Source organism: Mustela putorius, unplaced genomic scaffold (genome assembly GCF_011764305.1).
Source record: "Mustela putorius furo isolate JIRA1106 unplaced genomic scaffold, ASM1176430v1.1 tig00003834_pilon_pilon_pilon, whole genome shotgun sequence".
In the NCBI taxonomy this organism is placed as follows: Eukaryota; Metazoa; Chordata; class Mammalia; order Carnivora; family Mustelidae; genus Mustela; species Mustela putorius.
Genome location: NW_025421987.1, coordinates 122,394,939 through 122,456,229, shown reverse-complemented (window position 1 = coordinate 122,456,229; position 61,291 = coordinate 122,394,939). Strand labels below are relative to the sequence as shown.

Sequence of the window (61,291 nt, the reverse complement as noted above, 5' to 3'; positions counted from 1 at the left end):
CCCTCCCCCCGGGGTCTATCTTCCCGTCGCTTTGGATTCACTTCTCCGTCGGTCCTACCTTTCAGAAAGTGGTTGATTTTCTGTTTCCAGAATTGCTGTTCTTCTTCTCTTCGATCTGCCGATGGGTTTTCAGGTGTTTGCAATCTTTAGATAAGCTATCTAGCTGATCTCCGGCTAGCTGAAGCAGTCTCAGCTTGCTACTTCTCCGCCATCTTGACTTCTTCCTCCTTTTGGGCTCTTTTATGATTCCATATGATTTTTAGGACTGTTTTATTTCTGTGGGGAAAAAGCCATTGGAATTTTGATAAGGATTGTATGGAGTCTGTACATTGTTAGTATTTTAACAATATTAATTCTTTCATTCCATGATCATGGAATATCTTTCCATTTGTCATCTTCAATTTCTTTCATCAGTGTCTCATAGATTTCATTGTACAGGTCTTTCACATCCTTGGTTAAATTTATTCTTGCATATTTTATTCTTTTGATGCAATTATAAATGGGGTTGTTTTCTTAATTTCTCTTTCTGACAGTTTGTTATTAGTGTATAGAAATGTAACATATTGCTGTGTATTGATTTTGTATCCTGCAAATTTAGTTAAATTCATTTATTGGTTCTAACAGATTTTGGTTCTAACAATTTTCTGTCTGTGATGTGTACTTTTTGGGTTTAGGATTCTATATATGCTTTTTAGTGTTAGCTCTAATTGCAGCCATCATGGTGGAGGTGGCAGTATATTTGCTACAGCTGATTTACTAGGGTCTCAGAAACATGATATTTGGCTGTCTTGTCTATCCCAATAAAGAAAGGAGATCAGAAATAGTCCCAGCCATATAGAACAGTTGACATTATATAGTTACAATTTTTTCTCCAGCTGGCAGCTCGTTTAGGGCAAGCTTCAGCTGTAGAGAGTTGTCCTGAATGAGCTTATACCATTTTGGGGGCATTCTGCATTCTGTGACTGATAAAGGCAGAGCTATACATGTCCAGTCACTGCAGCCTGACACAAGATGACATTGACAGCCAAAGTGCCTTGTCAGTCACGTATTGGTCATGACTACTAAATATCCTATCCCCCACACTCTGTCTTAGTATCTGCTGTTACAGATAATCCAAACTGTGACACCCTACAAATACCATGCAATAAAACAAATTCAGATGTGATGCCATTGAAAAGTGGTTCCCAACCCCCCAGAATTTTAACATGTTAGCTGTTCAGGCTCATATCAATAACATCCCAGTAATGCAGCCTTATATTTTATGCCATTGAATGTTTTTGGACTGCATAATGTCATGATGGGGTGGGTTGTTTGCTTGTTTTTTAATGTTGTGCTCTATTTTATTTTACAGTATTAACCAGTATAATGTTCTTTTCAATGTTCACCAAAAATAAGTTTTCCTGTTCCCTCAACCTCTCCACCAAGAGCTGACCTGTTGCAGATAAATCAGCTGCCTTTAGGGAAGAAAGAATGTTGCTTCTCTGTTTCCTTTCTTCCCTTCTCAGCTAGCTAACTTCACACATCTTCCAAAACCAAAGCATGGAAAACACCATTTCTTTCAAAGCAAACATTTATGGCCCATCATTTTTTGGAGCAAATACCTTTGTTCCAACCATTTGAGGGAGTCCAGTCACCTCCTAAATGTTCATTTAACATATCTGAGTACTCCAGTTGAATTTCTAATTTAACATCCTGCCTCATATGGCTATTTCAGCTCTTATGTTTAGTGTTCGTCCAGTCTATCTTTTTACATTCTTTTATTTTCAATTTTTCTGTCTTTATCTCATAGGGATATCTCTTGTGACAGCATGTGACTGGATATTTTAAAATACAGTCTGTCAAGTTAGCTAGCAAAATTTTCCAGCTTTCCAGATGATTCTTATGGCTAGCATATGTGAGTAGGAGCAGGATGTAAGACTTTCCTGGAACAGTCATAGGGTGGGCAAAGGTTGCTAGGGGACAGCATCAACCTTATCTTTCTTTTCTCTTCATGAATATTAACCAGCCCAAGTAATGAGCCCATATCCTTAGCCTTTTTGTCTTTTTTCAAAATCCAGGGAATGATCTAGTTAGTTCACTTACATGGAAGCATATATGAGTGTTCACCTTCTCATGGGAAAACTCTATTCTAGTGAACAAGAAAGTTTATGTCTGTTTTAAGGCTAGGGAAAAAAAAACAAAACAAAACAAAACCTAAGTATTGACTAGGGAAAGTTTTGTGGAGACCTGCCAGAGACCTCTGGAGAGATGTTAGTCCAAAAAACCTGCTCAGGCAAGAAAATCTAACCTTTGATATGTTTCCCCATTAGGGACTTCTACAAAGAATACACAGTTGGTTTTTTTTTTTTTTTTTTAATGTACTGTGAGCACAAAGATGTAACATCAATAAAATGTTAAAGTGGATGGAATGAAGAATGAATGGAGAACACGATGGAATTGGAAGGCTTCATTTTCTATGTTGGAAAACAAGACAACTGTATTAATTAGACTGCTATTAGCTATGAGCAAAAGATTTCCAAACTAACAGTGGCTTAAGTACTATGACACTCAAAAAATAGGCAGAAGACATGAACAGACACTTCTCCAAAGAAGACATACAAATGGCTAGCAGACACATGAAAAAAATGTTCATCATCATTAGCCATTAGAGAAATTAAAGTCAAAACCAAATTGAGATACCACCTTACACCAGTTAGAATGGCAGAGATTAACAAGACTGGAAACAACAAGTGTTGGAGAGGATGTGGAGAAAGGGGAGCCCTCTTACAGTGTTTGTGGAAAAGCAAGTTGGTGCAGCCACTTTGGAACACAGTGGAGATTCCTCAAAAAATTAAAAATAGAGCTACTCTATGACCCTGCAATTACACCACTGGGTATTTACCCCAAAGATATAACTGTGGGCCATCCGTACCCTAAAGTTCATAACAGCAATAGCCCCAGTTGCCAAGCTGTGGAAAGAGCCAAGATACCCTTCAGTGGATGAATGGATAAAGAAGATATGGTTCATATACACAAGGGACAATTAATCAGCCATCAGAAAGGATGAATACCCAACTTTTGCATCAACATGGATGGGACTGGAGGAGATTATGCTGAGTGAAATAAGTCAAGCAGAGAAAGTCAATTATTATATGGTTTCACTTATTTGTGGAACATAAGGAATAACATGGAGGACATTCAGAGAAAGAAGAAGCAGAAGACGAACTGTGAGAGTCTGTGGACTCTGAGAAACAAACTGAAGGTTTTAGAAGGGAGGAGGGTAGGCGGGATGGGTGAGCCTGGCGGTGGGTATTAAGGAGGGCATGTATCGCAGGGAGCACTGGGTGTGATACATAAACAATGAATTTTGGAACACTGAAAAAATAAAATTAAATTTAAAAAATGTACTGTGGCATTTAGCTGTTCCACATTAGAAAGACTCTAGAAGTTCCAGTTTGAGGGCAGCAGTTCAAAAATATCTTTAGTTTCTCAACTTCTTTTCCATCTTTCTGTTTACCATCAGAACTTTTGGGGGTTGGGGGTGGCGTCTTGGTGTTTGTGGTCACATGATCCCAAGATAGCTGCTGTAGCTCCAATCATGGCTGCATTCAAAGTCAAGAAATAGCAAGCTGGTTAGGGAGGCAAAAAAGAACTCCTTGCAGGCTTCATTCTCCTTTCATTAGTACAGAAACAAGACTACAGAATTCTGACATAAATCTTGGTATTACTCTGTAAGCTTCAAAGCAGGGATAGCATTTGGAGCCTTTGACTAAGATCACCTTCTCTGCTACATTACTTGGCTCCAGCTTCAGAATCTTTCTCAACACAGAGATTTAGGCAGCAATTACCAATAGATCAGAGTCAGCACTCAGGATAAAAGGACACCTGGCTTTTCGTACTCATGGTGATTTTATAGCTTTTGAGAAAAACAAAACAAAACAAAACTCGTAGGACAGGTTGTGATAAACAATGCACTTTTTTCTTCACTCATTAATCTCAAAATTAGCCAATCCCTTACCAATGTCGGGTACTTCGTTCAGGCCTAAGTATCTTAAATAATGTAATCATACAACAGAAATAAAACGCAAATTTTAGACTCAACACTGCCGCCACACTTAGTAAGTGTAAAGTAACTAAGTCTTAGACATGAAGTTCCATCAGTCTCTTGGTTCCGCCTGTGTGGAGATAGGCTCTCCCACATGCAGGCATTTTCCAGTGAAGCTCTTTTGCAAAGAGCCTGGAGAAGAAAACAAAACCACACACACACACACACACACACACACACACACACACCCAAAACCACACACACACACACACACACACACACACACACACACACACACACACAAAACCCTGAAGCGTTCAAGTATTACTTCTGCCCCCTTTAAAACAAAGCAAAACCCAGCTCAGCACCATCTGCCGGAACCATCCTGTACCAAGACAGGACTGTCTAAGAGCATCCGCCGCGTCCCACAACAACGAACCCAATGGCTCCCTGTTGAGCCTAACTGCGTCAGAAGATGAAACAGTTGGGCTCTGACTATTTCGCACCCGTGGTTTGGGGCAGCAGCAGACATGCGGGGATGGTGCACTTTGGAAAGGCCGGTCTGCTTGTTAACTTTACGGCATGCTACTGCCATCGCGATTTTTTTTTTTTTTTTTTTGACAGTCCCAGGGAAAATGCAAGCAGAACTGACCTCTCATCAGCAGCTCTGTAACCGTGGGGCTTATGCAGGCAGATTGGCATCTGCAGGCACATCTTTAGCAAGTTGGCAGCCTCCATGCCCTTTGCAGGTTGCAATCAAACCTGCCTTCTACAGCAGCCTCTTTCTGGTTGATTAACTTTAATGTAATTTTAATTAAAAACCACAGTGTCAAAGGGTTTAGCTACTCGAGAAATGAGCACAGACTGCGGCCCAGTGGCAGCAGTCACTTGGAAAATGGAAATGTGTCTTGACAATGTTGTGCGGGGGCCAGATAAACAGGGTCGCCGCGGCGCTTCGCTCACACACAGGAAACAGGCACGGGAACATCGGAACCGAGAGGCCGGCTTGTACGGCAAGGGCTTCTAATGTATGAATTTCAGGTGCCGTCAACATTTTTTAGAGCTTGTTCCGTCCTGGCACAAAATACTCCCTACAATGGCTGGCTGTGACCATTCTGTTCTCCTCTTGGCACTCTGGGCTCTAAATCAACACACAAATCTGGGTTAAATATGAATCAAATTTCAGACAGGAAATGATAGCCAAGGCTTAGTACTCTTCAATTGGAGAGAACTCTCTTTTTCACTGTATATATTTTATAGGAGCCTGAGGATTTTTAATATTAGAAATAGACTCTTCTTTCAAGGAAATGCTTCCTCTGAGATATTATTCCTTGACTTCTTTACAAATAGTGCCAAGGAACTAAACTGAACATCATCTTAAAAAAAAAAAAAATTGCTACATTACTTGAATTGCAAGAAAGAGGAAATGATCTTGCAAATATATTTGGTCATGCTAGATTCAGGAAACAGATTTTATCCTGTTTATCTTCTTATGCATGAAAATACAAATATTTTGAACTTTCTAGCTGGCCTGAAGATATCTTTTTCGGTTCCTCTTTTCCTTTAATTTTCTGGTTGATGTAAAATAATGTTTGAAACAGAAGACAAATGTGGTTCTGTGTGGGAGAAGTGTTTTATTGATGCCAGTGGAATGAACGTCGCTATTCCATGCTGAAATGCCCTTTATTCTTCCTCAATGTAGCTAATTTTTCAGGGCACAACTCTCAGGAGAACACCTAGTGACGTCAATTCTTCAGAGGAGAATTTCCTCCACCAGGTTTGTGGGATGCTGGGGCTGCTTTGCTGACAGATGGGGCCGGTACAGGTGGGCCCAGAGCCATTTGAACAGAAGGGGCCCCTGGACCCTGACAGAGAGGATAGACAGAACGGTGGGGGAGAGTTTAGGGCAGTGGACAGGGAGGGGAGAGAGGAGGCATAGAGGATTTCTACACCAAATCCAGCAGAGAGGAAGAAAAGCAAAAACAAGCAGATGGGTGGACAGGGAGAGGTGATTTGAATTGTATAACTTGCTTAAGAGACTAATAAAAAACAATCTCTGGGGATAGGACTTCACTGCAGGCAATCTTGGAAAATTAGAAATGTATCTAGGATTGCCAAAGAGAGAAAAACACAAGAAAAATAGATATGAAATGAAGGAATAAAAATGAATTATGTGTAACCTTGCAGGATGAATCCTCTGTAGGCCCCAGCATGGACCCAGGTAGAGCATTATCGGGCTATTTCTGACTGTGTCAAAAGCCACTTTTTATTCTTCTCTCGATTGCTTTTCTATCCAAAGACAAAATAGAATTGTTGTCTGTTGGCAGGTGACGTAACTGATCAAAATGGACTTAGAACAACTCAGTACATTTGTAAATATTCTATTTTGACAGTTTAAAAAGAAACACCTAGCAGAGTAGGATCTCAATAAGTTAAACCAGAATATTCCAAAGTGTCTTTCTTAGAATATTATTTTTTCCAGATACTTAATGTATGTTTTGCGAACGTGGTTCTCTGGTGAAATTACTGTGGGGAGGCCTGGATCACACATCACATGGATCTCTTTTTAATTGCAAGACTCCTCGGGGGCTTCGTATGCTGTCTTATGTATAAAGCATTTTTAAAATTTTGGTGGGGGGGCCCTTTCTGAGAAGCATTTCTTGGGGCTAAAGAATGCACGTCCGAGAATAGGTCGACTCTTTTGAATGGGGCAGAGGTACGTGGGACCTTGTTCTTGCCAAGAGGGTTATCGGTGAGAACGCAGTTGCGAGGGAATGGGTCTGCATTTACATTGCATCCTGGGTTCAGCAATGGGCTCACACTGGCCATTCAGTCGAGGGGCTATCTCATATCTAATGATATTAATCGGAACACCCAAAACACTCCATTTGCAGGTTACCACATCAGTGGTGTTGTTTTATCTATTTTGCCATAGATATTTTGAGTTAAAGAGTCTAGACATGGTCCAAGTGGTAATAAAAAGAATTCCTAAAAGTTATGACCTGAGCACTGACTGGGATGGATTCTGGCCACATGTGCAGCTGGACCAATATGTTCCCCTGAATGCCAGGCCTGCTCCTGATGTTTTGGTCTTCATCCAGAATTTACAGCGTCCTCATTTACAATGATCAACAAATAGACCTTAAACTCTATGGGAGCAAAGACAAGTACGTCTTTTCTCACTCTTGTGTCTCCAACACTTATGTAGTCTGAACTCAACAAATATTATTAGAACTAATGAATTATCCCTCTGACTAATGTTTGATGATATGCTATATGTCGTGAGCACGCAGCAGGGCTTACATTGGATTCCTCAAGCCCCTTTTTGCGCTAAGTAAGCCATCATAATAACAGTTGTTTCCATTATTGAATATCCTACTTTGTGCCTGTCCCATCAGCTGAAAATATTCTGGAGGGAGATAGTATACGTTATTCATCTCTGAATCTTAGAAAACTTGGGGACCTCAATTGAAGCAAATGTTGTAGTCTGCGTTTCAAATGCTGTAGTCCATTTCCCATATATCTTATAAATTTTGTTCATAGCTTGAAGATACCGCCACAGAAACATGAGCTTCATCTCTATTCTTGAAAAAAATTTTAGCTCCATAAGAGTTCAGTTCTGTATTTTCAGGATAGGCTGATCCTCTCTGTTGAATTATAAGATTCATGAGGATAGAGTGATGTTTGTCTTTTCTATCCCCTTACTTTCTTCCCTAGAACAGAGTAGGTACTCAGTAATTCTTCAGTGAATGATTAGTGTTGTATTTTTCTCCTTTTAGGGGGAGATCTGATTTCGTGAAGTACTTGAGGTAGAACGTGGTAGTGACTACTAAGAGTAAAGTTTTGTTTTCCCAGATAAATTTGACTGCCAATATGATATGTGCAAATGTTGAACAAAATTCATCCTGGAACTTCCCTGATACCCAATGAGTCTGGAGAGCAGAAATGATGAGTTTAATTCTAATTGATATTTCTCATCAGCCAATAAAGCAGATGGACAGAAACCCGATTTGGGAAGAAAATGATTATTTCTTTCTGTAAAGTCTGGGGATTCATCATTCTGCAATCTGATTACATATCCCTTAACCTTCTGTGTTCTGAGGAGGTCTGGACAGGAAGGGCTAAGGGCTAAGACTCCTTTGAGCCAAGTAGTCTATGCTGGACACTTCGACTTCCTTGATTTAATTTAATCAGGACAACTTGTCAAAATAGGTATTACTATTTCCATTGTAGAGATGGGGAAATAATGCTCAGAGAGGCAACTACCTAGCCTATGTGCTAAGTATAATTCAGTCAATAGTAAAATATGCTCAGCAATTCCCTCACTGGCTAATTTAACTTTATTTTCTCTCTACAATTCTGTACCTTTTATATACTTTTAGTATCGCACATATTACACTGTATTTTAAGTATTTATGTACATGCTTATCTTCCCCAATCGACCATGTCTCTTTCTAGAGAATAAATAGAGTCACACTCAGCACTGTGTTCCATAACTTCTAGCTAGGTTCTTTTCTCATATGTTGAAACAGTGGTCTCAAGTCTTAGTGTGCATTAGAATCACCAGAAGGGCATAAAATTCAGATTTTAAGGAGATGTGGGTAGTGCAGTCTGTTAAGCATCTAACTTTCGTTTTTGACTGAGGTCATGATCTCAGGTCCTGGGATCAAGCTCTGTGACAGATTCTGCTCTCAGTGTGGAGTCTACTTGGATTCTCTCTTCCTCTGTCCCCCAACCCCAGTCCCCATCTTTCTCTTTCTAAAATAAATCTGTTTTAAAAAATTCAGGTTTTAATAATGAAGATTTCTGCTTCATTAGGTCTGGGATGAGGCCAACAAATTGAATTTCTAACAAGTTTTCAAGTCATGCATCTACTGCTGGCCTAGGAGAGGCATTTATCAGTAAATATTTATTCAATTAAGTTGATTTGAGTTTACTATACAGATCGGGAGAGTGTAAGCCTCAAACATTTAGCAGTTCCTTGAAAGTATTAACATTGTCCTTGGTTATAACATCCTATCAACTATAGCTGGTGAAAATGGCATTTATGAATTTAAAGATCTCCAGTTAAAAAATAAAATATCATGATAGGAAGGAATGTTACATTGCCTTTTACCTCTTCCCATTCTTAGGACTACCAAAGAGATTACATTGCAAATGGAAGTTTTTGTTTCACTAAGTAGGATATTGGATCTGTCATGGAAAGAGAAGCACAGAGAGAGTTGCATACACTTGTGTAAGAGAAGGATGATGGGAGAACCCAAAGATGATTGCATGGGATGGGATTTGGGGGCAATGGTGATAGGATGAGGCCTTGGAGATGAAAAGGAAATGAAAAAGCAAGGTGTAATAAAAGACAGGAGCAAGAGAAAGAAGAGAAAGGGGAATTATGCAGGTGACTTTAGGAACAGAGAAATTATGAGAATAAGATAGGTATTTGAAGAGGTTTTTAAGAAAATTCTATTGTGTCATATGAAATTTGGCATCTTCTTTTTGCTGCCAAACTATAGATAAAAATTCCCATTGTGAGTTCTGCTTCTGGAAATGCATTATGAGGACCTCTATGGGCCCCACTCCTCAGAAAAACAAATGCAACTGGTGGAAATAATATATATATATACATATATATGTATATACTATGGAAATTGAACTGAGGTCATACAGCAAGTGAAGAAACATTTAATCAAGAAAACCTACTAAAACCAAGTAAGAAAAGAGTCTATAGCCCCAGAGTAATGACTTAACTCTTTTACTACTTCTCTTACTGCCCAGCTCAGTTTTAGGGAAGCTCCACTTTGGACATGACAAAGATAACAGAATACCCTATCCCTCAGCTCTCTATTAAGGGATACAGTATCTCACCAGGAGGGGGAGGCCACTATCATTTCTCATCTCTTTCAACTCTAATTTTCAAAGGCTACATTCTCAATGAGGGTCACAAAGAGGTCAGTGTCTCTTTTCTTCAACCCAGCTCCTGTTTATGGGATGGAGATTCTACCCCAGGTATGGCAGGCCAAGAATTTTGGGGTCCTAGTAATCCTTGCCCCAGCATAATAATAGGATAGTGGTTCTAAGCCAGGAAGGCAAACCTAGAAAGATCAGAGACTGTGGCTCCCTCTTAGTGACCAGAGCAATGGCTTAGAAATTTTTTTTCCCAGGTGGAAAAGCATTCCTTAAGAATAGAGAGCTCTTAAAATTGCCAAAGGAACTGATTTTATTTGAGACAGAGTATGTGGGAAATTTATAGATAGAAATTGTCTCACTGGAGATATTGGTGATGAATAATTAAGAGGAGGCAGATAATTCTATGAGAACAACAAACTAAATCATAAGCCAACCAATTTACTAAGGACCAGAGAAAGAGACAGCTAAGAGTGGCCTTGATGGAGTCAGAATGAACCTCAAAATGTAGCCTCAAAAACTATACCTGCTTAAATTTAATTTTCCAGATTATGGATCAACTTATTCTCTAAGGCACTGTAGAATATAATAGAGCATCCAGCCAGCAATTAACGTAGCCTAATAACTGGGTGTGATACCCAAAGCAGACAACTTAACAAAGAAATCAGGGAAAGAGACATTCAAAGTGAACCTCCTTCCCAAAACTATTTATCCCATGTTGACTATGCACATGCTCAAGACTATAACCTCTGAGAAATGACAACAGAAATTACACATTGTAAGGGGCATAGACATCACTGAAATAATGTAGTCAAGTCAGTCAACAAGCAAACAATAACAAAAACAAGACCTGGAGAGGGAAAAGGTAAATAAGTATCCAGATTTTCTATAATAAATTTCCAGTGTTCAACAAAAAAAAATCACAAGACATGTAAAGAAAAACGAATGTGTGACCCGTACACAAAAAAGTTAGCAGGCAGAAAAAAAAAAAAGTTAGCAGACAACAAAAACTGACTATGAGAAAACCCAGATATCAGATTTAACACAGGCTTCAAAGAAACCATTATAGATATGGTCAAAGAACTAAAGGAAAGGATGCCTAAAGAAGGTGAAAGAAGATATGATAACAATGTATAATCCAATACAGAATACCAATAAAGGTGTAGAAATTATAAAAGAGATCCAAATGGAAATTCTGGAGTTGAAAAGCATTATCACCAAAATGAAAAATTCACTAGAAGTGTTCAAAGTAATTTGGAACCTGTAGAAAAAAAGAATCAGTGGATTTGAAGATATATTGTTAGGAATAATGAAATCTGAAGAGCACAGAGAAAAAAAGAATGAAGAAAAATGAACACAGCCAGAGAAATGTGGGATACCATTACGAGTACTTTTGCTGAAAATGGGTAATATACAAATCCATGAACAATATAAGGTAAGATAAGCATGAAGAGATTTAATACAAACACATCATAGTAAAAATGCTGAAAGATGAAGACAAAGAGAAAATCTTGGAAATAGCAAGAGAAAAATGACATGTACAACAGAATCTCAATAAGATAAACAGCTGATTTCTCATTAAAAACAAAACCAATGGGGTTCAAAATGCAGTAGTATGGTATATCCAAAGTTCTGGGGAAAAAATGTCAACCAGAAATCTTATATCCAGCAAAACTATTTTTGGAAAAATAAAGATAAAGTAAAGACATTACTAGATTAACAAAAAACTAATAGAATTTATTTGCTTGCTGATTTTCCTTACAAGAAATACTAAGGGAAGTTTTTCTACCTGAAAGTAAGTGATCCAGACAGTAATTTGCATGTAGGCAACAAACAAGTGACAGTAAACATAATTTTAAAAGACAATATAAATGCATATTTAAAGTACTTTATAAAACTATGTATATAATTGAACTATTAGACCTATAACATATAGAAATGTACCATATTTGACATTTTATAATTTTTTTTGTAATGTTTGTAACTTAATGACATTTGTAATATTACAAAGGAGGTGGGTGGTAGCAAAGCTGCACTGGAAACATGAACAACAACAAAAACAAAAATGATGGAGGTGGTAAATTTAAATCCACCGGAACAAAGGAAAAGAACATGAAATATTTTAAAAGTTTAACAAACTTTATAAATATATACCAGTTCTGCTTTCTTTTCATAGCTTCTTTAGTAGATATACAATTATATAAAGTAATGATTATAACAATGTATTTTTAAAACTTGCTTAAGAATAAATAGAAGATATGAAAATACATATAAAAGTAGAGAGATAGAAATAGTAATAAAAACACTAAGCAAAGAAAAGCTTAGTCCCCATTGGCTTCACTGGTGAAATCCATCAAATGTTGAAAGATAAATGAACAATCTTTCGAAAACTCTCAAAAGCGAGACCAAAGTAACACTTCACAATCAAGTCTATGATACCAGTATTACCCTGATACTAAAAACAGACAAAGACATCACAGAAACAGAAAGTTACAGATCAATATCACTTGTGAATACAGATACAAAATTCCTCAACAGAATACTAGCAAACCTAACCCAGCAACATATCAAATGGACCATGCATTATGACTTAAATGGGGTGTTTCCCAAGAATACAAGTTTAACACCCTGAAATCAATTCATAGTAATACATCATGTTAATGGAGTACCAAAAATATGATCATCTTGATAAATGCAGAAAAAGCATTTGACAATATCCAACACGACTTCATAACAAAAATATTCAATAAACTAAAAATAGGAGGGAAATTTCTCAACCTGATAACAGCATCTACAGCAACTTACAACTATCATCATACTGAATAATGAAAGACTTTTGGAAGGAGGGACAAGATGGCAGAGGAGTAAGAGACTTAAATATTATAGGATCCCAGGAGTTCAGCTAGATAGTTATCAAACTATTCTGAACAACTACAAACTCAACAGGAGATTGAAGAGAAAAAGAGCAGCAATACTAGAAACAGAAAAGCGACCACTTTCTGGAAGGTAGAAGGTGGGGAGAAGTGAAACTGAGGAAACATTCGGGAAGATGGTCTGGGGGGAGAGGGGCCAGCTCTTGGTAAGCGGTAGAGCATTGAAGCACAAAATTGGAACTTTTAGAAGTCTGCTCCACTGAGGGACCTTGCTCCACAGACTAAGCAGGGGGTGGAGCCCTTACAGGAACAGTGAGGTCTCAGGACCCTTGGGGCCACAGAAAGACTGGGGGTGTTTGAGTGCAGTAGAACTCCCACAGCAGCCAGCCACAGAGACGCAGCCAAGGAGAGGCTCTCAGCTTGGGGTTACCTTAAACCATGATGTGAAGCACAGTCAGACCACTGTTTTTCGAGCAGAGACCCACAAGTGGCAGATCCGGGGAGACTCACCTTCCTCCTCGAGGAGGAGAAGCGTGGGAGTGCACAGCAGGAATCAGCTGTGTTTGGAGACTCCAAATGGGACCATGTGCCAGAGATAGAAATGCTTGGTCACAGGCCAGGTGAGCTTGGAGTGTGGCCAGAGATGAGGGAGACAGGAGGGATTGACTGCTTTTCTCCAAGGGTGCACTGAGGAGTGGGGCCCTGAGCTCCTGGCTGCTCCAGGCCAGAGATTGGGAGACCGCCATCTTCATTCTCCTCCTCCAAAGCTATATAGAAAGCTCCCATGAGTGAACCCAAGCAGATTACTTAGCCTGGCCCCTGGCAAGGGTGGTGCAATTCCTCCTTGGGCAAAGACATTTGATAATCACTGCAACAGGCCCCTCCCCTGGAGGATCAGCAAGAACATGCATCCAAGACCAAATTTATAGATCAATGAGAACTCCAAAACACAGTACTAGGGGGAATATAGAACATAGAATTCATGGCTTTTCCCTTATGATTCTTTAGTCTTCCAAAATTAAATTTTTTAAATTTTCATTTTCTATTTTTTTGAATTTTTCCTCTTTCTTATTTTAACTATTTTATCTTATCAATCCCTTTAAAAAAATCTTTTAAATTTACATTTTTATGGTCCTATTCTATCCCTTCATTGTATTTAATCTTTTTTTTTTTTTTTTTGGTATAATATAAATTTTTCCTTCCTTAAAATTTTGGGATACAGTTTCTTCTAACAGACCAAAATTTACCCTAAATCTAGCATATGGTTTTGTTCTAGTCTCCAGGCTGATCACATTCTCTTCTTTAAAAAAAAAAATTTTTTTTTCAACCAACTTCTTATCCTATCAATTCCTTTTTTAAAGTCTTTTTAAATTTTCATCTTTACAGTCATATTCTATCCCTTCATTGTCTTTACATATATATATATATATATTTTTTTTTTCTTCCTTTAAAATTTTGGGAGGCACTGTCTTCTAACAGACCAAAATACACCCCAAATCAAGTGTGTGGGTCTTTTCTATTCACCAGTTTAAGCATATATATTTTTTCCCTTTCTTCTTCCACTGGTCTCTTCTGTTTGGTTAGTGTGTTTTTCTGGGGTTGTTGTTACCCTTTTAGCATTTTGTTCTGTCATTCATCTATTTTTTTCTGGCCAAAATGACAAGGTGGAAAAACTCACCTAAAAAAAAAAAAAAGGAAAAAGAGGCATTACTGACTGCTAGGGACCTAATCAATACATCACTAGTAAGATGTCAGAACTAGAGTTCAGAATGATGGTTATAAAAATGTTAACTGGACTTGAAAAAGGTAGAAGATACTAGAGAATCCCTTTCTGGAGAAATAAAAGAACTAAAATCTAACCAAGTTGAAATAAAAAAAGCTATTAATGAGGTGCAGTAAAAAATGGAGGCTCTTACTGCTAGGATAAATGAGGCAGAAGAAAGAATTCGTGTTATAGAAGACCAAATAATGGGGAAAATAGGAGCTGAGCAAAAGAGAGATAAACAACTACTGAATCACAAGGTGAGAATTCGAGAGATAAGTGATACCATAAGATGAAACAGTATTAGAATAATTGGGATCCCAGAAGAATAAGAAAGAGAGAGGGGGCAGAAGGTATATTGGAACTAATTACAGGAGAACTTTCCTAATTTGGGGAAGGAAACAAGCATCAAAATTCAGGAGGCACCGAGAATCCCCCTCAAAATCACTAAAAATAGGTCAACACCCCATCATCAAATACTAAAACTTACAAGTCTCAGTGACAAGGTGAAAGTCCCAAAAGCAGCATGGAACAAGAGATATGTAACCTACAACAGTAGAAATATTAGACTGTCAGCAGACCTATCCACAGAGACCTGGCAGGCCAGGATGCATGATATATTCAGAGCACTAAACAAGAAAAATATGCAGCCAAGAATACTGTATCCAGCGAGGTTGTCATTGAAAGTGGAAGGAGAAATAAAAACTTCTAGGACAACAAAAACTATAAGAATTTGTGAACACCAAACCAGCCTTACAGGAAGTATTGAAAGGGGTCCTCTAAACAAAGAGAGGGCCTTAAAGTAACATAGACCAGAAAAGAACAGTCACTGTCACCCTAAAGGCAATACAATGGCACTAAATTAATATCTTTCAATAGTTACCCTGAATGTAAATGGGCTAAATGCCCCCAATCAAAACACACAAAGTATCAGAATGGATTAAAAAAAAACAACCAAAAATCAAAAAAACCAAGACCCACTGATATGCTGTCTGCAAGAAACTAATTTTAGACTCAAAGACTCCTCCAGATTTAAAGTGAGGGGGTGGAAAACAACTTACCATGCTAACAGACATCAAAAGAAAGCTGGGGTGGCAATCCTTATATCAGATCAATTAGATTTTAAGCCAAAGACTATAATAAGAGATGAGGAAGGACATTCTAGGGTCTGTCCAACAAGAAGATCTAACAATTTTAAATATCTATGTCCCTAATATGGGAGCAGCCAATTATATAAACCAATTAATAACAAAATCAAAGAAACACATTGACAATAATACAATAATAGCAGGGGACTTTAACACCCCCCCTCACTGAAATGGACAGATCATCTAAGCAAAAGATCAATGAGGAAATAAAGCCTTTAAATGGCACGCTGGACTAGATGGACATCACAGATATATTCAGAACATTCCATCCCAAAACAACAGAATACACATTCTTCTCTAGTGCACATGGAACATTCTCCAGAATAGATCACATCGTGGGTCACAAATCAGGTCTCAACTAGTACCAAGAGATTGGGATCATTCCCTGCATATATTCAGACCACAATGAAGTTAGGACTCAATCACAAGAGGAAAGTTGGAAAGAACTCAAATACATGGAGACTAAAGAGCATCCTACTAAAGGATGAATGAGTCAACCAGGTAATTAAAGAAAAATTTTAAAAATTCATGGAAACAAATGAAAATGAAAACACAACTGTTCAAAATCTGTGGGACACAGCAAAGGTGGTCCCTACAGGAAAGTATATAGCTATACAAGCCTTTCTCAAGAAATGAGAAAGGTCTCAAATACACAGCCCAACCGTACACTAAAGGAGCTGGAGAAAGAACAACAAAAAAGCCTAAACCCAGCAGGAGAAGAGAAATCATAAAGATCAGAGCAGAAATCAGTGAAATAGAAACCAACAGTAGAACAGATCAATGAAACTAAAAGCTGGTTCATTGAAAGAATTAATAAGATTGATAACCCCCTATCCAGACTTATCAAAAAGAAAAAACAAAGGACCCAAATTAATAAAATCATGAATGAAAGAGGAGTGATCACAACCAACATGAAAGAAATACAAACAATTATAAGAACATATTATGAGCAACTCTATGCCAGCAAATTTGACAATCTGGAAGAAATGGATGCATTCCTAGAGACATATAAACTACCAAAACTGAGCCAGAAAGAAATAGAAAACCTGAACAGACCTATAACCAGTAAGTAAGGAGATTGGAACCAATCATCAAAAATCTCCCAATAAACAAGAGCCAAGGGCCAGATGGTTTTCCAGGGGAATTCTACCAAACATTTAAAGAAGAATGAATTCCTATTCTCCTGAAATTGTACCAAAAAACAGAAATAGAAGGAAAACTTCTAAAATAATCTTTAAAAATAGACAAACAAAAACTGGAAATCCAAATAAGTCATGGATTTTTGTTAATAATGTATTAATACTGGTTCATCAATTGTTAACAACTGTACCATACTAATATAAACTATTAATAATAGGGGAAACTCTGTGTGAGGTCTATGAGAACTGTCATATTATTTGCAATATATACTATGTCTATACTATTTACAATTTTTCTGTAAATCTAAAACTTTTCCAAATGTAATGTTTATTAATGAAAAAAAGCATCAAAAACCTAAATTTAAGAGCTAAAACTACAAAATTCTTAGAAGAAAATATAAACATAAATCTTCATAATTGGATTAGACAATTTTTTAAAAAGATAAGATACCAAAAGCACAAATAATAAAATTAAAAATAGATAAAGAGAACATTATCAAAATTTCCTCTTACTTCCCAGTTTCCTCCCTCTTACTTCCCATTCCTCTTCCCAGTTTCTCCCAGGGTTACTTCTGCAACAAATCAATTACTTATCAATCATTGTCTCAGGATCTGCTTCTGGAAAACAATCCAAGACAGACCCCAACACCTCCTGCTTCTGTCTCTCCCAACCCATCCAGCCCAATTCCCTTAGTCCAAAAGGATCTTAAATGCTAAAAGGATCACCTTGACCACCAATAGACTGATTCACTGTCTTTAATTTAAAATTTGTAATGATATGGACTACTCTAATTGTAGAAGTAATACATACTTACTGAGAAACAAATGAGACAAATGAAAGTCCTAACTACTGTGTGTTTTGACTCCATGGCTGACTTTCTGAATGCTTTTGACATTCACTCGGACACTTCTGCTCTCACAGAGTTGAAGGCAACCCCTATCCTACCTCCACCGGTATTCCTGGGTGTCTATTGGGTTCTCAGAGAGTAATACAATATGTATAATATTGTTGTATAATATGTAAAGGACTTTCTTGTATCTCCCCTTAAAGTGAGTTCCCTCTGACAAGTGCACTTCTTCCAGAGGTTGGACTAAATTTTATTCTTTGATTCAATCCCTTGAAGTGCCATAATTCAAGGATCATAATTCTGGCATAGTGAGAAAGAGCCATCTGTCTCAAAATCTTTGTTATTTCTCCCAGGAGGCACAGCAGGGCTTTGGGTATCCTATCATGGAGGTTCACAGTTTTTAGATGGGCACAATTTCAAGACTGTGAGTGAGATCTAAATTCAGTTAAGTTTATGTTGATCTGCACTCAAATTGTTTTCTGTCTAGGTGAAAAAAAAACAGCTATGTTTGGAAAACGACTTGAAGAGGAGGCATGTCTTATTAGGAATTACATTGTTAATCTCAAATATGGCTGAATGGAGATAGGCTTTGGAAAATTATAGGATCTACTGCTAGATTTTAAATTATAAAGTGTAGGAAATATTTATGGTTGTGTCTCCCTTCCTGGTACTGTGTTCGACGTACTCAGGACCCAGTAAGTATTAGATATTATTTTCAAATCTTCCCTCCTCTCCAAATTCCATTTGGTTTCAAGTCTTATTGATTCTAACTTGGAAATATCTTGAGTATATCATTTTGTCAATTAAAATATTTTAATCTAAGTCCTTGTCCTGGCAGTGTATTACTGGATAGCCATCCCAACCTGGTGGCGTAAGCAACAATCATTTTATTTTATCTCATTATTCTATGGATCAGGAATTCATGGAAGACTTAGCTGGATGGTTCTTCCACTCCACTCGGTCATTCAGTGGTACTCAGCTGACCTAGTCTGGAGGATACAAGATGGCCTCACTCACATGCCATATAGATTTGTGGCCTCTCCAAGCAATGTAGTGGGACTTCTTCAATGAGGACTTGAGACCAAGGCAGAAGTTGCCAGTCCTCTTAATGACTAGGTTTGGATGAGGTGTCATGTCACTTTGGTCATAATCCATTAGTCAAAGGAGTCAGAGATTTTAGAGGGGAATGGATACTCCTGCCTATCCAGCTATCTTTAACCTGCTAAGTCTTCTTCTCTTGCCTGACATCATACGATAGGCTCTTCTAATCACAATCAATCACACATCTAAGAAATTATCTTTCTCTTAAAGAAAAATATAAAGCCTTAATTATTTTTTCTTCCACATGCAGCATTATTTATTGTTTGGCTGCTGCTGATGTAATTATACTCAGGCTTTGTATCATAACACAGAAAACTTTTTACAATCTGGTGCCTATTGGTATTTCAAATATCATTTTCCACTGCACTTGTCTATAAGAACCTTTTATTCTCAAAGCATACCATGTCCTTTCACGACTCCAGGCCATGCACACAGTTCTTTAATCTGCCTGGAGTGCTCTTCCCTTATCTCTTAACTTCTTGGCTTCCTTAGGCCAATGTGGTCTTTCCAGAACTCTGAATTTCTAGACAATGATGCTCATTTACTATAGCTTTTGTCACATTATATAGCCTTTTATCCATTTATATGTGTCTCTTTTTCTCTGTATCTCTCTCTGACTACACATATTTTGAAGACAAAGAATATTTCTCTTCATCTTTCTATCCCTAGCATTTAAGCATAGTGCCCAGCATAGAAATCACAAGTGGATCTAAAAAATGAATAAATACAAGGAAAAAAACTGGAAGAGCTACAGTAGCAAAAAAGTCAACTGCTCCTAATAACCTGACATTTTCCATTCTTTTCCAGAAGGTGTCAAAGAGCAAGATGTGCTGAAGAACTACATATACTTCCAAAGTCACTAAGTACCTGTCCATAGACAGAGCATCCATATTTTCAGATTGAACATGACATAAGGTATTTTGATTCTTGCTTCCTCCATGTATTTCCATCTACTTATTTACTTTAGAATTTCAGCCTTCTAAAACTAATACCCTACACATTTTGTAAGTGTAGTGAAGGTAAAAGGATGAAGTTAACTTCACAAATGCTCCTGCTTTTATCTATAGGAATCCAGTGGATATTGAATAAATGAGTTATGGACAGAAAACTATCATATACCCCCCCTTACCCTTGACACAAGAGACCTTTTATATTTTAATTATTTATTTCATACATTAACAATTTAATTGCTAGCAAAATTAATAACTCCAGATTATGCTGACAAGCATTGCAATCTCCAAATAAGGGACACATCATTTGGGCAAGTCTACAATGATTTAGATCTCAATGGTGTGCTAGAGAAGAACATATAATTATAGCCTGAAATAGTTGTTGTTTTACTTCCCCAAGTATGACATGTGTTATGTACTTTCCTAAGTGAGTTTACTACTTTTTTTTTTTTAAAGATTTTTATTTATTTGACAGACAGAGATCACAAGTAGACAGAGAGGCAGGCAGAGAGAGAGGGAAGCAGGCTCCCTGCTGAGCAGAGAGCCAGATATGGGACTCGATCCCAGGACCCTGGGACCATGACCTGAGCTGAAGGCAGCGGCTTAACCCACTGAGCCACCCAGGCGCCCGAGTTTACTACTTTTTATCAGTCATTTTTGTCACTACAGTGGAAGAAATAATTGGAAATGAAGAGTGGGTTATAATCAGATGAACACCTATTTCACTTTCTTCAGAATAATTCTGGTTATGTTTGCTAACTTTATGTAATTAATAATAGAACTTCCTCTCATTCTCTGAGGTGCTTTGGCTTAAAAATTATATAGATGTCCCAATGATAATTAACTAGACAAATTATTCCTATTGCATAGTGCCAGCATGGGCAATTGTAGTGGCTTTCAAACTTTTTGACCAAAACTCATAGGGAGAAATAAATTTTTCATCATCACATAGTATACTAATTAACACACACACACACACGCACGCACACACGCATACATGCATGCACACAGGCACACACCCCATAAAGCAAAAGCTTAAGGGAAATAATACTAGGATATTTCCAAATCTAATCTAGTCTCTTAATTTTAAAAACTCCAGTCATGGCACTTGAATTGATTCCCTATCCATGGCTTAAACAACACCAATATCTTAGATGTATCTTGAGGTTGTAGAACATTCCTTCTGATGGTTCTCCTTCACTTGATGGTATTATGCAAGGTGCCAAACTTCTCCAAACAACACTTTCATGGTCTGTAAAGTGAATGTAATAACTATCTCAAGGTAGTAGGAAGAGTTAACTGAGATGATGTGGTCAATGAGCCCGGAATCTAGTAGACAATAAATGTTAGTTTCTTTTTCTTTCTTAAGCTTCTAAACCAACAAGACCTAGCTAAAATTCACAGGTTTTTAGCAGTGAAAAAAACATTTCTCTTAGCCCTTTGACCTCTAAAGTTTGGTCAGAGTTTTTGTTTAACTGCTGATAATAACACTGTTTCTTCTGTGTTCAATAAATAGTCAGTTACTTTTTGAGCTACTTCTGGTCAATCCATTAGAATAGCACCAGCAGCTTCTCAAAAAAAGAAGACACAAAAGAAGAAAAAGAAATTGTGATGAATATTAAATAATACTTTTTATTGAGGGGTAGGTAGACGGCAAAGACATTGATCATCATAATGAATGCAACATAAATGGCTTGCATTTCTGCTTGACAGAAATTGACAGTTTTCACACATAACTCCATTAGCAGAGGGATGTGTTGGAAAATTAACCTTGAGAATAAAACAAGGGACAGAAGCATAATTTTGCAAGGGGTGATGTATTTTTTTTTCTGTTTTAAATGTGAAAGAAGAATAAAAATGAGTATTGGGTCATATATCTGAGATGTACACCGTGAGCAATAACAGAAGACAGAGCCCAAGCAGGAGTACTCTGACGTCCCATAATCCAGAAGACCAAAGCAATGATAAAGGTAAGCATTCTCCTTTCAGGCTGGCAAAATCCAGGCCTGTGCCCAGAGTTCTCTAGTTTTCACTGTGTTAAGGTGGGGCAACCTTTGATGCATAGCTCCTCTGCTCTGTTTGGCACCTGCTGAACCCCAGGACATCACAGTAGTGGTGGAGGCAATCCGGCTCTGATCATTTTATAGTTTGAGTCCCTGAAGTCAGAACCCCTCCATGGAATCATAGTAGGCATCCCAGCACTATGTAAAAAGTCAGTCATCTTGCTCCTTATCTTCACATTGAGTCTTTCAACTTTGTCTTGTTTCATATTGTTTCATTTCAGTGAATTTTTACTCTTCAAGTAGCACTCTTGTAGTAGTTTTGTAGACATGAGTCCCTTTTCTTATTCTGGGTACTCTTGACTCTTCACACAGTGCTCCCTGTGCAGTGTGCTCAATAAATTGTGCTGATAAGTAAGTCACTCACTCAACAAGAATTTGTTCAGTATCTGGTGACCAAAACAAAGATTAAGTTACTAATGACTTTTAAATCACCAAATCCATTGACTATTCCTTATTGCTTATCCTCTTTTCGACACTATAGTGGCCTCCCTTGGCCTGTCTCCACTTCTCAGACCCACTGCCTGGCCCTCCCTGACAAGCTTTCCCTTTTTCCTTTACTATTATTCAGCAATTGTAAGGAGTTGAATCTGTCTCCATTAGTACATGGCTTGTTTGAATTAGAGCCAGGACTAGAACTCAGGTCTATATATAATCAACAATCAAGAAACAGCCATTTCTTGATGTTTCTATTCATGGAGAGGAAACCCAGATGGACCTACTCACAATAGATGCTTCCAAATCAAAGATTCCACTCCCCCAGGACATAGTTAGGACACTGTCTAGCTAGAAGATATTCAGAGAAAATTCACCCCTTTACCTGCCCCAGGGAAATAGGAGAATTCAATGCCTGAGCCGTTTACCCAAGAGAGTAATCCATGCTGGAAATTTTGCTTAAAGTATTCTTTTAAAAGGCCCTTCTGTCTTTATTATGACTCTAAGGCTGCTGAGTCTGCCCAAGCATATGAAGTTGCAAAGAATATTTCTTTTTATTCAGACCTTGTATTCTCTATAAAATGAAAGGACTCTTGGCACATAGTTGGCAATTACTATCTAGGTTTTCTGCATAACGTAGGTTTTTTAACTAAGCTTTAACTCAATAGACATCAGGCTCCAGTGAAAATACATGTGGACTAACACGAGCAGAAATAAACACAATTCTAATCAATTTAGCTGTTGACAAAAGCATGTGGTTTCATTGCTTGGGGCCAAAGTTTTAAGAGAGGGTTCTGATTTCTCGCTGACACACCCTTCATTTATGTGTGCAAATAGGGTAATTAAGTGTCCAATTATCAGATTTGCATTGGCAAATGGGGGTTTGTGTGTGGTAAAATTCTCCATAGTTTGGGACCAGCTGAAACTTAGGTCTTTTATTTTTGAATCAATCCTCCAACAATAACGCAGGCATGATGAAGTTCTCATCTTGCCTCAATCTGAAGCCACGGCTGAAGACTTGCTTTTATTTTGGTGATTCAGTGAAGCGGAGAGCCAAAGTTAGGATACTGAGCTTTTTCTCCCATACTCTCTACTCTGAAAAATAATTAAGCATCTCAAGTGCTTTCAGATTGACTTTTTTTTTTTCCTTGCCAGCTCTATAGAATTGATTACTGAAGGTGAAATACCTGTAAAAATATTCTTTATGAAGATTTAGCCATATGTGAGTAGTAGGTTGAATGACCATTCATAAAGCAACTTTATTCTTTTTTCCCCTAGTTCTTGGGTGAAATCTAAGACAGGTCCCATATCTTTCTCAAAATATAGGTAGGAAGTTTTCTGGACACTTTCAGTCACAGAGCTGGTCTCCTTACAGTAATTAAGATGTTCTTTTTTTGTCCAGTTCTAGTCAAGATGGTAAAATACTCCATTCTGTGTCTCTCAGTGAATGCATTGAAAATTCTGAGGAATTTGGAAAGTTAATCGCAGCAGGCAGTTTGAGGGAGGGAAACCAGAACTCAGACTACCAAGTCAGGAGTGAGGCAAACTTTTCCCACACTGGTATCTTATGTTCTAGATCTGGAGACAGCTAGATACCTGGAACCATGCGCCAGGTACAGACAGCACTCCGAAGAAGCCCTTGAATTTTGGCTTGAAGAAAGACAATGGGGGCTCCTGGTGGTCAGAGAGAGGAGAAAATGCTGTTTTTATTCTTCCTTTACATTCCCTACTCCTCTAGCTCCCAGGGAATCCTGTCCTGTTGGTGGGAGCTCGTTAGACACCAAATGGGAGAGCCCTTGTCTCTGATCATAGAAACTATGATATTTCTCTTTTTTCTCCTCTATCTTCTTGCCATTTTGCCCCGAAGCAGAAAGACTTGGCCTCTTCTTCTTTTAGCCCTATTTTGCAAAGGGCTTGCATGAGTTGGATCACATTTTTTCTGGAATATTCCTCCTCTACGTAGACTACCAGGTAAGCTTTTGACTGTGTATTTCAAATCTAGGAGAAAGCTACGTCCTTAATAAAGCCTTGTTTTTCCAGAAATAGCTTTACCTACTTCTTTTATAAAAGACTTTGGTATGATATCTCATAATTATCTCTGGTTTGGAGGCTGCCATCTTCATCTGTGGATTCATTCCCACCCTCTAGGGCTTGGTTTACTGATTTCTATAAGGGTTTAAATAAATTATCACATTTGTTGTCTTCTAAATGAAATATCTCAAGAAATATTAAAAGATATGCACTAAGCTGAGAATTAAGCATTAGCAGCGCCTAAACAGAAATGAATTTATATGAATATTTTATTATAGATAGGGCTGCCATACAATGTATTGCCCACCTCATCTCTTGTTTGTTTCTTCATGATTTCTTCTCCACCCACAGCTTTAGACATGGACAGGTATGTACAAATCCCCCTGAAAATATACATTTTGACCTCATATTCTAAGCTGGACGATACCAACTAAGAAAGAGAGGATGTGGAAACTACACTGCACATAAAAGTATTGACTTTGTGAAGCTTCCACCTTTCTTTCCATCCTTCTTTGACTCTCACCTTCTTCCAAACACAGTTAAAACAAGAGGATGATTCCCTAGCATCTTGTTCTAACTGCAGGTTTTAATTAGATGGAACGTTGTGGTTAGACATTCTGACTTTAAGAATCTTTTTCATGGATTAAGATCTAAGTTTTGTTAGTCACTATTCATGTAACTGCAGTTCTCTTATACTCAGTTTCTTCATCTATAAATTGAAAGCAATGGTGATGTACTCTCTGAGAGATGTTGTGAGTATTTGATGAAATAATTTGCATAGCAGTGCTTAGCAGAGTGCTTCAAGTAAGTGGTCAATAGACATCAGCTCTCATTACAGTGACCATAGAATTCATTGTCCAATCTGGACACTTTTTTTTTCAATTGGGACACTTTGGAGATTGAGAGTGGACTCTACTAATAATTTGTTGGGATAGAAGGGGGAAAATGAGATTTTTCCCAGTCAAATCAGAATGCCACCTTCTGTTTTGTGAATGACTCTCTACAGTGGTACTCTGACGACCAATTTGCACAGAATGCCACAGAAAGGGAAACTGTTACACACTTTCCACAAACCCTAAATTCTAAGGGAGGTTTATATCGAAGAGACCTGCTTACAAATGATCTCTGAAAAAAGTCCAATTCTTGCCAAAATATGTAAAATATTTCCAGTTTGCCCAATACTGAATTAAGAGATTCTTCTTTCTAGTTTATCAGCAAGTTTGTTGTGTTAAACACTTATTGTCTTGGAGGAAGAATACTTCTAGGGTGGGAGCAAAGGGGAAGATGATGAAGAGCTTAATAAGTGAGTCTGAAACCAAATCTCCAAAGAAAACCACTGCCACCACCATCACCATGAAAAAGAAAACTTGACACTTGCTTGCTGAATCCCTGAGTCAAAGTAATTTCTTTTCTTTTCTTTTTTTTTTTTTTCAAATCCGGAATATTTTACCCAGAGCATACTTTGATAATTATTTCCAACTAAGCCTAAAAGTATGTCTTCTAAAATTATCAAGCAAATTTAAATCAGAGGACCATCTGCCTTAGACCAAGCTAATAATTAAATGTGTTTTATTTGCTAGAGAAATGGATTCTCATGTGGGCACACTTGGTCTTACCAGCGATGAAGCCTAATGAATTAGATGTTGTCAAGGGGCCCACAATAGCATCTCAGGCTTGGCTGAATTTCCTTTTGGGTTAACTGTTGTGACTTCCATTCTTCTGAGGGAAGGAATTGAAATTACTAGGAACCTGAAGCTCTTTACCTATCCAGTTAGGACTCAACAGTCTTAGCATTGAAATAATCTTCCATTACACTGCACAGACCAAATGGCTAAGGGTCCTTGCAGTGGAATGGATGTCATTTTGACTGCCTATGTTTCCATCAGCTCCTGGCTGGCTTTCCCATTTCCCTGCTTCCTCTGCAAACTAAGGTGGGTTTTGGCTCCAGTTCACCTACTCAAGCCATTACACGATTCTTCTTATAATGAAGAATAAAATCATTCTAGGTCCTATGGGCTTTGCAAGGTAATATTGTATAACTTGACTATTTGAGAAATATCATGGCCTAGTTAAATAACATATTCTGTTAACTTACAAGTTAACAGAGCATCTTGCCACTGCCTCTCCTTGCCAACATTGCACCTGAAAATTTTGGTAAGGAATTATAGTTCATGTGAAAACAGTATAAGTACGAGGGTGTGGAGATGGTTATATCCTGCTTTCTCCCCAAACTAACTCATGCTCACATTTTAAGTAAATTTTATTCCATTTTACTTTTAAATAATGAAGTTCTTATAATCTTCTCTTTCTGGGGTTGTGATGTACTCTGTTGAATATATTCTGAATGTAGGATGTATCTTAGAGATAGTTATGTCTAAGAAAGTTTATTCTTGACATCAGCTTTTATTTTTCCTTGCTTTGAGTTCCCATTAATCAAGATTTCTTATGCACACAAATTTCCAGTAAAGCATACTTCATGGTTATATAGATTCAAATGTTCCTCATGCAAAACCATATGTCCCAGTTGCATAAAAATTTGATATATCTATATCTATATCATCTATATCTACTTTCTTTATCCATTCATCAGTTAATGGACATTTGGGTGGTTTCCATAACTTGCCTATTGTAGATAATGCTGCTGTAAACGTTGGGGTGCATGTATCCCTTTGAATTAATATTTTTGTATTCCTTGGGTAAATATTTAGTGGTGCAGTATTTAGATCATAGGCTAGTTCTGCCATTCTGGAAAACAGTATGGAGATTTCTCAAAAACCAAAAAAAAAAAAGGAAAAAAAAGAAAAAAAAGAATGAAAATGTAGACCCTTAAGAGTAGGTGGGGCAGTGAGGGGGGGGAGGGGCAGATGATGCTGATACTGGTCCACAGAACACATTTTGAGTAACAAAAGTTGTGATCTGTAATGTGTGCATGTGCACGTGAGTATGTATGTACACACACATGTCCCTAATATGGTCATTATTCTTTCTAAAGACCAAACTTGTCTTCTCTTTGAGTATGCCTGGTGCACTCAGCTGGAAGAGATTTTCCCTCTTGTTTGTGAAGGATTTCTAATGAACTGCGTGCACGAGGACCCTCCCCTGCTGACTCATGCACACTGAACCCTGCTTAAGCTGTCAAGACAGTTCTCTGTGCTGTTAGCTCAGGTTTCTGCTCAGATGTGCTTGTGCTGTTAGCTCCGGAGGGGCTTCACTGATAATGGCATCTGAGGGCATTCAATTAGCACATTTCAGGTTTCTCTGGTCACGGACACCTCATCATTTCTTTACTTAGGGATCTTTTCCTTTTTCCAAATCATTAGGCATCTCTTCCATGTTACTTTTCACTTTCCAGCCTGCAGTGGGTAAGGATTCTATTTTAATACCATCTCACAACACATCTCTGTGTTAGGGTAATTTAGGGAGGAACCAGGTGCTACCTTATTTTTTAAAGCAAAGTTTCATTTTTCTGAATCCCACTAAGACATTGATCCTGCCTCCTGTCTTTACTCGAATCCGTTGAAACCTCAGCATTAATAAATAGGTGTGATGCAGGCTGTGTCTGGAGATGGAAACTGAGTCTGGGAAGACAGGGAGGAGAAAAGAACGGGGACAAAGACAGAAGGCTCCTCAGGTTCACACCTGCAAAGTAGAAAGTAAAAACCACTGCCTTGGGGGTGAGATCATGAGTTCCTCCTTCCGTCCAAATCCCAGTATCTCAGGAAGGGAAAACTCAAGTAGGGCAAAGGTGAGATCTGCTGATTCTTTCTCTAATGTAAGTTGGGAGGGAGGATTCTCTGGTTCAGGGCTTTTCAAACTTTAACATGCATGGGAATTCTCTGGAGATCTTACTAAAAATGCGGACTTTCATTAGTTAAGTCAGGGTGGGGTCAGAATTTATGCATCTCTAACAAGCTCCCTGGTGATGCTTATGTTGCTGATCAGGGAACCACACTGTGAGATGCAAGGTTCTACCGGCATATATCGAGGGCCATGGTTCTCAACCTTAGTTTCTCATTAGAAGCATCTAGAAAGCTTAAAAAAAAAAATCCCAATGCTCAGGCCTCGCCAGAGACCTATTATTAAATCAGAAACTGTGAGATCCAGACCTCAATAATTTTGAAAGCTTCTCGAGTGATTCTAGAGTGCAGTCGCTGGGGATATAGGGGAAGGGGAGGAAACGGAATCATTTCTCCAAGTGTGGTCCCAGGCCCAGGAGCATCAGCATCACCCAGGAAATTGTTAGAAATGCAAATTCTTAGACCCTCCGGTAGGCCCACTTTATTGGAAAGTAGAGCTGGGGCCTAGCAATCTGTTCTGTTAAGTTTTTCAGATGATCCTAGCACACACTAAGATTTGAGAACCATTGAGAACCATTATATATTTAGCCTCTCAGACTAGTTTGATTGTGGGAACAAATACATTCTAAATGTTAACATGGCTTCAGGCAGTGTCTGTTGAGAACCCGCTTACCCGCTATTGAGCGCTTACTATTTACTATATAAAATGCCAAGCAACTGACTCACTGCATCTCACTTACTAGCTTAACATCCTGGACAGGTGAATATTAATGTCAACATAACACAAATGAAGAAACAGAAGATTACTGAGGTTAGGCAATTTGCCAAAAGTCACAGAGCAGGGTAATTAGTATTTTTATACCAGCTCCTTCTGATTCCACGTGTTGTCTCCTAACCTAGGCTAGGCTTCAGGCCAAATGAACAGAAGTGTAATTCACTCATTTTGTAACGATTGGGAGCATGTAAGACATGTTAGGTATCAAGCTACAGCTATCTAGATGTTGTCCTTGTCTTCACGAGCTCATGAGCTACTGGGTTTCAGAGAAGAAAACTGGCCATTAACACACAGACAGATGCATTCCCTAATAGATTAAGTAGCTTGTGCTATGGGTAAAAGTACCTTCTTTGGAATTGGAAAGTGGGATGGTGGGGTGTTTCAGAAAGAATTTCAGAGACAAAAAGAAAGTGTGGCACCCCTGCATGTTTGAGATAGTATTTCGATTTAGAACAAATCAAATTATTTTTAAATTCCTTTTGTAACTGCTTCAGTTTGATTAAAAGTATCTACTGGATTTTTATTCAAAAGCTAGTCCTGTTCTATCAAGTAATGAATTTCCTGTGATATTGATACCTGATCAAGTTATTCTCCATTTTCACGCATAGCTTTCACTGAACTAGAATGAATATTGTAATAGTTTTTTTAAATTTATTTTTTATAAACATATATTTTTATCCCCAGGGGTACAGGTTTATACACTTCACAGCACTCACCATAGCACATACCCTCCCCAATGTCCATACCCCCATCCCCCTTCTCCCTCCAGCAACCCTCTGTTTTGTGAGATTAAGAGTCACTTATGGTTTGTCTCCCTCCCAATCCCATCTTGTTTCATTTATTCTTCTCCTACCCCCCCTAACCCCCATGTTGCATCTCCACTTCCTCATATCAGGGAGATCATATGATAGTTGTCTTTCTCTGCTTGACTTATTTCGCTAAGCATGATACGCTCTAGTTCCATCCATGTTTTCGCAAATGGCAAGATTTCATTTCTTTTGATGGCTGCATAGTATTCCATTGTGTATATATACCACATCTTCTTGATCCATTCATCTGTTGATGGACATCTAGGTTCTTTCCATAGTTTGGCTATTGTGGACATTGCTGCTATAAACATTCTGGTGCATGTGCCTCTTTGGATCACTACGTTTGTATCTTTAGGGTAAATACCCAGTAGTGTAATTGCTGGGTCATAGGGTAGTTCTATTTTCAACATTTTGAGGAACCTCCATGCTGTTTTCCAGAGTGGTTGCACCAGCTTGCATTCCCACCAACAGTGTAGGAGGGTTCCCCTTTCTCCGCATCCTCGCCAGCATCTGTCATTTTCTGACTTGTTAATTTTAGCCATTCTGACTGGTGTGAGGTAATATCTCATTGTGGTTTTGATTTGTATTTCCCTGATGCCGAGTGATATGGAGCACTTTTTCACGTGTGTGTTGGCCATGTGGATGTCCTCTTTGCAGAAATGTCTGTTCATGTCCTCTGCCCATTTCTTGATTGGATTATTTGTTTGGGTGTTGAGTTTGCTAAGTTCTTTATAGATTTTGGACACTAGCCCTTTATCTGATATGTCATTAGCAAATATCTTCTCCCATTCTGTCAGTTGTCTTTTGGTTTTGTTAACTGTTTCCTTTGCTGTGCAAAAGCTTTTGATCTTGATAAAATCCCAAAAGTTCATTTTTGCCCTTTCTTCCCTTGCCTTTGGCGATGTTCCCATGAAGATGTTGCTGCGGCTGAGGTTGAAGAGGTTGCTGCCTGTGTTCTCCTCAAGGATTTTGATGGATTCCCTTCTCACACTGAGGTCCTTCATCCATTTTAAGTCTATTTTCGTGTGTGGTGTAAGGATGTAATGGTTTTTTTTTTTAAATTAAATTTTATTTTTTTCAGTGTTCCAAGATATAGTAGCTTTTGTTTGGGTGTTTGTTTTTCAGAGTCAATGAAACAATTTTTAGGAAAATGACAGTTCTGCGAAATGCCAGGATTTAACTGTTAATGTCATTTGGAATTAAATAATCCACTGCTAGGATCCTTTGGTCTTGTTGAAGCAATGACAAATCAATGATGCTCCATGACTGGAACTGGTTGGGTGAAGAAATGCTTTTCTTTGGAATAAGAATAATACAGAAAAATGTCTGAATTATTTAACATCATGGCAGGACCGGTGGGGGTAGAAATGTAATCACCATGTTTTTCATTAGTGTTAGGAATTAAGGTAATCACTCCCTTAGGTTAAGAAAAGAAAACAACAGCAACAACAACAAAACTTAGGAGAAAAAACCCAAAACACCATCTTGTGCCACTCCAGCTCCTTCTCACTGAAGTGTGGTACATAGGTGAAGTTGGGGTTTTGACTGCTGCCCCGGCTCCCACCTCTTTCTTTTCCTTTTTCCCTCCTATCTTTTCCACCTTGGAGGTTTCTTTCCAAATACAGTATTACCCATTTGTGTGAGTTATCAATAACTGATCTTGAACATTTGTATTTGTGTTTTGTGAGTAGAACCTAAACTTTGGGACCATGCAGACCGGCATTCAGTTCACAGATTTCCACACCTACCAACAGAGGTTAGTCATTTAAACTCTCTATGCCAGGGCCTCCTTGTCTAGAAAATAAGGGCAGTAATGTCTTCCTGGCAGGGTTGAAAAGGTAGCAGAGGCAATAATTTGAAACTATTAAATCAAGGAATGATTATCACCTCTTTAAATCATGCTCTTTTGTAATCTTGGATTTTCAAGGATGTATTGGGAGGCATATCACCTCAGAAGAGAAAACGAGTAATGCCTATAAAATAAGTAAACAAGTAAAACAGGTAAATAATTTATTATCTTCTAATCTTAAAGCTGAATTATTTTTTTTAAGATTTTATTTATTTATTTGACAGAGAGAGGTCACAAGTAGGCAGAGATGCAGGCAGAGAGAGAGAGAAGAAGCAGGCTCCCCGATGAGCAGAAAGCCCAATGCAGGGCTCCATCCCAGGACCCTGAGATCATGATCTGAGCCGAAGAGTTGGAATTCTTTTCCTTTTAACCTTTTCTGATTGGCGAATTTCAGTTAGTAATATGCATTTAAGTTTCCTCTATGTGTTTCTTGGCTTGACAGCTCATTTCTTTTTATTGCTGAGTAATATTTTATTATCAGAGTGTACCACATTTTATTTATCCATTCATCTCTTGAAGGACATCATGGTTGCTTTCAGGTTTTGGCAATTATAAGCTACAAACATCAGTGTGCAGGTTTTTATATACCAACGGACATAAGTGTTCAAATCATTTAGGTAAATACCAAGGAGTGCTATTGCTGGATTGTATGGTAAGTGTGTGCTTGGTATAATGAGAAACTACCAGACTGTCTTCCAAGGTAGCTGTATCATTTTGTGTCCCCACCAGCAGTGGGAATGTACTGTGCCACGTCCTTGTCAGCATTTGGTAGTGTCAGTGTTTTGGATTTTTGCCATTCTAATAAGTGTTTAACAGTATCTCATTGTTTTAATTTGCATTTCCCTCACAGCATATGATAATGAGCATCTTTTCCTGGGCTTATTTTCCGTCTGTATATCTTCATTCTATGAGTTTTAACACATGTACAAAACTAGTTCCATTATCCCAAATGAAGTGGTCCTCAGTCAGTGAGTGACAGGAATTGGTATATAAATGCTGCAGCTTCCTTAACCCTTGATTGAACAAGTCTGAATGTGTTCTCTGACCAGTACCCAGAGTTTTCCCATGGGACTAAGGTCCAGTTGCCCACAGCGGTGACTGATGTAGAATGTTGTTTCTCACTGCCTTCCCTTCCCTCTCGCATTTCCCAGTCCTCTTTTGGTGTTCTCTGCCTCTCCCAAATGAACTAGATCCATTTCAATCTTTGCCTCCTTTTGAGGAATCTAAATTAGGACAGTCAGAGTGTAAGAAGAACTCAGCATAGACAGTAAGGGAGTCTGTCTAGGCAGGAAGAGAAAGGGGTAAGCCCCACTTCTGGGCCCAGGGTAGTGTTGAACAAAAGAAAGATGAGAAAGATAAAGAGAGGACATCAAGGCCAAGATTCCCATTTCCCTCACTCTTGGTCCTGCACATGAAGCAAGAGGACAATAGAAATGTTCTGATAGATATAGGAGACACCACGACACCAATTTCATGGTCTACTTCCCTAGACATAGCTAAGGTCCTAGGAAGATCCCCACAGTCATGTCTATACCATGTCCTCATAGAGTGGGAATACAAATACACCATTGGCTGATGGAAAAATTGGAGAGGTTAGCCTAAGAAAGTGGGCTTCTCTCCCTGGCCAGCACCCGATCTTCCTTCCAGTCCTGATGTGCAGACACAAAGTTTCAGAGACAGGCAGTGGATTGTAATATACCTTGAGATGCATGTGTGAGCACATTATGAACAATTGATAGGCCAGGACCAGTTTCTAGAAGTAAGCCAATAGGAAGTTCCACATGGTGGTGAAGATATGATTGTTCTTCCATCCATGCAGCTGACCAACCAGCTATGCCAAGGTGGAGCGTTCCAGGGATCTGAGAGTTACCACACAAATCCATGGTCCCCATTCTCTATTGGCATGTGGCATATGAGCTCCAGAAACCACCTTCAAAAGGCGCAAGGGGACAGAGAGGAGATCTAAAAGATAACATATATTGGACAGACACCACACACCAAAGAGGCTGTTGAAACCGGAAGAGAATAAAAAATACAATTAGCCCAGTCTGAACTTTAATGTTGCTTCTCCCCTGGAGAACTACGAAGAAGATTCGACTGGCCATAAATAAAGAAGATGAGATTTCTTGGTACAGAAATGCCATGAAGCACCGCAAGAAACTGTACAACCCACTACATAAAGATCAGAGATGAGGGATAGGAGGCACCCAGCCAAGCACGTGGCCCATGGTAAGAGCTTAGGAACTGGTGGCTCCAACACTGACACCACATCTGACGATCTGAGTGAATTTGCTGGAATAAGAACCGGTCGTAGCTGATCTAGGGGGAGCAGTGGGAATGACAAGTCTTGGTTCTATTGTTGTTCTTTCAAAAGACTCCAGTCCTAGAGCCGCTTCATGTCCAGGATTCTACATAATGGCCTTTTAGTCGGATGGAGCACTGGATTGGTTCTGGGGCACCCGTTGATTGAAAGTGTGAGGCAAGTTTGTTCCAAGTCTTAAGAGTTTGATTTGATTAACTAGTATTGATTAGTTTGTGTTAGAGCTCCTTTCTGTGAGGAGTTGGTGTTCAAATTCACTAAGCCAGCCCAAGCGTCAGTGAAGACTGATCTCAGAGACCATTTGTTTGCTCTTTCTCCCATTAGTTTTAAATTGAACACCACAAGAGCCATAAAACAACAAAGGCCGTAATGTGCAGCTGAGCGGTTTTGGTGCAGTTTCTTGCCTTCTTCCTGCCACTAAAGGCAGATTAAAAAGGCATCATTTTCTTTGACATCTGTAGTATGCAGTCACCTTGCCCATTAGATTCAAATAGGGCCAAAGAATAGCGAGGGAGGGATGGGCTTATGGGGAAATTTGCATATACATTTCCATTCGGGTTAAAGACATTTAAATCCACATTACCCTGGACCATGGCGTAATGAATGCACCATTATGGACAAGCTTAGCGTGTGTTGCTACTGCATTTGGCAGGTTCAAGTCTTGCTCTGGGTGTAATATTTTGTGACTCATTTTTCCTCAAGCATAGAGTAATAGGCTTTAACTTTGCTAAGCTTTTCTGCCAGCCCTTCGCCCCCTGCTGTTCCATTATATTGAACTTGTAAGCAGGACCCTCTGTCCGGCTCACCCAGATTACCGAGGCAATACGGCCCCGCTGAGGGGCTGGTGTCAGGATAAGTGTTAGGGAGGGAGCTCCCCATCTTGGCATGCTGTTCTCATCTTATTAAATTCAGCTTTGTGGAAGCAGGGAGCCTGCCTCTCAGTCACACTGGCTCAAGCCTGATCCAACTGCTACTGTCAGACAATATGAAAATAGGAACCACCACAGCTAATGGCAGGTGCTGCCTCACAGCTGAAAAAAAAAAAAAAAAAAAAAAAAGAGAGAGAGAGAGAGAGAGAGAAAGGAAAAAGAAAAAGAAGAAGTCCAAGGGGTTTGTATTATGATGATGATTTCATGAGCCTGTGTGAGTGTGTGTTATTTTACTCTTTCACAAACACACTCACTGGATCGAAGGCTGGATTCAGAAAGCCTCGTGCTTCTGAGAAATGAAATAAGTCTCCATGCTTTCAGCAGTGGGTGTGTACATGTGTTGGGGAGCTGTAGACGGAAGGCAGCTTTTATCAGTGTTCTTCACTCCAGGTTCCAAGGCAGCTCGTATTTAAATATTTAAATATTTTTTAAAAAGCATTTTTAAATCCCTGGGAGTCAGGAATGTCCATGTAATAATTTAAGATTGGTATGTTTGTGTAACAAGGCAGCAGAGGGTCTGGTTAGAGCTATGAAACTAATGAACAAAACAGAAAATCCAGCCCTAGAAATAAGTCATCATGTGGGTTTGAGAGTCCCCATCCTCACCCCAAATTTCTGCCTTAATATGTGTTTTGGTTGTGTATTACAGCAACTCAAACCACTCCAAATGCTTCGTGGCTTAAAATGACAACCATTGTGTGGTTCTTTACGTTCTGTGGGTTGGCCTTCTAAAGAGTGGATATTTGAATGAATGAAGCCAGCTGAAGCCTCAGCAAAGACTGACCTCCAATATCACTTGCATGTTATTTCCCCCACTCATTCCCCTAGGCTCTGTTAGACGGTTCTTCTGCTGTTCTCACTAAGGTCTCCTTGGAACTGTAGTCCAGTGGACAGGGCTTGAATGTTCAGGATTTGTCACTCACGAATCTGTCATCTTGTCAAGGACAACTAAGCTGGGGTCTTGGTTGGTGGGGGCAGACGGGGTGTTGTTGGCTTTCTCTTTCTCCTCTTCAGTTGGTCTTTACATCTGATGTCTCCACATGGTCTCTCCAGCAAAGTAGCTGGACATTTTACTCTGTGGCTCAAGGCTGTTAGGCGTTCTTATAGGTTTAGGTCTTAGAACCATTCTGGTATCACTTGGCCTGCATTCTATCAGCTGAATGTCACAGGCTTAGCCCAGATTCAGTCTCCAAGTGGATTACACAAGGCTGGAAAACTGGGAGTTGTGGCTCACTTGGAGCTGTCTTTGGATGCCAGCTAACATGTCATGTTATGTACTTTGCTCTTCAGCCCCCGATAGTAATGCATGATGTACCTTCTTGCATGGATAATTTAATCAGTTATTCTGTAGTTCTTTTTCCACTGAATAGAGGTTTTTAACCCTGTGGCTCAAATATTCATGAAATGGCATTCCCATTGTGAGACTCCACTTAACCAAAGTGTGTGTGTGTGTGTGTGTGCGTGTGTGTGTGCGTGCGTGTGCGTGCGTGCATGGTTGGATAGAGAATGAGAGTAGGGGAATGTGGAAGCCAAGTCTCTATGTACCTGAGCCAGGATAAAGCCATAAATATATCTCTCAACAGTATCCTTAAAAAGTAATATTGAATGTATTAGGCCTTATAATCTAGAAATCTGAAGAAAGGGATTCAGTGAACATGTAACCAAGTGTAACTCTTCAACATTCCTACCAATTCCACTGTTTACCCCTGCTTGACTCAGATAGCTGGATGGGTGGTGAGACCCTATGGGGAAAATTGATGTGGGGACTCTCTTCCTTGTTGTCTGGGTTATCTCCTTTGTGGATCCCCAGGCAAGAATTTTCCTTCTGGAGGTTGGCAAACTCCAGGAAGAAGGTCATCACTGGCCTTCCATGAGAGTGCTAGGTATTCCTAGTCCCCAAGAGGTCAAGAAGGAACTGAACAGAAGGACCGGGTATTGAAAAGGAAATAAGGAGAGTGGAAAGCGGGAATGTTCCTTCATCTAGGTATCTCAGCAGGGGCTAGCTGTTAAACTGAAGGCCATGAGGCAGGACCACTTCACTTTCCCTTGGTCAAACATACCTGAGCCCCAAGGAACCTACAAAGAAAAGTAACAAACCTCTATTGAAAAAAACAATCAATAGAATTAATAAGAAGATTTGGGAGGGGCACTATATACATGAAAAATATTTTCAGTAAGCTGCAGGTCTCATAGATTCTAGTGGCATTTGAGGGATGAGACAAGTCTAGGGTCCTCCTACTATATGGCCATCTTGGCTCCCTCTCTCATGCTCATAGATTCTAGGCTTGAATACCTGAAATTAAGAATGGAAAACATTTCACTCATGATAACTACAAAAATGAAAAAAAAATTAAGATAGCTTCTCATAAACATTATTTACATTTAAGACAATTCTAATTAAAAATCAAATTTCTTCCTTAAATTTAGATAAAATTATGTTAAAAGTATTGAGAAAGAAAAACTCCTCCAGAATAACCAAGATCACTATGCAAAGAGAAGCTATTGTCTTCTCAGATGACTACCTGCTATAATCTAGGCTGGTTAATATATCACTGTAGACTAACCATAATTCATTTAGCCATTCCCCTGACAATGGCTAATCATAGCTAAAATCAGTAAACATCCTTGTACATGTGTCCCACATAGTGGTACATATATTCCTATAGGACAGACACCCAGGATCAGTGTTTGCTGGTTGCCATTCATCTGTGAACTTAGCTGGGACAAATAAAGGCTTTATTCTTGCACCATTGGCTGATGCCAACATTGTACCTCTTCCACTTCTTACACAGTTTTCCTTCCTTCCTTCCTTCCTTTCTTTCTTTCTTTCTTTCTTTCTTTCTTTCTTTCTTTCTTTCTCTTTCTTTCTTTCCTTTCTTTCTTTCCTTTCTTTCTTTCTTTCTGAAGAGTATTCAATGAATTTTCATAAGATGAACATAAATAGGCATCCTCATTGGATAAAGGAACAATCCTTTAAAATTTAGAATGGCTCCATATTCAGGAAAGTTTTAAGAACAACAATATGTGCGAAAATTGAGTCTAAACTCTTCTCGTGTTTGGAGATTTTTAGAAAGTTCTTCAAAACAGGAAAATTGTAAATAGCCTTTAAAACATAGACTATCAACACATTTGTTTAGCTCACTCCCCAAAGCTCTTGTATTCTTGTACATAATATTTTTAAATATTATTCTGAGATATTTCAATCTTATATAAAAGAATAATAAATAAAAGAACTATTACCCAGGTATTGACTACCCAGCTTTGTCAAATCTTAGCTGTTTGCCACATTTGCTTTAGAATTGTAAAGTTAAACATTTTAAATAAGTACCCCCCTGGGGTACTGCTTTCTACTCTCATTTCTCTCCCACCTTCCCTCTCTTATCCAAAGGGAATCATTACTCAGAAATCAGAGTTTATAATTTCCATGCAACTTATATGAATTTTTAGTATATTTGTATATAGTAAATAACATTTAGAATACTCCTTCATTTTTTTTACTTTATAAAAATAGTCTCATACTACATGTTTTTCTTCTACCTGTCTCTTTAGAAAGTACTATTTCTGAGGTTTATTAGGTTGATACCTGTAACTTTATCTAGTTGAAAAGCTATTTAGTATTGTGCATATGAAATGTATCCATCCTCTATTAAATACACATTTCTATTGTTTCCAACTTTTTCCTATTATAAGAAATAATGCAATACACCATTCTTAAAACCTGTGGCTAGGTGGAAAAAAGTCTTCTAGTAGTAGTTTTCAAAGAGTGGCTCAGAGTGGCCTAGAGGTTTCTGAGACCTATTTAGGAGAGCTCCTGGTCTAAAATTATTTTCATAAGAATGACGTTATTTGACTTTTGCATTCTCATTCTCTCTTAAACATACAGCAGAGTGTTTCAGAGACTGCCTGGTATGTATTATCACAACAGATTGAATGTGGAAGCAGATAAGAGAATCCAGCTGTCTCCTATGAAGCCAGATATTAGAATAATTGGAAAAATACAAAATAGTGTCACTTTAACACTGATTTTTTTTAATTTTGAAGAATAGAGGATTTTTTTTTGTAAAAATATGGTATTTAGGTTAAGTAATGAGTTGTTGCTTTTAAGTGAATGAATAAATATTTTAAAATTTCTTGGTTTTAATTTCTAATTTAGTAAATTTAACAGACAAAAATGAAAAGAATTTGGTTCTCAGTAACTATAAAGAATAATGAATTGTTGAACATTGTAACAAAAACTTATGGTGTACTATATGCTGGCTAACTGAACATAACAAAAACATAAAATTAAATTAATAAAAATAAAGTATGCTGACATTAAAAAAAATAAAAAAGAAGAAGAACTTAGAGGAGTTCCACCAGTAAAATGTTTTTGTGTGTGGGGAGGGGTTGGTGTACATATGTCTTCATTTCTCTTGGGTAAATACCTACAAGTGGAATTTTCGGGTCAGGGATAGATGTATGTTAACCTTTAAATAAATTGTCCCATTGTTTTTCAAAGTGGTTATTCGGTTTTACACTCCCTGCAGCTATTTATGAGAGTTCCAGTTCATCCACATCCTTGTCAAGTTCGCTATTTAAATTTGTCTTTTTAATTTTAGTAATTCCAGTGGCTCTGAAATGATAACTTATGGTGGTTTTAATTTGAGGGATATAATTTTAGAGACCCTTTGTCTGGGTTAAATATGACATAGCTTTTTAACAATGGAAAGATCCCAGGGAAGGTGTTGCAGAAGGATCAACTCTGGTCTGTTCTCCTTGCTGAAAATGATTTATCAGGTTATTATCCTAAATGACAAATAATGACTCTATGGTCATACCCCTGACTGTACCCAATGTCATATAAATGACAAATAATGAGAATAAAGGCAACCAGGTGATTGTCAAGGTGGGAGAAGTTGAGCATTGATGAAATATGCACCAGAGAATATAGTACCTTCTTATCATATCAACAGAGAGCATCACTTCGGCTAAGGCTAAGTTTTCGTGCGTGGATGTTCTAAATAGGAACGTTAGTCTGGTTGTATGGTAAAGAGGATGCCAGTGGGGCACAAAAGACTCAAGACTGGAACCTAGCAGCATAGTGCAAGTGCACTAGACAAAAGGATCCAGGGGACTTGAGGTTGATTACTTATTTTAATAAGATTAAAATAATGGCTTAGAGTGCCATTGATCTCCTATTAACTTGACCCCAATCAAGTTAACATTTCCTATCCCTCTGTGCAATGGTCCCAGGAAGCTAGAAGATTGCAGACCCTTGGGCAGTGTGAAGTGTGAAAGAAAGAGTAGTCCCTGCAAGTTTAATGATGGCATTGAGTGCTTCAGGGCTGGCATGTGGGAGACAGCAAGTTTTCTGAAGGCTGGTGTGGCCAAGACTAGCTAACTCCTTCCTAAACCCGTTTGCTTTTCCTCCTGGCCAGAGTTAGACCACATTTCTCACATTTCTCATTACAATTACCTGTGGCCAAGTGACTAAGCTCTGACCAGTGGAATGGGAGCACACGTTGTCATGCCACTTCCATGCTTGGTTCATGGAGAACTACTGATATAATTCTTGACCTTCTTTCCCCTCATCAGCCAGTCTGTTGAAGCAAACACAGTGGAAGTCCCTGACACCCCATGATATGACAGAGGGACAAGAGGGAAGTTAGTCCAGGACCCAAGTTCTATACTCAAATTTACATGAGCAAGAAAGAAACTTTTATTAGTTAATTCAATGACACTTTGTCATTGTACATTCCAGCATCCTTTCTACCCTCACTAATACAGCAGGCACTACTTACACCTTTCTGCAGACCTGCCAGAGATTTAAACTGGTGCCTTTTGGATGATCAGTAAATACTTGTTGAATTGGTCATCGAGGAATAAACAAGTAATTGATTAGAAAAAACAGTATGCACTGAAGAAGAAAGAAAGAAAGAAAACGTGTGTTGCTCTCTTTATTAGATTGGTCAGGCCTGGCCCATGGTAGAAGTAATTTTAATTTCCTTTCCCACTGGGTTTTAAAATTTTCTGCTCTCTCATGGGCCTATTAAGAGCTGAGAAAGCTGGAGAAGGTGACATCCAAAGGTTATTTATTAGCAGTCTGTTATTTCTCTCTTCAAGTCCAATTCCTCTCCTCTCCTTTAGAAGATTTTATTGCTATAAAGAGTGGCATCTGGTACCAAAAAAAAAAAAAAAAAAAGTAAAGAAGAAATCAAACCCAAAACTAAGCAAAATAATAATTAGGTTAAAAATATTTCCTTGGGGTTTAGCTGAAACTGGGAAGGAATATCTCTAGCAGTCTAAACATCAAAGACAGAACAAATTTTGCAAAGTGCTGTACAGACTAACCCTACTTATTTACTCGTTCTCACCTCCTTAATAATCCACAAACTGAATACTTCTCACAGTAAACCCAGCAGTGTCACCTTACTTCTCCACCAAGATATATAGCCAAGAGCTGTAATGAGGTCTCCTGCAAGGGCAACCCCCATTATGTTTACTAAATATGTTATAGTATCTTTACTAAAAGAGTCTTGTCAACAGTGTGTGTCTCTCTGGGCATAGTTTGCAGGGTGAGTCAGTAAACTTACATCATTTTTTTTTTTTTCAGTTAATCCTCCCTCCCAAGAAATGTGCTATTCTGTACTGAGCTTCCTTGTCGTTGGTGTGAATTATCTGATTTTTACTGTTTCCAAAAGTATTTTGCATATTCACAAAATGTTATCATTCAAATGTACACTATTAACCCAGAGTGGGTTTTAAGCCAAAAGTAATTATTTCTGTTTCAGATAAATCAATTAGAATTGGAGTAGGGACTATATGGTGGTTTTGTCATATTACTTTTGGAGAAGCATAGGCAATATACATAATTATGGACTGAAAATTATGTTAGCTCCTTTACAAAGTTATACATTTTCTGACTCACCTGAGTAACAGTAAGTTAGTCCTAGTACACAGGGATAAAGGCACATCAAGCACTGAGAAAATTCAATATGAAAAGTCAAGCTGATGAAGGATTTTGATGATGGGGCAATTGTTTACATTAAAAATTAGTTATTTGCTTCATAGGCCTTGCCAATTTGTTAGTTATTTGACCAAATTGCTTAAAAGGCAAGCTTAAAGCATGAGTCAGAAACCTTCTGTTAAAAAAAAGTAATAAATATTTTAGACTCTGTAGAACATAGGGTTTCTATGACAACTATTCAATTCTGTTTCTGTAGTGTATGTATGGAGCAAAATCAGCCATAGATAATAAATAAATGAACAAGTATGGTTGTGGACCCCAATGAAACTTCATTTGTGGATATTAATTTGAATTTCATATAGTTTTATTATGTCATAAAATAGTCTTCTTATGGTTTCTGTTGTTGTTGTTTTGTTTTTGTTTTAGCTTCTGGGCCATACAAAATCAGGGGATGGCCTGATTTGGCACGTGGATTATAATTTGCCACCCCCTGATTGAAAGTATTGTGAGCAAGTCTCCATTGACAGAATGAAAGCAGGATGAGATGAAGGTAAGATGCTTGATATCACCGTGTGTAAGGAAAAATAGGAATCGACGTACACACTTAGTTTGGAATTCAACATTCAGGGGTGCCTGGATGGCTCAGTTGGTTAAGCATCTGCCTTCATCTCAGGTCATGATCCCAGGGTCCTGGCATCGAGCCCTGCTTCTGGTTCCTTGCTCAGCGGGGAACCGGCTTCTCCCTCTCCCTCTGTGACTTCCTCATTTGTGCTCTCTCACTTTCCCTGTCAAATAAATAAATAAAACCTTTACTTAAAACAAAAAACAAAAACCAAAACCAGAATTGAGCATTAATTGCTGCAAGGGGCTTTGGTGGTATGGTACTGGGTGAGGAAGAGGCAGAAAGCAGTGTTTTCTGACCAGCTCCAGGGTGCATGGAGGCTGGGCTGACTTGGCCTGCAAGAGAACTCAGGTTAAAGCTCTTTCAATGCACCTCTGTCTTGTCTTTTTAAAATTTGCTCTGAGCTCATGCTGAGGAGTGGATGGGATTTTGAATACTTGCAGCCTCATCATTTTCCAACTTCCCTGTCCACTTTGGCAATATAATTTTTAGTCACGGATGACTCAAAACACGAAGATCAATTACCAGGTCTCACCTCCATGGATTCTGACTCTGGTGGGATGGGGGCCTATGAAATCTGCATTTTTAACAAATCATCCAGAGTGTTTTGATGGGTCTTACAGCTGGTGGGCAAAATACTGATTACTGTCTTTTCTAATCCAAGTTTGGCTTTTGTCTTTTCTTAGACCATTTTTCATCTGCAGTTCCTTCTCATTTCCTAGTCTTAAACACTCAGCTGTGGCTTGGGTCTGGCCTCTCTTGGGGGGACAGCTTATGGAACAGAGGTTCAATGTGTCCTTATCCTCCACTGCAGCCAAAGTAATCTTTTCAGAATTCCATAGCGGCCCATGTTGATACCTTGCTAAATCCTCCTTTGCTTTTCCTTTGCATTTGGAATCAAGGTAAACTCCTCAACAAGGCCTGCTTAGTTTGTTTCCTCCAGCCCTCTACATTTTCATCCTAACCTCCATCCCAGTTGTGCTGGCTCCCTTTTCCTCCCATGTCCTCTTCATGCCTCTTCCTACTGCAGGGCCTTTGTACTTTGCCTGTTCCACTGTGCCTTCTCCTGTTCTTGGTTGATATCTACATGGGCTTTATTTCACTTTATTATTATTTTTGTTACATATTTATTAACTTTTTCTTTTAATTTCTTTTCAGTGTTCCAGAATTCATTGTTTATACACCACACCCAAGTGACATTTCCTCATGAAAGCTCTTTCTGACCTTGGCAACTATAAATGTGGCACTAGTCTTGGGGTCAGTTTTACACTTGGGTTTGGGGGGAGTTATTTTGTGATTATTTGACAAAGGTCTGTCTCTCTCTCCCACGAGACTGCAAGCTTCATGAGGACAAAGCTCAAGTTAATACTTGGCTCCCATGTGTATCTCCCAATGCGCAGCATTTTTCCTGGGTCAACAGTCATTTGTTGAGTGAATGAACAAGTGGATGAATGAATGAATGAGAGAAAACTGTGGCTTATGTTTTATGCTCCAGGCAATCTGAAAATTTGAGTGTGTTCTGGTTCTGCAACTATGATACACACTAACCTTTCCATATGAAACCAACAGTGAGACATCTGAGAGGACTTCATGCCATCCTGCTGCACCTTGAATATAAGGAGGTTGGTCCCCAAACCAGCATGGTGCCAGATTTGATAAAAGCACAATTGCCAATGTCAGTGAAGGGGGCTGGGCAATGACCCCAACCATAGTATGCAAATACAGAGGAGAATACGAGTAAAGGAGGAAGAATTTCTTGAGAATGAGAATAATAATAAAATGAAGGTTACCAAATGCCAAAGAGAAGAAAGAGAATGAGGTACCCCAAACTTTATGCATCAAATTTGTATCACAGGTGATATCAATTGGTACATACATTTTTGGTCAAAGTCAAGTGTAGAGCTCTGGCCACATTCTACCAAACTGTACTGGGGAAAATAAAATGACGACACGGCCTGTTATCTGCATGAATGTCTGATTCTAGATTTTCAACTTTTGACAAATACATATTTTTATAGTTTTGATATGCAAACTATTAGTATATGCTCTAAAAACATTGTTTAACTCATTTGTTTTATCTCATTTGTTAACTCATTGTCATTAAACTTATGTGACTGCTATAGAAATGTAATCTATTTCTTTTAACAAACCATAGTCTTGAATGTCATCTAGTGAACCAAACATAGTCAAAGTTATGTTTGACACAATTTTTGTCTTTTATATTTTTAGTAATCAGTTCATTTTCTTAACATTTAGCACATAGTCGGCACTCAATAATGTTTATTGAATGCATATTTAAAAATTATGTTGTTTGCTTATGAACAGAAAATAATCCTTTAGCTGGAGATTAAACCTCCATTTAACAAACTCAGAGAAGCATGTGTGTGGGAACAAAACCTCTAAAGCCTCTTCTTTCATTCTCTTACCCCATATCATTTTTTTTTCTAAATTGTTCCCAAAGGGAGGTACCAATACTGTCTTGAATAATTTTTAGGGGTTAACGATGCCACAGTCTCCCCATGTAGCAAACCACGGCAAACCTGGCACCTTGAAACCACAGTTTTGATTAGCTTATACTTCGGTGGGTTAGCCATCTGGCCTGGGCTCAGCTGGGTGATTCTTCTGGACTTACATACCTGCAGTACAAAATACGAGTACTGGTGAGGTAAATGGTTGCCTCCTGAATGGCTGGCTATCCCCTGGGGCCCTGGGGCAGGAGAAGCACTCTCATCCTCTGACAGGCTAGCCTAGGCGAACTGGGCCTCTTTCCTAACCATCACTTCCACTACATTCTATTTGCCAAAGCAAGCCACAGGGCCACCCTAGAACCACTAGCTGGGATGGTAGGCTACCTCTTGATGGCAGGAGTTGTAAAGCCATCTCACAAGTCCACCGATACAAGGAAAGGTCCTGGGTTCTAGTCATTTCTGTAATCTGCAACATTCCCCAAAAACACCTCTTTTCCATTATCAGGACTGTGTCTCTAAACTGGATCAAAATCATGTTTCAGCTCATTACCAGTTAGTGCTAGTCTTTATTCTATAAAGAACCATTGTCGCTATCTTCCATACAATAATTTTCCCTCAAGTCAATAGCATTAATTTGCTTTTGAACTCTCTTTTATCATTAAAAGTATGTTTGATACTTTTTGGTTGGGAAATAGGTACTTGACAAAGAAAGATAGTTACATTTACTAGATACCTTCCAATCCTTGGAACGCTCACGACATCTGAGAATAAATCCTAGCTTTGTAACTTACTTATGCTAAATGATTATAGTGGTAAGTATAACAGCAATAACAAGAGCTAATGTTTAGATAGCACATAATAGTAGCAGACAATGTTCTTTTTTAAAAGATTTTATTTATTTGAGAGAGAGGGCATGAGCAGGGTGAGGGGCAGAGGGAGAAGCCGACTCTCCACTGAGCAGGGATCCCAATGCTATGTGGGGATCCACCCTAGGATCCTGGGATCATGACCTGAGCCAAAGGCAGACACTTAACTGGCTGAGCCACCCAGGCGTTCCCATATCAGGAACTGTTCTAAGTGCTTTACATTTAATCCTGACAAAAAACAACCATTTGAGGCAGGTCCTATAATTATCATTCCCATTGTATAGATGAGGAAGCTGCAGCTCAGAAGTGTGAAGTCAAGTTTACACGGTCAGACAGAAGCAGAGTAGAAATTTGCCTGCAGGGAGCCTGGCGTCAGAGCCCATGTTCTGAACCACTACAAAGTACTGTCTCCTGTGTGACTCTGTATAAGTCACCCAACCTCTCTGAACCCACATTCCCACATCAGCAAAGTGGTAATAGTAATGCCTGCCCACAGATGTGTGGTGACACTCAAATGAGCCGGTGTACCTGAAATATCTTGGTGGAGCTGCAAATCACTGTAAAAATGTAAGACATTGTAATTTTTATTATTAACCTGACACAGTCAAGTGCTTCACTAAGATCTTGAGAAGTCCAAAGAATGCATGATTGTTATTATGGTTCCTACGTGCTATTTAAATAAAGAAACGGATGGTGTCTGTTTAAATGCAAATCAGTCTGCAGTGTTAACGAAGTCGACATCAGTGTGATTTTGGGTTAACTATTCTGGTGTGAGGTCTTATTTTTCCACCAAATGCCCTCCCCATCGTCTTTTTCCGAAGAGGACGACAACTCTGCTTGTGAAACCTGAGGGAGGAATAGAAAACTCCCCTCCCCTTGAAGGCTGTGCACAACTTCCTTGTCTTGCTGGAAATTGTAGGGCCAAACTTATGCACATTTCCCCCAACAAATATTTTCTAATTTCTATGTCTTCATCGTCATGAACCCAATTTACAGCACCAGGCATGCAATGTGTTATTTTTGGAGCAGTGCTGTATACACTGGAAAAAATTTGCACATGAGGGCAAAATAGAACAGACAATTGCTTTTGGGGACTGCACAGATTAGTACATCATTGCATATTAACAAAGTGCTAATTGCTCCTTTTGACCACGGGCCCAGTTTACAAAGCTTTTGCACAAATGTGCTCTGTGCACTAAATTACAAAGCTAACACTGCATTATTTCTCAGTACAGCTTGCAAATTCTTGTAGGACAGTATGCATTAGCATTAATTAAACCAGAGAGAGAGAGAAAGAGGGAGAGAAAGATGAGAGAGAGAGAGAATGAGAGAGATATCGTGCACAAGCACTAGAGAGAGGGAGATACTCATAATTTGGAAAGAACAGACCAGATGCTAATTACTCAAGTTACAAATGTTGCACTTACTCTGGGATGATATTAGTAAAAGCAAACAGCGTCTATTCTCCAAGCTTGTGTCTGGGAAACACAGTTTCAGTTCTTCAGTAAAGATGAAAATTGGTGGTTAATAGCTAGTATAATAGTAGTATAGTAGTAGAAGTAGTAATAGTAGGAATGATAGCTGACATTTATTACTTATATTTAGTAACTCGGCAGCACTATGCAGCAGGCCCTATTCAAATAGTTGTGCACACACCAACACATTTATTCCTTACCATGACTTTAAGAGGTATAGGAATAAAGAATGGTCAATCTTTTAATAAGATGAATACTGTTGAACCCCCCACTCCAGCCCACCCCTGTGACTCAGCTTTAAGCAGTTGAGTCTGAAGAAAATGACAAGGGTGACTCAAGCTTTGACGTCTCTGTGAAAATAAGAGTCACCTCTTCCCATACCCAGCGATCTTTGTTTTCCTCCAAATGCTAAGGACCCACACTTTAAAAAATTACATTATCTCAAAACAGGTACAGAATCTTTTGACTAACTCAAAATAAATACCTCTCTAAATCTGATCCATTTCTACTTTAAAAAAAAAACAAACAAACAACAACAACAACAACAAAAAAACCCTGAAATAAGTTTCAATTAGCAACTGAAAGAGGAGTACATTGTTGTATTTTTTTGTTTTTAGAAATCAAAAGTGAGGATATGATCAGGCTGACTTATAGTTATGAAGAAAACTTGTTTTCTTTTAAATCAGGCTTTAATTTATGAACAAGAAGACTACCTATACCTTGAAAGAAAATGATGGGCATATCTGTTTCTATCTTATTATTAAATAGCTGGGATCTTTTGTGAAGTATGTGCTATGGCGATTCTCTGGGGCATGGATTTAAAGATTATGGTTTGTTAAGGTAGAGCAGAAAGAAGCAAACTGTCTGTGGGGAGATCACATTATACGTCCCCGGGCTATGAATTAACGTGGGGGAAATGTGAGAGCGCACTCTTTTTGGTGTTACCATATGTGTGAAATAATCATAAAGTATAACTGTAATGAATCCAATTCTGAAAGTCCACTCTTCTGTGAAAAGAGGCATCTTTTTTTAGCACCTGGGGAAATGCAGATGATGGTAAATTCAGACAGGAGGGGCTGGACTCAGGCTGCCAATTATCCTTGTCCTGCAAATGAGCTCAGAGTCAGAGGTAGAATTTTGACCAGGGAATGAAGTACGATGGTGGGTTTGTCAAGCAGGAGGATGTAGATTCTCTTGTCATTGGGAGGGGAAACTAACTTATGAGGTTGACAGAAATATCCACTGTTTTATATGGAGCAATAAGTATTGCAAGTGAGAAAATTAAAAGGGCTCCTTTGTCAGATAAGTTTGGGAAACCATGCCTGCAGTATTTGTTCCTGGAAATTTGCAAGGCACACAAGAGGTTCTGAGGAGCCATGCTTCTTATTTAAGTTTGCTTTAAAAGGATTTGCACAAATTCGTATTCTGTGGAGCTCAGTTCAGGAAATGGTAGAGATTTTTGAAAAAAGTACTCGATTGTGGAAGGAAATGTGCTCACTTGACCGGTAGGTTGGGTTGCCCATACAAAAGGAGGAAAGAAGCATACTTCATTAAAAAGTACAGCCTTAATACTTGGCAGAATAATGTACTTCAAGCAAACTGAAAGAGACCGAGTTGAAAAACCAGGGGCAAGTTAAGAGTCCTATCCAGGAAGGAAGCCAACAGATTGCTTGACTTTAAGAAACTAAAATGTACTGCTTGACTTAAGAATGAAGTAATCTGTGTTAAATAAGGTCATTTTCTTCTGTGCCTTAGTCTGGTTATGTGTGAAGATACCTTCAGTTTCCTTGTAAATTTAAACTGTAAAATCCATATTCTGCCAAATTCTAAAAATTCTGTTTTTTTTTTTTTTTTGAAGATTTTATTTATTTATTTGACACAGAGAGAGACACGAGAGAAGAGGGAACACAAGCAGGGGGAAGGGGCAGAGGGAGAAGCAGGCTTCCTGCTGACCAGGAAGCCCAACACAGGGCTCTATCGATCCCAGGACCCCGGGATCATGACCTGAGCCAAAGGCAGATGCTTAACATCTGAGCCACCAAGGTGCCCCCCAAAATTCCATTCTTTCTCAGGTCTTGGATATAGAAGCTTATATTTTGTACAGAAAATTACAAAATCTGACAGCTGGAAATCAAAAGTGCCCAGCTTGAATTCTTGATCAGCATGGCAAGGGAATCCAGGGTACCCTGAGTCCATTGCTTTACCATACACAGAGCCACAGCCAAAAGTCAGAAACTGGATTGATAGAACTGAAAACATGATTAGGGAGCAAGGAAGTTGAAATTGTCCTCTTCCCACCTGGGCTTCCCTTCATGATCTCTTTCTGCTTAAATTGCTGATGCCTTTACTGGCACTTTGGAAATTCTCAACTTACCATGGGGATTTCTGCCTCCCCACTCTTCCTTTTTCTTCTTGTCTTTGTTCAGTTTGTGGCCCTAGTGCCCTGCTGATGCTGAGTTGTCACTTCGGGCTTGTTAGTCAAATTATGGTGATTAATGCAAACAGCCAACATGAACTTTGGGCTGCTCAGATGTTAGATAACCCAGAAGCTGGCAGGGAGCCATCTTTCTACATATCCTAAATGACTCAGACATCTTTCAACACCAAAGAAGGTCTTCCTCAAGCACAGAACTCTGTGATTCTTAAGTGACTCAGACACCTTTCAAAACCGAAAGACAGCCTTCCGGTATTTGATATAAATTTGATGGCCAAGTTCTTTTCAGAAGATAAAATTAATGAGAGTGTTTAAAAACAAATGGCTTCTGGTGAAAAAGGTTGTATTCTATGGATCTCTATTACGTACATGATGCCAATTCCTTCTAGAAGTTTTTCAGCACATTCCAAGCCTCCACCATCTTTTCTTCTAAATGTGGTCATTTTCTTTAACTGAGTTTGAGAAACAGTTAAGGACCCATCTCCATCTATGGTTTAGCTTTCACACATGGTAAATGGTGATGTGTCCATTGTTCTAATTTGAATCAGATGTTTTCAGCACTAATAAAAAAAATAAAGTAAATATAAGATACTTAGAACTTTGAAAGAAACTTTCTATAGAAATTTGAGAAGCTGTGGTTTATTACATAATATGGAAGCCTCAATTCTAAAATTCTTTGGAGAATATGTCACCAAATTTTCTTACCTAAGATGAAATTAGAATTCTCGCCACAAAGGATTTGCTGCCTAGATGGATATAAAGAAGCCAACTATGAGAACAGTGTTCCATTAACATAAATTGTTGTTGTATTTCTGGAGGATACCCTATGAAGTCAACCACTTCCCTTACAGTACCATTTCATGATTCTATATGCTCAGAACAGCCACATAGGGAAAATTTTGATGCAGTTGGTTTTGTCTGTTTCTTTCCTGGGGTCCCATCATCCAAGACTAGTGTTATAGACCCTTCTCCCAACTGTAGAAAACCTCTGATGTTAATTGAATCAGATCTTGGGTCCCAAACTATTTCCTGCTCTTCTCCAAGCGTAGAGGGGCTGCTACTGCTTCTTTCCCTTCTCAAACAGCAATGGGTTTTCACCTGCACATTGGGGTGACACGGTTTGTTGCTTCTCCTCTAGCAGCTTAAAATTTATATTCTGTAGGATAGCAGGGTGCAGATGGGGTAGTCATGGACAAACCCTGTGAGTGGAGGAAAATATCTTAAATGTCTGAGTATCCCATGTGCTATATGCTATCATGGTTGCCCTAGCATAATCTTTGACAATCTGTTAAAAATATAAGCTGAGTTCTTTATACCTGCTTGTATGGTACTCAATATCTTCATTTCATCATCTGCCACAAATGAGCCAAACTCTTAGCCCATCTTTCCTTGGAGGAGCCTCTCCTTCCTTGGATCTCCAGCTCCTTGTTTGCCCTACAACCTCAGCAACCTGAGGAGTTCAAGAAAAGTGATGGTTTTGTAATTTATTCAGATTTTTCTTGCTGTTAGGTTAGCAGGGATACTATCTCTAGTTTCCTACATCCTAGGCCATAGTGGAACTCTGAACCATGATTTTTTTTTTTAGGGTAGGAAACAGGTCAGGAAAAGGATGAGAAGTCTTCATTCACAAACTTGTTTCCAGCAGAACTTGCAAGCTGTATAATTTTGTGCCATGAATCTGAACTTGAATTGGCCTATCAGAAAGGAAGGGTTATTCTCTTACTTCTAGATTAGTTTGAAAAAGTCTTGGGAAGCTAGGTTGATTCCAATTTCAATCTGATTCCCAGCTATGTCCCCTCAGCTGACCCAAAAGCAGGTGGTAGGTACACTAAGCTTGTTCTCTAGTTCCTGATTACTATAGTGAATTTTCAAACTCTTTTACTCACAGTGGCCCAGCTTCTCCTGGTGCGTGTCTGTAAATGCAACCTAGGCCATCTGGTCTTTCCTCCTGGGTGGCCAAATGTTATCTTGCCTACTGCTTTCATTTGTTAACATTGTGTGCTCCTGAAATGATGCCTCTGCCTGAATGGAAGTGAAAGGATAATAGAGTATGAATGAGACAATCACAAAAACCAGTGCTGCTGTTTACCAAACAATGTCACAAACCAGGACTATGTGAAATATAGTCCTGTAAAATACAGCCCTGTCTCATCTGATGCTCATAACAAACATTTGGGTAAGTACTATTACTATCTCATTGCAAATATAAAAAACCAATAAATAAATTCATTAACTAGTGCTGGGAAAAATGCATGGCCATATACACAAGAATGAAACTAGAATACCCTCATACTATACACAAAAATTAAATCAAAATGGATTAAAAACTTGACCTGAAACCGTAAAACTCATAGGCAACAACATACGCAGTAAACTCCTTGTCATTGGTCTTGGCGATGCATTTTTGGATCTGATTCTAAAAGCAAAGGCAACAAAAGAAAAAAATAAACAACTGGGACTACATCAAACTAAAAAGTTTCTGCACAGTAAAGGAAACCATCAACAAAAAGAAAAAGCAACCTACTGAGTGGGAGAAAATACTTGCAAATCCTGTATCTGAAATCCAAAATATATAAAGAATTCATACAATTCAATAGCAATTAAAACAATTTAAAAATGGGCAGAGGACATTTTTCCAAAGAAGACATACAAAGAGTCAACAGGGACATGAAAGATGCTCAACATCATTACTAATCATAAAGGAGATGCAAATCAAAACCACAATGAGGTATCACCTAACCCCTGAATTGAATAACTATTATTAAAAAGACAAGAAACAACAAGTGTTGGTGAGGATGTGGCAAAAATGGAACACAGAAGTACTGTTTGTGGGGTGTAAATTGGTGCAGCCAATACAGGAAAACAGGTTTTGAAGTTCCTCAAAAAATGAAATATATAACTACCACATGTAGCAATTTCAATTCTGGATATTTATCCAAAGAAAACACTAATTCCAAAAGATATATCCACCCTTGTATTTACTGCAACATTGCTTACAATAGTCAAGACATAAGGGCAACCCAAGTATCCATCGGTGAAGAAATGAATCAAGAAGATGGGTATGTGTGTGTATATACACACACACACATATATGTATATATACGTGTATATACACACTTACGCAGTAGAATACCAATCAGTCATAAGAAAGAATGAAACCCATGTGACAACATGGATGGAACTTAAAAACATTATTTAAGTGAAATAAATCAGACAGGAAAAAACTAAATACCATATGACCTCATTTCTATCTAAAACAAGAACAAAAGGAACAATGAACACCCAGCTCATAGATAGAGAAGACATATTGGTGGTTGCCAGAGGCAAGTCATGGGTGTGTAACGTTACGTGTAACCGTAGTTGATAATACTGCATTGAAGGTTTGAAAGTTACTAAGAAAAGAAAAAAAGAAATAACTTACAAAATGTTGCAGATCTAATGATAGGTAGACCAGAATGCCAACCTAGTTAGTATCTTTACTCCTGAAGTATATTTATATCTGTCCAATACTGTTTTATTATTGTTTGATTTATAGAGTGAGGACTCTCAAAAAGAATGTCTTAGGTCAATGGAAATTTTCTGTGGAAGAGCTGACTTTTGAAGATGATACCAAAGGTCTTAGAGAAAGAGAAACTTTCCTTCCCTCTGAGAAAGCCTGTCATTCCTGGATTGTGGAAATCTTCTCTCTCTCTCCCCAGAGTCAGAAGCCTGCTCGGATGTCACCCTTAACAACAACAGTGGCTGTGACAGTAAAAGGCAGACAATGGAAGGTATAACCAAAATCCCGAGTCCCTGCCTCCCACTTCAGGGTTGACAAGCTATGCTGAGACCTGTGGCCTGGGCTTGGGACCCAGCTGCTAAAAGCACTTTCTTTGGTTTCTCCTAAGTGGGATCTCTAAGAAGCCCAGTGATTGTGAATGCTTTAGACAGGCACAGCTGTAGGGGAGCAGGGGAACATCTTGTTGCATTTCTATAAAGAAAACAAGCTGACCATATATTTGGATCTATCAAAGGTTGCTGAATGCACTTCCTTTAAAGTTTTTTTTGTTTTTTGTTTTTTGTTTTTGTAAATTTTGAGGCAGAATAAAAACATTCAGGGGGCAGTAACCAGATTTTGTTGAATTTTACACATTTGCATGTTTTCTGTGCTTCTTTTGGGCACATATCAATAAATGTTATTATAAAAAATGATAATGCCATACATTGTATAGATTTTTTTTATTCTGCAAAACCTTTTACATATACTATTTCATTTCATGTTATGAAGTCATAAAGCAGATGGAAGAATGGAAGCACACTCTAGCAAGGAGAATTGTACTAGAGAAAAAATAATAAGGAAGAATCAGAGGTGGGTCTGGATTTCCACCCTTAATGGTGACATGACTTGTTGACACAACCTGTGGTCCAGTCCCTCCAGTCTTCATCTTGGAGGTTAGTTAGTAGGACTGTACCATTTTTGTGATTTCTCCCTATACCTCTCCATAGCTTGGAGAATTCTGAGCGATCTACCTCCTCACCAACTCTGGCTATCAATTGTTAAATATTTTGTCTATCTCATTACAGGTGGCAAATGGTATCTCACGATCATTTAAATTTCATCTTTTTTTTTTTTTTTTAGATTTTATTTATTTATTTGACAGAGAGAGATCACAAGTAGGCAGAGCAGCAGGCAGAGAGAGAGGGGAAGCAGGCTCCCTGCTGAGCAGAGAGCCTGATGCAGGGTTCCATCCCAGAACTCCGAGATCATGACCTAATTGGAAGGCAGAGGCTTAACCCACTGAGCCACCCAGGCACCCTTAAATTCATCTTTTTATTCTTACTCGAGTTTGGATATCTTTTCATATGTTTATAGACCATTTATATTTCTTCCTTTTGAATTCCCTCTTCATCTTGATATATGTTTGTAAAGCTCCATTATCTCTCAATCCTTTCAAATCAAACTTAAAAGTATTTTAAGTTTGATTTGAAAGTATTTTCCTTACCTGGATTTTTTTTTTTTCTTTTAAAGCCCTGACCTGAAAATTTTTGTCTTTTGATGGGGGAATCCAAGTCTTTTACTTATATTCTGACTACATGTATAGTTGATCTTATTCCTATCATTTTCTTTTCTTTTCTGTCTGCTGTGATCTTCTCATTCCTGTCACTGGATGGACTGAATTTCCTTTGTTCCTTTCCTGGTTTTGTGTTGTGCTTTGCTTTGCTTTAAACCAGTGGTTTTGGAAGCTCCACATCTTATTTCTAGTTATCTCATGTTTAGCCATATATTTTTAATGCATTTATACGTAAATTTTTATTGTCCAAAATAAATCAATGTTTATAACCCATATCCTTCAAACAGGTGTTTGGCATATTTTTATTTCTTCCTTTCTAACTAGAATGTTTTAGCTCCAGATTTTAATTTTTTTATTTATGATTTTTGCCTCTAAAATCTTTAGTGATTCATGGTTATCTACTTAATTTTATAAAACTGCAGGCTGGAGTAATTAATATAGGCAGACGATATGGGTTTTTCTCAACATGATATGAAGTATTATGTCTGCAGGGGAACTCAGCTGTCACAGGGCCAGCTTTGTCAGTGGACAAAGAATGGCAGAATTTAGCCTTCTCTAAGGATGGGCCAAGGGCATGGTACCGCCACTTATGGTTACCAAATTTATGAGGCAATGTGCTTTAATACCCTGTGCTTCAAAGAAGAGCTGCCTTTCTATTTTATATCCAAATTCAGAGTTGAAATCAGCTTTTCTTTCTTGCCCCCGTGTTCACTGTTCATCCTCAAGACAGAGTCCTCACTTTGTTTAGAGATCATTCTTCTAGATATAATGGGGGGGGGGACAGAATCATGGCCAACTGCTGAATAAGGAGAAATGAGTGGGGATGGAGATCAACTGGCAAAGCTCTTCAGCTGTCCTTTGATTAATTATCTCACAGATCATCAATTGACCCAGCCCTGTTGCCTCTCCATTGTGAAGGATTTGAGCTGCCTTAATACTCACGGCACAATTTGGGACTGCCAGTCCATTTTGTGATTTTTCTGCCAACAAATCATTTCTGTTTCTGTCTATCCCCCAAGTTTCTGATCCATAAATGGCACCTTTCCTCATTTACCGCCTTTAACCAGAATGACTGACATTTCACAGAAAAATAACCTAAGGCTTGGAGACAGCAACCTTGAGAAGTAGGAGGTACCCTTCAAGGGTAATATGAGGCTCACAGTATTCAGGGGAGTGGGGTAGGGAGAGGCAGAGGGAGAGGAAGAGAGAGAATCCTAAGCAGGCTCCACACCTAGCATGAACCCTGACGTGGGGTTTGATCTCATGATCCTGAGATCATGACCTGAGCTAAAATCAGCGGTCAGACACTTAACTGATGGAGCCACCCAGGCATCCCCTTTTTTAGAGAGAGAGAGGGGCTGTTCACTGTATTGATAAGATAGGAAAGCAGCCAGCTTTACTTCTCCTTTCACTGTGCACATGAGTACCTTCATGCGTTTTAAGCATTCAATGATCTCTTCTCAGTTCCATGCTTTAACAAAATGTTATTTATCCAGCAATGTCAGATATTCCATGAGCCAAGAACACATTGGGGAAACATGGTAGCTGGAACATGTAGAAATGTATGAGGAACTCCGTCCCCCACCAACACACACAATCTCCTATTACCCTTTTGTTAATTTATTTAGCCAAAATGTGTTGAATGCCCACCACTTACCATATACTCTATTAACCATGGGCTCACTGTAGTAAATACAACAGGCAAGCTTTCTATCCTGGCAGAGCCTATAGCCACCACTGTGGCGTCACACTGGCCATCAGCTTCTACTTTTGCTTTTTTTATCTCAGTTCTCCTCAGTAAGAGGACCTACTAATCCATGCAGTTAAGCAACTGCATTATATACAATTTGAACTATCTCTAGCACTGTGTTTTGAAAGCAAAGTAGGATTCTACCAACATTTAAGTTTGGCCAAAAGGGTCATACATTTTTTTTTTTTAATGATATGGGAGGTAAGGGGAGTCTCTTTATAAAGACACTAGAATAAAGAATGCTAGTTCAGTGAGAGCTTCTGAATGACCTTTCTCATGTTGAATGGTGTATTGCCATCTTGAGCAAATGGGGTTGTATAAAATACATAGTCAAGGTAAGAAATAAAGTGAGATTCGGAGTGGGATCAAACTTTGAAACAGCATGTGGTTTGGGAGATATTCAGAATCTTGTTTTCCTTGTTCAAGAAAAATAAAAAGATGTCTAAGGTCTTCTAGCAGTAATGTTTACTGGGCTTATATTAATAAAAATATAATACTAAAAACTGTTTTCATCTTTTAAATTTCTACCCACATAGGATGCTCCTTGTGTTAGTGGAAGTTCTATGGAGAAAAAGGAGAGAAAAGGCATTGAATCTACAAAGTAATAGCCTTGCAAATCCACAAGACTGCTGTTGGGTGGTGTATCTTAAATTCCCTAATAAGGTTTCAAAAGGAGCTACTTTCTGAAGAAGGACTCTTGTCTTAATAACCTTCCCATGTTGTCTGTGAAGTCCCAGTAACAATAGAGATCATGGTGGAAAGGAAAATCAAAACAGGATAGTTAAAGTTCTTTTCTAAGATAGTGTAAGATGAAGAGCTTCTTTGCAAGTTTGGGAGTTTTCTTAACCTTCTTTACTCCCCTGTTTGTCTTATCCCACCTGCCACTCCTGTCCCCTCTCGGAACAAAGCTGGAAAAAGCAAGTTTGGGGACCCAAAAGGGCTAGAGCATACTTTTTACTATAATTCACAACTTTCCCAGTAAATTCCTTAGAAACCTCAATAATTGGTAACTGATGTCTATTGAATTGGTCTCCTCAAATTGTCATTGAGACAGAGTGAGAAATTGTTATACATCCCGCCAGCCGTCTGCTGTTGATGTTTGGTTTCAAAGGTCCCGTAGACTATCCATGGAAGGCGTATCCATTAAGAGTTGTTCCAAGGCTCTTAGGATATTGCTCTTCTTTTTCTACTTCATTCTGCTCTTGGGTCACCTCTAGTACCCAAACCCTCTCATGTACACATTGGAAACACACACACACACCCTTATATCAGTATTTACATGGATCCTGTGGAATATGCCCAAGAGCATAAGCTCAAGTTGCCTGGTTTCTCCATTTAACAGCTGAGTGATCTTGGGCAACTCACTTAACCTCTCTGTGCCTCGGTTTCCTCTACATTACAGTGTTCAAATGAGGATTAAATGGCCTCACCCTTGTCCATTCCTTAGCACAGGTCCTGGCACAATGTAAGTGCTCTATAAATGTGAAGTATTATGCTCACAAGGAGCTTTCATTGTGCTTACATTCTTTTGGAGTTCTGGGGAATAGATACCTTTGGCACTGAGACTTTTAAGTAAGGTACTCTCAAAAGACTGCCCAGATTGAGCTAGGTTTCCATGTGTGGGAGGAGGGTAGGTAAAGTGCTATGTGGCTTGCCCTTTGTTCTTACATGAGTTCAAGTCCTGAAAGAAGCTTGGGGATTGGATGGCAATAGTCTGTGTGTGCCCTTTCAAGAAGGTAAAGTTAAATGTCACTTGCCAGGTGCTGAAACCTAACTCTAAAAAGAGTGAGTTAAGGGAAATAGTTGTACTGAGCAGAGCTAGGCAAATTGTCTACTGTGTTTGAGACCATTCTGGCAGAGCTAGCTCCACAGTCCTCTCTTATGTACAAGTTCCCATTGTTTCTGCACAGGCTGCTCTCAGTAACACTTTGGGAAGGAGGGAAGGAGGGTAGGTGGGTGGGGACTTCTGATATGATTCTGACAAGTATAAGCAATGGGAAACTTGACAGTTTCTATCCACATGAGCTCCCTCTGTTTCTTTTTTTCTTTTTGTCTCACTTGTGATGGGCTTTCATTTCCTTGAAGTTTAGTTTTGAGTTTTCACCTTAAGTAAACTCTGGTTGCAGGGTCAGTGTCATTGCCTTGTACAAGAGCTGTGGTTACATGCATGGCTGCAAGGGACCCCTGCCTGGGTGGGAAGGATCTGCCCTCCATTTCTGAAACCTGACTTCCATCAGGTCAAACTGAATCCTACTACCTTTAAGCTCCCTCTTCTAGGTTAACAATTGTCCACAAAGATGGCAAGTAAGAGATTCTTAGTACCCTAGATCTTGCTTTTGTGGGCAATGTGTCACAAATTTTCTATGTGGCTGAGAAGGGGAGAGAGATACTCATGGAGTAAACCCATGTGTCTTGTACAGATAGAGAATAGTAGGAACAAAAATATCTTATTTCTTTTTCTATTTAATGTAACAAATGATAAAGCTAACATGCATAGGGTTTACCACACAAACTTCTTACAGCATAAGCACACAAGTCCTAAAAATGGGCAAATTTTATCAGAAGTAAAACAAAACAAAGCAAAACAAAACAAAAAACAAAAACAGAAAGTAGGAAAAATGCTCTATCACATACAGAACCCAAAGCTTTGTATAAATGCCACGGAAGTTTAAAAAAAAAAAAAAACAACCAACCAACTAGTAGTTGGAAGCTATTGTGAATTTATCGGGGTCCTCTACACTGTTTAAGGTGATGAAACCCAATCTTTCATGACTAGAAGCTTTTTTTCATTTTTGCAAGGCCTGGTGCCTGAAAGGGAATGGTGACAACGGTGTTAATAAATTCACCAGGGTAACATTAAGTGAAGTTATTGAATGGAGGTGTGAGAATGGTGATTTGTGTCTATACTGTGGGCTTCTGCCAGCCAGCATTCATTCATTCATTCATTCATTCATTCATTCATTCACTTACCCATTCATACTTCTTGCTAATAGTATCAGCTACAAGTTACAGCCATAGCTGTTGGCCAGAAAAGAAGTGGGAACTATAACAATGGCTCACATATCAACTGTAACTTCCTCTAGAAAAAGAAACTCACAAATATAGAGATCTCTAGATTTTGTCTTCTGAGAAAAATGGAATCTAGGCAACATTTAGACTGCATTCAGCGTCCTCAGTTTATAGGCATGAAGCTCTGCTTATGAGACTTACAAACTCCTGCAAGCCATGAATGTTGGTCAAGACTGAGGCTGCTACTGAGAGAGGGGAAAGGCAATGAGAATCTGGAAGCTACCTTGGAAATGAACCACATATGTCTTTTAAAATCTACTGGAAAATCCAGGAGTCCCTGTCAAGGGAACCACTCTGAGACCTCCCTGGGGAGGCAGGTTTTCTCCATGGGCTCTGCATGGTGAAAGGATGTGAGTCCCATTTGGAGGAAATCGTACACCCAGAAACACACACTCTCTCATCAATCTTTGTTTTTGAAGTATGGGTTCACCCACAACACGTGACTCAAAGACACATAAAAGACACAGCAACCCCCATGGCCGTGGGTAAGGTCATTATCTTGTGAGAGAAGTTGGGTTTGGAAATTAGTCACACCTCATGCACATAACCTTTGCCATTCCCTGCCCACCTTCATTACAGCTAATTTCAAAACAAATCCTTTTCTTTTTCAAGATGTTTAAGAAAAAAAAGCAACAAAAAAAATCTCTGACCAATTTATGTATGTGATTGATTATATCAGCTTTCACAAGAGTTCTGAAATGCACTTCAGGCTCTTAGCTGGAAATTTGTTTGATTAAGTGACCTGTTGGTATACCCTTGCTTACTCTTGGTTACATCTCTAATGCAAAGAAGAGAATTTAGTTTGTCATTAATTACACTTTGGCTTCCCGAAATAAGATGACTGTGGATGTGCCTATTTTTTCTAAAAGCATTAATGCTTGAACTGGAAAAATAACAAGTTAAAAAACTATTTTTTAAAATCTGTGATTAGATTCCATGGAGTCCACCTGGATAACAGACAACAAATACAAAAACCCATCTATCTATTGGACTATATGTCCAACCGTACCCACACGAAGACGGTTGTTAACTATGTCTGTGGGACATTGTCATCAAAATTTAATATCACTAGTTCAATGTGAAAAGAGCAGCAATAAACTAAGTCTAACATGTCCATGCACATCTTTTAAAATACATATTTGCTGTCTTTTGTAAAACTGTACTATTAAGCTACTCAGAATTATTGTAAAATTTCAGATGAGAAAAAATGCAGTTTTCTCTCCCTCTGGCTCTTAGTAGTACTCCTTCAGATACTTTTTCTTTTTTTTCCACAAAGGATTCCTTTTGGACTGGTATTTTTCACTATCTGTCAGCAAACAAGCAATTACAAATATCCACCAGGAATTATACGAACACAAAGGCTACTGATCCTTCTAAGCCATATTAGATCTTCTTAGCCCATCAGACAGGTGGTGCTCCATCTACAAAATATCTAAGTATCATGGCAGACAATCTTTCATTCTCTGTGTTTCCATCACACTTACTATATACCTTAGAAGGTATATAGTAATTGTGTATATGTGATTTTCTGGTGCATAGACCATCACATAAATAGATTTTTATCTCATCTCATCTTACCTCACATCCTGGTCTCCTGTCTGACTCACAGATGTTTAAGTTGGCTTATAGATGTGTGTGTTTCCAACTTCATCAAAAGATCTTGCCATCCCAATTTCAGATTTTGAAAAATTTAATTTTCATTGGTATGATTATGGGGTGTATTAGTCTGGCAGAGTTGCCATTAAAAAAAAAAAAAAGCCACAGACTGGGTGCCTTAAACAACAGAAATTTATTTTCACAGGTCTGGAGGCTGGAAGTCTGAGACTAAGATGTCAACAGGTTTGGTTTCTCCAGAGATC

General features: G+C 38.6%; 1 long non-coding RNA gene across 4 annotated transcripts; it reads left to right on the top strand.

Annotated features, from left to right (window-relative positions):
• Window positions 1-5,615: 5,615 nt before the first annotated feature.
• On the top strand, window positions 5,616-44,740 carry LOC106005985. Of its 4 annotated transcripts, none has more exons than XR_006609262.1 (6): window positions 5,616-5,801; window positions 19,604-19,711; window positions 21,597-21,716; window positions 24,112-24,212; window positions 42,124-42,247; window positions 43,815-44,740. It is a non-coding gene; the product is annotated as an uncharacterized LOC106005985 (long non-coding RNA). The 4 variants fall into 4 exon arrangements; XR_006609261.1 differs by having other exon boundaries at window positions 21,594-21,716; XR_006609263.1 differs by lacking the exon at window positions 43,815-44,740 and adding an exon at window positions 43,478-43,623 and having other exon boundaries at window positions 21,594-21,716.
• The last annotated feature ends 16,551 nt before the right edge of the window (window positions 44,741-61,291 follow it).